Below are 70,145 nucleotides of genomic sequence, written 5' to 3'. Positions count from 1 at the left end.
CCCGTCTGTTTCAGAACGCCCTCCAACTTCCGAAGGGAGACTCTGACGTTCGAGGTGGTCGGGTTCCGAGGAACCTACCACGCGGTACTGGGAAGGCCATGCTACGCGAAGTTCATGGCCGTCCCCAACTACACCTACCTGAAGCTCAAGATGCCGGGCCCCAACGGGGTCATCACCGTCGGCCCCACGTACAAGCACGCGTTCGAATGCGACGTGGAGTGCGTGGAGTACGCCGAGGCCCTCGCCGAGTCTGAGGCCCTCATCGCCGACCTGGAAAGCCTCTCCAAAGAGGTGCCACACGTGAAGCGTCATGCCGGCAACTTCGAGCCAGTGGAGACGGTTAAGGCCGTCCCCCCTCGACCCCAGTGGCGACGTCTCCAAGCAAATCCGGATCGGCTCCGGGCTCGATCCCAAATAGGAAGCAGTGCTCGTCGACTTTCTCCGCGCAAACGCCGACGTCTTCGCGTGGAGTCCCTCGGACATGCCCGGCATACCGAGGGATGTCGCCGAGCACTCGCTGGATATTCGGGCCGGAGCCCGACCCGTCAAGCAGCCTCTGCGCCGATTCGACGAGGAGAAGCGCAGAGTGATAAGCGAGGAGATCCACAAGCTAACGACAGCAGGGTTCATCAAAGAGGTATTCCATCCCGAATGGCTTGCCAACCCTGTGCTTGTGAGAAAGAAAGGGGGAAATGGCGGATGTGTGTAGACTACACTGGTCTCAACAAAGCATGTCCGAAGGTTCCCTACCCTCTGCCTCGCATCGATCAAATCGTGGATTCCACTGCTGGGTGCGAAACCCTGTCTTTCCTCGATGCCTACTCAGGGTATCATCAAATCAGGATGAAAGAGTCCGACCAGCTCGCGACTTCTTTCATCACGCCCTTCGGCATGTACTGCTATGTCACCATGTCGTTCGGCTTGAGGAATGCGGGTGCGACGTACCAGCGGTGCATGAACCATGTGTTCGGCGAACACATTGGCCGCACGGTCGAGGCATACGTCGATGACATCATAGTCAAGACAAGGAAAGCTTCCGACCTCCTTTCCGACCTTGAAGTGACATTCCGATGCCTCAAGGCGAAAGGCGTCAAGCTCAATCCCGAGAAGTGTGTCTTCGGGGTGCCCCGAGGCATGCTCTTGGGGTTCATCGTCTCCGAGCGGGGCATCGAAGCCAACCCGGAGAAGATCGCAGCCATCACCAGCATGGGGCCCATCAAGGACTTAAAAGGCGTACAGAGGGTCATGGGATGTCTCGCGGCTCTGAGCCGCTTCATCTCACGCCTCGGCGAAAGAGGTCTGCCTCTGTACCGCCTCTTAAGGAAGGCCGAGTGCTTCACTTGGACCCCTGAGGCCGAGGAAGCTCTCGGGAACCTGAAGGCGCTCCTCACAAAGGCGCCTATCTTGGTGCCTCCAACTGCCGGAGAAGCCCTCTTGGTCTACGTCGCCGCGACCACTCAGGTGGTTAGCGCCGCGATTGTGGTCGAGAGGCAAGAAGAGGGGCATGCATTGCCCGTTCAGAGGCCAGTTTACTTCGTCGGCGAGGTACTGTCCGAAACCAAGATCCGCTACCCACAAGTTCAGAAGCTGCTGTATGCAGTCATCCTGACGCGGCGGAAGTTGCGACACTACTTCGAGTCTCATCCGGTAACTGTGGTGTCATCCTTCCCCCTGGGGGAGATCATCTAGTGCCGAGAGGCCTCGGGCAGGATCGCAAAGTGGGCGGTGGAAATCATGGGCGAGACAATCTTGTTCGCCCCTCGGAAGGCCATCAAGTCCCAGGTCTTGGCGGACTTCATAGCCGAACGGGTCGACACCCAGCTACCGACGGCTCCGATCCAACCGGAGCTCTGGACCATGTTTTCCGACGGGTCGCTGATGAAGACGGGAGCCGGCGCAGGCCTACTCTTCATCTCGCCCCTCGGGAAACACCTACGCTATGTGCTACGCCTCCATTTCCCGGCGTCCAACAATGTGGCTGAGTATGAGGCTCTGGTCAACGGGTTGCGGATCGCCATCGAGCTAGGGGTCCGACGCCTCGACGCCCGCGGTGACTCGCAGCTCGTCATCGACCAAGTCATGAAGAACTCCCACTGCCGCGACCCGAAGATGGAGGCCTACTGCGACGAGGTTCGGCGCCTGGAAGACAAGTTCTACGGGCTCGAGCTCAACCACATCGCTCGGCGCTACAACGAGACTGCGGATGATCTGGCTAAGATAGCCTCAGGGCGAACAATGGTTCCCTCGGACGTCTTCTCCCGGGATCTGCATCAACCCTCTGTCAAGATCGACGACACGCCCGAGCCTGAGGCGCCCTCGGCCCAGTCCGAGGTACCCTCGGTCCAGCCCGAGGTAACCTCGGCGCAACCCGAGGCACCCTCAGCTCGGCCCGAGGCGGCCTCGGCTCAACCCGAGATACCCTCGGCCTCCGAGGGTGAAGCACTGCGCATCGAGGAGGAGCGAAGCGGGGCCACGCCTGATCGAAACTAGCAGACCCCGTACCTGCAATATCTCCACCAAGGAGAGCTACCCCTCGACCGAGCCGAGGCTCGGCGCGTGGCGCGGCGCGCCAAGTCGTTCGTCTTGCTGGGCGATGAGAATGAGCTCTACCACCGCAGCCCCTCAGGCATCCTCCAGTGATGCATCTCCGTCACCGAAGGTCAGGAACTCCTGCGAGAGATACACTCGGGGGCTTGCGGCCATCACGCAGCGCCTCGAGCCCTTGTCGGGAATGCTTTCCGACAAGGCTTCTACTGGCCAACGGCGGTGGCAGATGCCACTAGAATTGTCCGCACCTGCGAAGGGTGTCAATTCTATGCGAAGCAGACCCACCTGCCCGCTCAGGCTCTGCAGACGATACCCATCACCTGGCCCTTTGCTGTGTGGGTCTGGACCTCGTCGGCCCCTTGCAGAAGGCGCCCGGGGGCTACACGCACCTGTTGGTCGCCATCGACAAATTCTCCAAGTGGATAGAGGTCCGACCTCTGAACAGCATCAGGTCCGAGCAGGCGGTGGCGTTCTTCACCAACATCATCCATCGCTTCGGAGTCCCGAACTCCATCATTACCGACAACGGCACCCAGTTCACCGGCAAAAAGTTCTTGAACTTCTGCGAGGATCACCACATCCGGGTGGACTGGGCCGCCGTGGCCCATCCCATGTCAAATGGGCAAGTAGAGCGTGCCAACGACATGATTCTACAAGGGCTCAAGCCTCGGATCTACAACGACCTCAACAAGTTCGGCAAACGATGGATGAAGGAACTCCCCTCGGTGGTCTGGAGCCTAAGGACGACGCCGAGCCGAGCCACGGGTTTCACGTCGTTCTTCTTAGTCTACGGGGACGAGGCTGTCTTGCCCACAGACCTGGAATACGGCTCCCCAAGGACGAGGGCCTACAGCGATCAAAGCAACCAAGCTAGCCGAGAAGACTCGCTGGACCAGCTGGAAGAGGCTCGGGACAAGGCCTTACTACACTCGGCGCGGTACCAGCAGTCCTTGCGACGCTACCACGCCCGAGGGGTCCGGTCCCGAGACCTCCAGGTGGGCGACCTGGTGCTTCGGCTACGACAAGACGCCTGAGGGAGGCACAAGCTCACGCCCCCCTGGGAGGGACCATTCGTCATCGCCAAGGTTCTGAAGCCCGAAACGTACAAGCTGGCCAACAGTCAAGGCGAGGTCTACGGCAACGCTTGGAACATCCAACAGCTACGTCGCTTCTACCCTTAAGATGTTTTCAAGTTGTTCATATACCTCGCACCCACGCAAAGTTTAGTCATCAAGGAAGGGTCGGCCTCGCCTCAGCAAAGCCCGACCCTCCCTCGGGGGCTAAAAGGGGGGCAACCCCCTCTGCGTCGAAATTTTCCTCGAAAAAAGATCTCTTCTGTCAGAATATCTTTCGTGCTTTTGGACTACTTCGAAAAGTGGATCCTGAAAACGACGGAGTACACGTAAGCAGCCAAGGCTGACCGAGCCGAGGGACTCCTACGCCTCCGGGATACGGATACCTCACTCATCACCTTCTGCGATAAGTAACTCACGTTCGGATAAGTGATTCCGCGGACCGAACAAGTCTTCACGTCCGGAAGTTCTTCTGCCGAAGTGATCCTTCGAGCCTTCTCGACTGAGTCGGTGACAGAGCCTCATGGACGGGTGAAAGTGCGCGTAAGCGGCAAGGCCGACCGAGCCGAGGAACTCCCACGCCTCCGGGATACGGATACCTCACTCATCACCTTCCGCGAGAAGCAACTCTCGCTCGCACAAACAACCCTGTTACCGACAAAAAAGTCCAGATACTCGAAACAAGAGGAAAAGAGACGCAGCTTTACAACGCAGCGAGGGTGTGTGTTCTGGCCTCGGCGGCCGCAGAAGGCACACGCTACAAGACAATCTAATCCTGCAGGCTCGGGTCTTGGCGCTGGAAGGGGCAGCAGCACCCTCGGCATCGACGACACCTTCGGCGAGGTCCGACCCAGCCTCGGACGGCGACGCGGTCTGAGGATTTCCACTCTGGAGGACGACGTCATCGCCACGCCCGGGAAATCGCTGCCAGGGACTTCTCCGGGAATCCGGCCCGAGCAGGCGGCTCGGCCGGTCACCCCTGGGGCCTCGGCCAACCATCCTCCAAGGGCGTCAGCCCGACCCGAGGCCTCGGCTGGTCAACTCCGGCGTCGGTCCCGCTAACGGACGACCCGGCTAGGCTCCGGCCAACCAGGTTTCATTTTCGAGCCAACTCTGCCCCTGTTCATGCTGATATCGCTACCCCTGGCCTCAGCTCATCGAAGAGCGGCCAAGGGGTCCCTTTAACTAAGCTTGAGGAGCCTCGGACAACAAGGCCGACCGAGCCGAGGGACTCCTACGCCTTCGGGATACGGATACCTCACTCGTCACCTTGACACGGGGCGACTCACGCTTGGTGAAGCGGTTCGGACAACCAACAGGCGAGTTTTAGTGCTCGAAAATGAGGAAAAAACACGGCTCTGCGCCAAAATTACATACATGTTCAGGCCTCGACAGCCACGATGAACAAAAACACTGGCATTCAAAGTGCCACTACAAACGGAACTCCGGTTCCCCCTCCGCAGGTACGAACAACCCCACTCCATGGGGGAGGGCCTGCGGAGCAACAGAAGACCGATGAACGGCGCGCCGTCGCCTGCTCCAGCAACAGCGACGACGACGACTTCTGCTCCGGGGGGCCGAACATCGGCAGCACTGACCTCAGGGCGGGTGCTGCTGCTAGGAGGCTCCCGCCCATGCCCAAACTTGTGAGGCAAGGACGGGCAGAAGGCCGTAGAGTTGGAGGTCGGTCCGTGGGCGGCCCTGGCTATCTCGTCGGCAGAAGAACATCTTCCAGCTGCCGTGGCAGACGCCGGCGCCGCGAGCGGTTCCGAAGCCACTCGCGCCCGAGAGCCAGGCACGGTGCAGCTGCCGGCGCCACGGACGACGACCGCCCTTCCCTCCGATCACTGAGTGAAGGAGCGGGCCACCGCCCACGCAGGGGCCGACCCCAACTCGGCACACTCCCCTCCCCAGCCCTGGTGATGAAAATCCTTGAGGCTGAGGGAGGGGCAAAGGCCGCAGCCCGGCTCGCTTTCCCCCACCATCAAGCTGGAGGTCACCATCTTGGGTGACCGCCGGCGGAGGGGTGCAGCCGGGCTGCATGATGAAAATCCTTGAAGCCGAACAATGTCTGAAAGGTACCAACTCCCGCGGAGTTGCATTCCTCCAACGATGAGGCGGAAAGACGGCGGGTATCCCCCATCCGGGGGCTTGGAAGGTGGAAAAACACGATGCATGAGGGAGCGCGAAGACATGGTCTACTTCCAAGGGGGTCACCCTCCTTTTAAAGGCGACTATCCCTACTTGCGTCCCCAGCCGTCACGGGCTAAGTCATCTCCAACACGCTCCAAGGCCCTCCCCTGCGGCGCGGGGGCTGGGTCTCACACGTCATGCAAACCGGCTCAGAGCAGAAGAAGCCAAACCGCCGCGCGCGGTGCGCACGACCGCCCAGCGGTTACAAGTGACCCTCCACTTTTGCCCAGACCAACGGGCGAAAGGGGCGGGCAGCCATGCAGGCGGCATGCAACTGCGCCAAATGGACGCCCTTCTCTGACTCCCGACACGCCCAGCATGGAGGCCCAGGCCCACGCGTCACGCAACCGGCGTGCCGGATGCTGCACGCAAGCAACTGCACCGCCACTTGCGCCACCGCCGCGCCTCCTCGACTGCGGACCCAATACCGCAACTCGAGGCGACCCAGTGCACGACCCAGCAGCGCCAGCCTGGCGCGGCGGTCAATGCGGCCAAAAATGGGCTGGCAGTAATGACGGTGGCAGGCGGGCGGGAGCAGCGGTCACGTCGTCAGCCAAGCTCACGTCCCATCCGGGGGCAGCAAGGGAACCCCCTCTCACGGCGTGAAGACAACGCGCCCGTGATCCGTTCCTCGAACGGCTCGCGCACGCGCAACGGCCGCCCCGCCAACCACTCGCCCCGTCGCATTAACTCCGCGGCGGGACAGGCGGCGCCTCTGGCAGGAGAAGCGGGCGACGCTTCGCCTTCGCCGTAATAACCGCGCCAAAAAAGGTACGCCGCGTCGTTCGATTTCGTATCCTTTTCCTTTTTTCCTCTTTCTCTCTCTTGCAACAGGGACCGGGAAAGGAGGATACCCCGAAAAGGATCCTTCCCCAGGAAGGAACCAGGCTCCGAGCCTCCCTACTGATCAGAGGTTCGAAGGCTGGCCCCCCGAATGGTTCGACAACCGCCTCAGATCGCGTGGGCCCTACACCCACTACTGGTCAGAGGTTCGAAGGCCGGCCCCCCGAAGGGTTCCACGGCCGCCTCAGGCTACTCGGGCTCCACGCCCATTACTGATCAGGGGTTCGAAGGCTGGCCCCCGAAGGGTTCACAGCCGCCTCAGACGCCGAGCGAGGGATGACCATGGGTACGTTCGATACATAACCAAGGCTCGGGCTGCGCTCCCGAGGTACCCTAGGTCATTTCCGAGACCAGCGGGAGCGATCTTGTAACGGAATCCCATCAGAGGGAGGCATCGAGCCCTCAGACCCCGTCGCCAGGGGACCGGGTCCGGCAGATCACCCGCAGGTACTTTTGGGCGTGCCTCTGGGCCCCTAGCCGACCCCTAACGAACGGGGCACAGACGTCCACTCGGATTACCCGCTTGTAGCTCACCGGAGACACCATGTTCGACGCCCATCGAGGGCAACATGGCGCTTTCCCCCCCTCCTCCTTGCGGAAAGGCGACACAGGGGCGTATGTAAAAAAGCCGAGTATGTCCCTGATCGCCCTCTCGCCCTGTGCGGAGGCTCGGGGGCTGCTCTTGCAAACCCGGCTCCGGCCGAACTGTTGACAGCGTCAACATACCAGCACGAGAACTTGGGACCCGACCGTACACCCGGGCTACGGCCAGCTCGCATGAGGGAACAACCAGACCAGCCGAAGCATTACGCGAGGCATTAAGACCTCGAAGGAGTGAAACCACTCCTCCGAGGCCTCGGGGGCTACACCCGGCGGGTGCGCTCGCGCGCACCCACCGGAACAAAATGCAACCGAGAAAGGCTGGTCCCCTTGCAAAAAAGTGCGACGAAAACCTCCAAGCGAGTGCTAACACTCCCTTCGAGGCTCGGGGGCTACTGTCGGGGACCATAATTAGGGGTACCCTCAAGACTCCTAATTCTCAGCTGGTAACCCCCATCAGCATAAAGCTGCTAAGGCCTGATGGGTGCGATTAAGTCAGGGATCAGTCCATTCGAGCGACTCGATCACGCCTCGCCCGAGCCTAGCCTCGGACAAGGGCAGCCGACCCCGGAGGATTTTCGTCTCGCCCGAGGCCCCCCCCAACGGCGAACATATTTCCGGCTCGCCCGAGGCCCTGCCTTCGCTAAGAAGCAACCCTGACTAAATCGCCGCACCGACCGACCAAGTCACAGGAGCATTTAATGCAAAGGTAGCCTGACACCTTTATCCTGACGCGCGCCGCCCGACAGAGCCGAAGTGACCGCTGTCACTTCGCCGCTCCACTGACCGGCCTGACAGAAGGACAGCGCCACCTGCGCCACTCCGACTGCAGTGTCGCTTGACAGAGTGAGACTGACAGGCAGTCAGGCCCTGCCAAAGGCACCATAGGAAGCTCCGCTCCACCCGACCCAGGGCTCGGACTCGGACTAAGTCCCGGAAGACGGCGAACTCCGCTCCGCCCGACCCAGGGCTCGGACTCGGGCTAAGTCCCGGAAGACGACAAACTCCGCTCCGCCCGACCCAGGGCTCGGACTCGGGCTAAGTCCCGGAAGACGGCGAACTCCGCTCCGCCCGACCCAGGGCTCGGACTCGGGCTCAGTCCCGGAAGACGGCGAACTCCGCTCCGCCCGACCCAGGGCTCGGACTCGGCTTAGCCCCAGAAGACGACGAACTCCGCTTCGCCCGACCCCAGGGCTCGGACTCCGCCCTGGCCTCTGCCGACGACCTCCGCCTCGCCCGACCCAGGGGCTCGGACTCGGCCTCGGCCATGGAAGACAGACTCGACCTCGGCTTCGGAGGAGCCTCCACATCGCCCAACCTAGGGCGCAGGCCAGCCACGTCAACAGGAGGCGCCATCATCACCCTACCCCGAGCTGACTCGGGCCGCATGGAACAAGACCGGTGTCCCATCTGGCTAGCTCCGCCAGATAGGCAATGATGGTGCCCCGCATACTCTGTGACGACGGCGGCTCTCAGCCCCCTTACGAAAGCAAGAGGACGTCAGCAAGGACCCAACCGCTCCGACAGCTGTCCCTCCGCCAGGCTCCATCGCTCCTCCGACGGCCACGACATCACACCAGCTGGGTGCCAAAATCTCTCCAGCTGCCACATCGGCATGTACTTAGGGCGCTAGCTCTCTCCCGCTAGACACGTAGCACTCTGCTACACCCCCCCATTGTACACCTGGATCCTCTCCTTACGTCTATAAAAGGAAGGACCAGGGCCCTCTTAGAGAGGGTTGGCCGCGCGGGGACGAGGACGAGACAGGCGCTCTCTTGGGGACGCTCGCTTCCCTCTCCCGCGTGGACGCTTGTAACCCCCTACTGCAAGCGCACTCGACCTGGGCGCGGGACGAACACGAAGGCCGCGGGATTCCCACCTCTCTCACGCCGGTCTCCGGCCGCCTCGCTCTCCCCCCTTCGCGCTCGCCCTCGCGCTCGACCCATCTGGGCTGGGGCACGCGGCGACACTCACTCGTCGGCCCAAGGGACCCCCCGGTCTCGAAACGCCGACAGTATTATACTCAGACAGAGGGAGATGTGGAGGTAGCTAAGACTGTCTGCAACGGTTACCCCTAAATTTTCCCTCCTATATCAATTTTTTGTGTCACATCATCAACATTTTATCCCCTATTTTTTTATCTCTCGTAGCGGTTCCCCTATATTCTGCCCCTATACCCCACTACAACCATAAAATATTATTATCCAACCCTATTCATCATCTATTACTATTTTTTCTTCACCTATTAAAAAAACACCGTACGCATGAACAGTGCATAGAGGGGCAGCGGCTTCACGCTAGCTGTGGCGGTTCACTGTTGACATCTGCTAGCGAGGGAGTGTTGTAGCGGATGCCGTTGCAGCCTTGGGGGGCTTCTATAGCCACCACATCAAGGGGAGGGGCTGTCTGGCGGATGCGGACAGCGTAAGGCTATCCGCAACCGTTACTCTAAATTTTTTCCCATATATCACTTTTTCCCCTATTTTCCCCCTAATTTTTTATCTCCCACAGCAGTTCCCGCTAAATACTCTCTCTATATTACACTACAACTATAAAATATCATTTTCTATATCAACTATCAATTTTTTATCTACTAACAATTACTCGTGGATCCACAACACAGTGTTTAGGGGATGAACAGTGACACGCTAGATCTGGGGGGAGAGAGAAGGGGACCGACGTGTAGGAGGCGCTGTAGAGGCACCGCTGTGGCCAGGGGCGGACCTACGTATAGTGGAGTGAGGGCACAGGCCCTCGCTCATTTCTTTGGTGCAAGTAGTAGAGACTAGATTTTTACTATAAGGTCCTCTTCTCAGTTCAACTTAGATGTCCCTGCTCTGGTGTTTTGATGCTTGTCTTCATAAGTGTGCCTTCACTCTTATTTTGCTCTGGGTCCGCCCCTGGCTGTGGCCGTAGAGTGCCCCCTACAGGCCGCATGCAAGGGGAGGGGGCTGCGTAGGGGCAGCCGTTGCAGTTAGTCTAAGGCTATGTGCAGCAGCTCCCGTGGCCGCTCCCTCTCCCCTCCCCTCCCGTATATGCAACAGGCAGCCCTAGGCGTCACATCGCTGTCCCCTAAGGTGCCCCAACGATAAGCGCGGGTGCCGTCATCTTCTCTCTCCTGCTGGATGCAACGTTCACTCGTCTCCTCTCTTTATACTGTGTTATGAGTTTGGCTCCAATTGTTAATACTAGAAAAATTGATAATGGATAAAAATAATATATGAAATGATATTTTATATTTATAGTGAGGTATAAGACGAGAAAAAAATACGCTGAGAAAAGCAGATCGACGGGCACCTGGCAGTGCCGCCGGTCCCGGATTTCGGCTCCGGGAGAGCGGCGGGCAGGGAAGCTGTTTCGGCTGCGCAGGAGAGCTGCGGCTGGGGAGCCGACGGACACTACAAATATCAGCCACATATCCGAGTGTATTTTGAGAAAGACAAACAACTCGAACGATCCGCTTGGAAAGTAGCTCGAGACGCCAGCTATTTTGCAAGGTGGCGATGGTCTATTTTGACAAATTTCTTCTCACAATATAGGTGTTGAGTTGTCGGACGCAGCTAGAGAGAAGTTGTTGTGCTTGAAGAACATGGGGCGACGAACACGTGGGGATCCCAGATCACGAATCTGTTGCCGGCGCGGCGTGGACGAGCTCGTCGGTGGCCGGGTACGGGTAACAACACAGATCCAGGATGACAAAGAAAAGCCAATGCAAACAGAACCCGAGTAACAACACGTGTTTACATATTGATGTTAATCCTGTGTAATAAGACTACGACAAGTAATTCAAGTAAAAGGCCACATACAATAAAGAAAGAAAGAAAGAAGGCCCAAACCATGCCGAGCCGCAGGCCTTTGACGGGCCTGTCTGTAAAAGTCCTTGTACTAGGTCCGGAAACGAACGTCTCCGCCAGGGCGCGCCCAGTTGCGCAGCGTGCTGCGTGCCCATGACCATGGCATGGCATGGCATGGTTGGTTTATTTCCAGAAGTCAGGCTCAGGCGGCGTTCACTGACGCTGACTAATGTGCTCTGCGCCGTGCACGTCGTCTGTAGTAACAGCAAGCAAAGGCCAGCGTGAAGGATATTTAGGGTGCGTTTGGTTGCAATGACAGGACAAGATGGAACGATCAAATAAGATTGTTTGGTTTATGGTCAAAGGTTGAGATAGGACTATTCCAGTATTGTCTTCAGTTGTCCCTTAAAATAATTGGAGTAACGAGAAAAGATGCCAGAGGACGTCCCTGTCCTGTCTACAACCAAACACACCCTTAATTATACACACACATTGTTGTGCGCGGAGCAGATGAGGGAGAAGACGCACAGTTTATGTAGTACTATTGCAGTATCTACAGCAATGCACTACCGCATGCAATGCATGCATGGTTGCAGAATGCCGATGCAGTCGAGACGATTTGGAGACTCGAGTGCCGAGTGCGTGCCGTGCCCGGCTTCATATGCTACACCTGACCTAGCCGCTAGCTGTACAAGTACGTGCGTTGAGTGCACACTAGCGTGTACAGTGTCATTCGCTATATGCAAGCAGCATGCAGATGCATGGCCAGCGGCGCGGGGACGCCGTCTCGTCATCTCACACGCATGCACGCACGTACGCACGTGTGCCGTCATGGTTTCGCCGTATAGGCGTACTACATTACATGCTACATGTAGGCGGGCAGGTCCTACTGCGCCTGTATTATACGTAGTTCCACAGCTAGCTTGTATGTATAATGTATGCACGTACGTATTAGTAGCCTTCCGTCGTCGTCACCGTGTTTTTGCTCTCTGTCTGTCTATATATTGTCCTGCGCGCGTGTACGCCGCCACACTTGCTTACAAAGTTACAAGATATCTAAGTCCTTCGTTCCAACGGCGCTGTAGGTACGTACAGTCGTATGTACAGGTCAGAGGTCACCAAGCGAGCAGCACGATCGTAGTGCACGGATAGTGGTATGCATGGCCACGCACCTGTCATGTCAGTCACTACAGTAAACTAACAAAAATCCGACGGTCAATTTATCTCCGACGGCTGTCTACGATACCGTCGGACATAGCGTTATGTCCGACGGCCACCAAGGACTCTCGGAAATACCGCCTTATCTCCGATGGCTACCCTGACAGCCGTCGGACATAAGCTTATGTCCGACGGCCTCGTACGTAGCCGTCGGACATAAGCTTATGTCCGACGGCCTCGTACGTAGCCGTCGGAGGTAATGTTTTTTAACACGGCAAGCCCGGCGCGCGGTTCATTTTCATGCGCGCTCGCTCTCTCCTCTCCTTCTCTCTCCCCGTAGCCGCCGCCGCCGTGCTGTCACCGCCGGTCGCCGGTCGCCGCCGCCGCCGCCGCCGCCCCGCCCACCCGCCGCCCGCCCCGTCACCGCCCAGCGCCGTCACCGCCCGGCGCCGTCTCCGCCCGGCGCCGCCGCTGCCCCGTCACCGCCCGTCGCCGCCGCCGCCCCGCTCGCCCGCCGTCCACACCCGCCGCCCGCCCCCCGTCGACACCCGCTGCCGGCCGCCACTGCCCTGCCCACTGCTAAGTAAGTATTTTTATTTTTATTTTGTAGTTTTCACTGTTTTTATTAAATTATTAGTATGTTAAATAATGTTTATCTTATTATATCCGAGGGCCTAAATTTGATTATATGGCGAAATTTGGTTATATAATTAATTAAGTTTGTTTTCGTTTACTTAGTGTTGCTTAGATAATTTAAATTTTTAATTTCCGAGGGTAATTATTATGCCCTCGGAATTAAGGTCAGTTTATATGATTTGTCACCCGTAATAATGTTATGTAGGAGGACAAGCCTAAATTATTATGCCCTCGGAATTAAGGTCAGTTTATAAGTTTGTGATTTGTCACTTCGTATGGGCAGGAGATGGTTCAACGCCATGGGGAGGAGTACGATTGGAGGAGCCAGCCAATCGACCCGCAGGCAGCCTATGCTAGCGCAGGAGGACAAGCCCATGGACGGTGAGATTATTTGATTTGGTTTTCAAAATTGTCATCATATGCTTGCGATTCAACTGAGCCATGAGTTACTATACTAAGTGCATGGTTCACTCTTGTAGGTTGGGTATTTTTGATTCTACGATTGATTCCAGAGAGCTGAGACGCCGTGGACGACAATCCACATCGTCGTCTTCACAGTCGTCCCGTTCACGATCAGCAGCCCATGAGATAGAGATTGCAGTGTTGCGTCAACAGGCAGAGTACCATCAATCAGTCTTGAGGGAACAATTGGAGTACCAGAGGCAACAATCTGAATACCAGAGACAACAAGCCGAGTACCAGAAGAAGAGGGATGAGTATTATGCAAGCCTCCAGGCCCAAAATCAAGCTCTTCTCTCGGTAAGTTGAAGTAACATTTTGTAGCTTATTTTGCAAAACACTTGATGTGTATCTTGTTTGTTCAACAATGACTTGTATATATTTGTAGCAACTAGCCCAACAAGCGGGCGTCCCGATGCCGACATATGGGATGCCGCCTCCGGACTTTGCACTGCCAATGCCAATGTTGGCGCCTCCACCTCCGCCTCCGCCTCCGTCACAATTCCCTATGGTATGTACACATATGCGTGTGTGACATGTTCATAAATGTCTTATGTGTTTAAATGAACAACTGAGTGGTTACTATTTCATGTGCTTGTGTTATAGGGATTTCAGACACCACCCGCTTCAGTTGCCGCACCTGGAGATGGGTCTGGTCAGGACGACACAACAAATTCGTGGGTGAACACCATTTTCAACACGCAGAGTCCAGCCGGAGGAGGTGGCTACTCGAACCATCCAGACGATGGATATGATTGATGTGTCGTGATGTTTTTTTATGAAACACTTTGCAACACTTGTTTGTGAGACACAATTTCAGTTTGCAACAACCGTCGAACCTATATGTTGATGTTAAATTTGTGAATGTTAATATTTATGTGAGAATATTTGTGATTGTGAATACTTATTAGAATGTGTGTATTTGTGATTGTGAATGTGAATTTGTATATGTGCATGAATCTGTTTTTGTTTTGTAAATGTCAGATTTTTTAAAAAACAGAATTTTGTGTAAATTCTGTAATTTGTTATGTCCGACGGCTTAATGGTAGCCGTCGGACATAACCCATTTGTTATTTCCGACGGCGTTAACAGCCGTCGGAGATAAGCAATGCTTATCTCCGACGGCTTAGTGGGAGCCGTCGGACTTAAGACTGTGGGGCCCACATCCCGACCGGTAAAACGGTTGGGATTTGTTATCTCCGACGGGCGTAGGCAGCCGTCGGAGATAACTTATGTCCGACGGCAGCCGTCGGACATAGCACTATTTCCGACGCGTTATCGCCGACGGCTCTCCGACGGCTTTGGCCGTCAGACGTTTCTGCGTTTACTGTAGTTTGCAGTACGTGCTCCCGTGCGGGTTTGCACGTGTGGCAGTGAGAGGCATGGTCCGGCGTCTCCTTGCCCTCTTTCATGAGACAACAGCTAGCTCCCCTCGCGCTAGGCGTCTACCTAGCCGCTGCAAGTAGCAAACTACTAGCAATAGCAAGCAAAGAGAGGCAGCCAGCACTCCCGCGCCCCCACCAGGCCAGAAGGCCCGAGCGAGGCCGCCGCCGCTCCCTCCCTTCTTGAGCGCGCGGCCGTCCACATGGGCCAGCGACGACGGAACCTGTCCGCCGCGGTGCTCCTCCTCGTCCTCCACCTGCTGCTACTTTTCTCCGCCCCCGGTACGTACTGCACCTAGCTCGCGCACACGACCACAGCACATGCGGAGTCCCTTCCGAGCATATGGTCTTCGCATCCACATCACACATCATGTCTTGCCTTGCCTTTCTATAGGGACGTGCACGCCGGCGAGGGGGAGAGGCGGGGTGGCGCCGACGAAGGGGGAGGAGGACGGCTACTCCTGGTTCTGGGCCACGGCGGCGCGCCGGGCGCTGGTGGGGCCGGGGTCGTCACCGCCCACGTGCCGCAGCAGCTGCCGGGGCTGCCACCCCTGCCGCCCCGTCCACGTCGCCATCCAGCCCGGCCGGAGCTTCCCGCTCGAGTACTACCCGGAGGCCTGGCGCTGCAAGTGCGGCAACAAGCTCTTCATGCCCTGACCTACAACGCCAACGCCACCTCTGCCTGCTGCTGCTTCGCTCACTCACTGTCACTGGTGCTCTGTCCACAGCATCATCAGTGAGTGAGAGAGACCTGGAAACCATTTCTTCATTGAGGCCATTGCCTGTGAATCTCTATCTCATGGCCAGTGCATGTGCATCCGGTTGGTACCCTTCAGTTCAGAAAAATTTCCCCACGGAGTGAATTGAAAGCTGCTGGTACCATGCAAACGATGAGAAGGGGGGAGGGCGAATAATTAACAGGAGGATACAAATGTAGGCATGCATTACTTGAGCCCTGCTTTTACAGAAAGAAGCTAGAGAACTCCCAGTCGAAACAGAAGGAAACAAGGCTCAAAAGCTGTCCAATGCATACACAATGTCAAGCAACAGTGAGCTACTTCCCCGGCCTTCTCCTCGTCTCGTCTCTGCCAGTGGCACTAATTTTCTGCTGCTCTGCTCCTGCTGCTGCTTTACTCGCGTCAAATCAGCACAAGTTCCCTAGAGACAGGGTGACTGAAGAAAATATTTTCCTAATGCTTTGCCGTCTGGAATGGATGCACATCAAATTTTGGTGATTAGGGATCCCTAGGGGATCCATGGGGGAGGAATCCCCTCGCAATTCAATTTTGAATAGCAAGAGGATTTCTTCCCCTCGGGATCCCCGGTCACCAAATTAGCTCTTGTTTTTTGTTTTTACACGAGCAGCTAGTAGTAGGCTCATCCGCGCGCGGCAGGCGCAGCCCCAGGCCCAGGCCCAGGGCTACTAGTTCAATCATCGTTGCCTTGTAATCCCTCCTCGGCGTCGGCGGGCTATAGGCTCCATTTTGTGTCGTCCAGGCACTCACCATGCCACTCGCCCACCCGCAGCTTTGGGAAAAAAATTGCACGCGGCCGTGCCGCACGAGGCCGCCGGTGCGGCCCGGCACCGATTAACGACGCGTGGATATTCAACGGCATCTGCATGTCATGGATAAAGCCTCGGACGTATACGCAGCTCGGCTAAGCCTCGGACGTATACGCGGCTTGGCTTACAGAACGGCTCGCTTTACCATCGTTGCTTCCATACGCTTCCATACAGATACGTATCTTGGCTTCCAAAAAACATGTCCTGCTAATCATATTGAAGCCGCCGCCGCCACCACCGCCGCCACGCGTGACTGGTGGCCGCCGTCTTCCTCATTTGCCAAGTGACGGTTGCGCCATTACATATCGTAGCTTCCAAAGAACAAGTCCTGCAACGATCATATTGAAGCCGCTGCCGCTGCCACGCATGACCGGTGGCTGCTGTCTTCCTCGTTTGCCAAGTGACGGTTGTGCCATGGATATTTCCTCATCCTCAGGTCCAGCAGCCAACATAGAGGCCGATCAACTCATCTGACTGCTCTTTGTACCTGCAAGAAGTTCAGGAACACTAGATTGAAATTTTGACTGCATAAGACAGTTCTGAGTACCCATCTCTTGACTGCATTCTGCCAAGCTTGTGACCACATGTGCATTTTGTCGAACACCAGACAGACGCGAGGTAAGTCACGTGCCCGGGGAGAATGAATCAGCTCCAAAACAGCTGTAGCATCCTTGCCAAAGGCTTAGGTTGCTGCCTAGGAACAGCTTGTCCAGATTGTCCTCCTCCGGGAATAAGCTCCAAAGTAGACGAACACGGACGTGGCGAGGCAGCCGCCGCTCCACGAGGGCGCCGGATGTCCATGCACGCGGCCGGGTCCTTGGCCTCGTAGGCGTGGAGGAGGGGCTGCTGCAGCAGGCCCCGTAGCGCGGCCGGCGAGCCGTCGGGAGGGCCGCGCGACGCCGCCTCACCATCTGCTAGGCACGCACCTAAAGCAGAAGCGAACAGAACGGAGTAGAGCCGAGCCGATCCTGTCGTATGTAATTCGAGCCGTCTGGAAGGGTGATTGTCGTGGGAGCGTTAGATACGCAAGAGCTCCACGCGGCAGGCATCGACATCAGGAGCGCACGGTGGTGGCTTTACGGCCCTGCCGCGTAGAATTTTTTTCCCAGCTTTGCGATAAATGCTGGCTTTGCTTGCTCAGGCCTCTTTGTAGTTTGTAACAAAGGATTATTTCTAAGTCCTACGTTTTTCCTGTGATTTTGAACTAACTCCTATAAAATCCATATACCATCCCTATGAAATTACTGTGTTTCAAAGGAGGAGCCAGTGTACAGCTGCTGTTGGAATCTGGATAACAGTAGCAAACTAGCAATAACAAAGTTAGCTATAAAAAAATATTACTAGCAAAACAAGGAGATGCGACCCACTGGCAAATTACTGATAGCGCTGCTGCTCTTTAGATTACAAACGTAAAGAAAAAAAAACCTGCTGAGGAGCACGCACAGTTCGTAGGAGATGGAGCGAAATATCTGTGCTTAGCTTATCCAAGTGGCGATGATGCTCTCCCCTGGCTGGCTGGCTGGCTTCTTCAACCTGTCTACGGTTCGATCTACAGCCCCAGTTTTCTCTCGAAACTAAACCCTAATAAAGGGTGTGTGCAGCGGGCACCGTTGCAGTTTGCGCCGGCGCGGCTGCCAAAGCCTCGCCTGTATTCTTGGGAGCCACGTTGCTTGCTCTTGCAGCAATGTGCTCGCTCGCTCGCCCTGTTCCACTGTTCCTGTTCGTGAGCAGCTCAACCACTTCCCTGATTCCCTCCACGCAGAGCAGAGCCAAGGGACAAAGCTAGCTACAACTTGGAGCAGTAAACACAGCAGAGAAACAAGGAACAATATGAAAACAGCATCCCCAGCTGTTCGTGCTCGTAGCACACAGAAACAAAGCATCTTTCTTGTCCGATGCAGGCCAGCTTTCTGTAGTCTGAAGCTGGGGAAACATGGGGAGCGCGACATGCAATGCAATGCGCCGCGCTGGCTTGTTCGGCTGCAATTCATTTCTTAGTTTCTCCAAGCTATTTTCCCTGAGAACAAAGCTCGTTTCTCAGTTTTCCGGAGCCCTCACTGGACTGCATCATATGCATAGAAATGTTGCAAGCTAATGATGGAAGGAAGATTCATGTCCCATGAAAAAGGCACTATGAAACTCTTGGGCCATTTATACATCGTAGCCCATTGTTACCAAACACACCGCTTTGTGGCCCGTTACGTGGTTCACTCTTGTGAAGAAACCGAGAGCAGAGAGGAAGAAAAAACTTATGATAATAAAGTACTCGAAATGATTCAAGCGAATACGGCGCGTCTCATCTCTTATCTCACCTTTTATTTTAAATTTCACTCTGTAAACAGTGTCATATACAGTTCTACGTTCACTATTTTACGCTATGCACCGGAGAGTCTTGCGTCCCCTTTATATTAAGTAGCACAACGGCCATGCATTGCCAAGGTGAATACAGATTTTATTACTATTTGTTTTTATAAGAGTTGAAGGGGAAAAAGGAAATGATGAACTAAGTGCAATGAAAAGAAAAAGAACTACCATCTCGCCACCAATTGACATGACCAGAAGTATAATAACGCTATAAAAAAAAGAACCGGACCAGGAATGAACGAGATGTCATATTGACCATCCATCTCATAGTGCACGCCATCCTGAATCTGAATGGCACACAGCCACGACGCACAATCTGGATGGCCGGTGACACAGCAGAGTGAAGAGACTGTTCCGACTTGCAAAAGCTAGCGGCCGAGCCACCGGCCGGCCGAGGCCGACCGACGCGAGGGGCCAGCGAGAGGAACGTTCAGATCGGAGCAGGGCGAAGGCCGCACATGCCGCGGATGAATCCAACATCATGCATGGTGTTTCAAAGCCCCTGCCGTCCAGCTAGGACGCCGGTACGAGACAGTACGTCCACGTCATGCTCACACAGCACAGCTGGGCGGGGCGGGGCAGGGACTTGAATTGAACAGGGAGGACCGGGGCCCAGCCGTACCGCGCACAGGTGCCCAGTCCCCGTCGCATAGCAGTAGCAGGTGACAACCAAACCAGCACAGGGGTCGCAAATGGAAACGAGAACAAGCGAAAGCGTATCAGTAACACAGCTGATAGTAAATTCCAAGGACTCGAGAAGAAGAGAGATGCTCCAGGTCGTGTTCAGAGGCGGGCCTGGTTGCCTCTGAAGAGAGATTAGAAGGCTGAATCATGCGTCCGTCCGGGGACGACGATGCGTGCGTGAATGATTGACACGGACTACGCGTACACTTGCAATAATGCTGCCGCATGCCCCCAGCAGCACCCCGTCCCCTCCCCCTATTAATAAAAAAAAAGATTCTGACAGCCGAAAGCGCGCACGGTGCTTGCTGCTGACCTGCCCTGCCCACGCCATGTTCGCGCCCACCCGCTTCACGTGGCCGGCTCCCCGCGGCTGACCGGATCGTTGAGCCCGGTCGTACGTACGTCGCCCGCTGCCCCCTCGTCGTCGCACCCCGGCATTCCCCATTCCCGTTCCCGTTCCCAGGCAGGTACGTGCTCGGTGCTCGCCGCGGATCGGTCACGATTCACGCGCTACGACGACGATGTCATGTGATATGATGTATGTACACGGCCGGCGCCGCCATCGTACACGTACTCCGTGTAGTGCGTTGCTTGCAGTTGCGGTGGGCGGCGGCGGAGGCGTCGACGAAGCATGGGGAAGGCGGGGCGCTGGCTCCGGAGCTTCCTGTCGGGCAAGAAGGACAGGCAGGCGGCGCCTCCCAAGGACAAGCGGTGGAGCTTCAGGCGCCCCCCGCCGGCGGCGCAGGAAGGGACGGCGGCGGACCAGCACCACCATGGGCCGCCGCTCGGTCTGCCGGCGCCGGGCGTCGACGAGCTCGACTTCGACCAGAAGAAGCACGCCGTGGCGGTGGCCGTGGCGACCGCGGCAGCGGCCGACGCGGCGGTGGCCGCCGCGCACGCCGCCGCCGCGGTGGCGCGCCTGTCCTCCCGCGCCGCGCCGCGCTTCGCACCGCCGCCGTGCCTCGTCGAGGACGCCGCGGCCGTCAGGATCCAGGCCACCTTCAGAGGCTATCTGGTACTCCGTCCGCCCGCCCGCCCGCCCTAGCATTCCTGCATGCTTGTTTCAGGGGAGAAAAAAAAAGACTTTTTCTTTCTTTTTGGATAACGCGAGTCGTCGTCTCGTCTGGCGTGGCACTGGCAGGCGCGGACGGCTCTGTGCGCGCTGAGGGGCATCGTGAAGCTGCAGGCTCTGGTGCGGGGGCAGCTGGTGAGGAGGCAGGCCAACGCCACGCTCCGCTGCATGCAGGCGCTCCTGGCGGCGCAGTCCCAGCTGCGGGCACAGCGCATGCTGGCCCTCCAGCTCCACGACCACCACCACCCGACGCCTCCCAGACCACGCCAGTCGCCGCAGCACCCGAGGCACCGCCGCTCCTACGTAAGCAACCAACCAACTAACGACCATGATGCAACTGCACTGAATCGATCCGTTCGTCTTCGTTCCCGTGTCCTGAATGCTGATGTCGACGACGGATCCGGAGCAGGAGATGGACCGGTCGTGCGAGGACAACGCCAAGATCGTGGAGGTGGACGTGGGCGAGCCCGTGCGGCGGGGCGCGGCGGGGAAGGACAGGCAGCTCTACGCCGGCGGCCGGTCCTCCCCGGCGCCGTCGCTGGCGGCGACGGAGCTGCTGAGCCCGCGGGCGTACAGCGCCCACTTCGACGACCTCTCGGTGGCCAACACGGCGCAGAGCAGCCCGCGGCAGGCGCCGGAGGCCTGCTGCCCGGGCTACATGGCCAACACGGAGTCGTCCCGCGCCAAGGCGCGGTCCCAGAGCGCGCCCCGCCAGCGCACCGACGCGCTGGAGCGGCTGCCCAGCCGCAGGAAGCAGGGGACGCCGCCCAGGGCCGCCGCCAGGATGCACTTGCAGCGCTCGTCGTCGCTGGCCGGCAACTACTCCTCCCCGTGGTCGTCGTCGGCTGCCAGGCTCGACGTCTCCGCCGCGTCGCTCAAGGACAGCGAGTGCGGCTCCACCAGCTCCGTGCTCACCGCCGCCACCCTCTACAGCCGGACGCGGTCGCTCGTCGGCTCCGAGGTGAGTGAGTGACAGAGTACATTCGTACTGCTGGCTTGCTTTGACATGATCGTGATAGAGTCCTTGCCTTGCTTCCTCCTGTTGCTGCTGGCTCCAGGTGCGCCGTGGCCTGTACTGAGAGGAGCTAGCTCGTGTTCCTGGCGACCCCATGGATGGATGCTGATAGCTTCTGTTCTTCCAATGGTCCGTGATTCTTCGATGGGAGATGGGAGCTTCAAATAAATGGAATGCTTATGACCAGTTCGTGCTACATAAAATAGTCGCGTTTCAAACTGTACATTTTTGTAGCCCACTTGTGGCCGTCTGCAGGTATTGGGTACTAGTATATAGACGTGTACAGCTACACAAAATGTTTGTACAACAAGGTTTGCGATCGCTTGTAATGGGTCTGCTTAGCTGCCAAGAAGCAGGGGTTGTTAATGCGATCGCTTGTAATGTGTCTGCGATGACGAAGATGGGTAAATGATCCTTGGCTTCGTGCTGAAGCCCCCAAGGGCTGCTGGCCCGCATCCCAACTATATATTGTGCACGTCTAGTTTAATTTATGTAGTTTTTTCGTGCTACTGTCGTGCCAATCTAACAAGTGAAATTATCTGCAAATCTATTTGTGTAGTCGTTGAGTGTTTTCTTCTGCACTCGTGGTGCCTATCTAAAATGTGAATTGTCTGTTTAGCCTCTACTTTGGCTTTTCCAATGGATGGCAATGCATCGTTGATGTATCTACTTAATTGCCTCCTGTTTCCGTCACTGTGTGGACAGGTAGGTATGGTGTCCCAGTTTCTGCAGTGTTCTTGAATCATATGATATGCCACAGTTAGTTGTGGTTGCCGATTAGGGATGTAGTACTTCACAGGTAGCTGTGGTTCCCAAGTAGTGTTTCATCATCGGTATTGATATCCATGCTGTTTCGATCGATTTTATATCCTGGCAAATGGTTGATCTGATTCTGAATCTACCTTTTTTTTATTCTTCCTCTTTTTTTATTGAATATTATGCCAGGATTCTTGCTGCCAATCTGCCATGGCATACTGATGTTTTAACGTATGGTTCATGCTGGCCTCTGCAGATTGTAAAGGTTCTGGTAGCAGCTAATGTTGTGGTCGACTGGTCGGCAAATGTTCTTGTCAAGTCCTGTATGCTACAGGTTCAGGTCATATACTAGGAACTCTGAAAGTATGAATAATGTGTGATACCTGAACCTTGCCCTGAATTGCTAGGAACAGACGTTCGCCAAACTGAATTGGTTCTAGTCATGAAAGTTAGAGCATGTTTAGGAGGGCTTTGACTCTAGCTTTTCTTTGAAAGAAAGTTAGAGCCCTACGGAACGCCTTTTTTCAAAATGGTTTTTATTGCGAAAACACCTAAAAGCCCAAACCGTTTTTGTACTGCAGAAATCTCTCACTTACACAAGATTGCTGATTGCTGCCCCTGTCTGATTGCTGATTGCTGTGAAAGGGGAATCTACATTTACAATGGCCAATTGATTTTGGGTGCTACCGGTTACTAGCATAGGTTTTATATTCAGCAATGTCCATATGTTTTTCTGTATCGGTAGGCATCTGGCAATTTATCAAATACTCCTTATGTTTCAAATTATAATTCCTTTAACATTTTCAACCTCAACTTTGACCACTCCATGTATTAAAAAAATTAATGAAAAATGGAAAAATAAGTAATATGTGAAATATATTTGATAATACCACTATATTTTTTAACAATTTTTTAATAAGACGAGTGGTCAAAATAAAAAAAATTAAGCGAATTATAAATTAGAACAGAGGGAGTAAGCTTTTTGAGGTTGTGATGGTTTGGGATTATTTTTTACATCTTCAATGAACATGGCAGGCTCACAAATTGAAGTGGTTGGTTTGTACCATGCTGATACCAACATGATTTACTATTTTATTAAGTTCCATGAGAGTATGAGACTACTTGTGCATTATAAGTGTGGTATGCCAATGTTCATATAGCCATTGGTCTATTGTGAGGCATAATCAGGGAAAACAATCTCAGACGAAAACCGAGGGTTTTCGTGATTTTTTTCTCGTTCTCGGTGAACTACGGAAATAAATTTGGCGAATAATTTCGAAAATTCCGCTCGTAAATTTAGAGTTTCAAAAAAAATCATAAAAATTCGGGAAAAATATATTTAAAACTAGATGGTCCCAGGAGTTTAGAAATATATTTATTGTCCAAAAAAATATCTTTTATTGTTAAAAAAAAGTTGGCGGCCGGAGGATGTGGACCGAGCACTGTGTATGTTCCCCTAATTCTATAGAACATGTTAGTTTTTAAACTAATTCTCATGAAAATAGTTTAAAAAATGCTTCTAACAGCCCCCTTAATCTAATTTAACTTCCCTAATTTTGGATTCTGGATTCGCCCCTATCTGTGCTCGCCTTGGATTCTACGGCAATTGGTCGTCTACGGGTGAAAACTAAATATGTAGCTGTTTATTTACCATTACTATATAAACCTGCAACAGGTTCACCGTTGTCTACCCATAAGTAATAAGGCACCTGATCAGCACTAAACTGCCTCTGCGCGGCCGGATGTGCTTTCAAAACTGGAGTCATGTGAGAACGGGAGGAATCCGTCCAAGACGGGGCATCAGTTTTGACGTTTGTGAATTTCTGGTTCCATCATGAAAACTAGCGCAGGATAATGGCATCCCCTCCACCGTAGTAAAGTAAGAAGTAACGGGTCTACGGCCCAGCTTCCTTGTTCGGTTCAGGTTACGGGAACGGTTGACTTTCAAAATAAAATACCCTTCTTCCCTGTTTTGCAAATTCACCTAGAGCTAGCGAAGCGAGTCTGTTTCCAGCGATGAAGAGCTTTTTTATTTAATGAATATTGGTCTACGCCCTCCTTTGATGTCCAGAGGAAGAAAAGCGAAGGAAAGAATATTATCTATAACTATAACTATAAGGGAAGGGAAGAGAAGGATATTGATAAAAAAAAAATATAAAATGGAAGTAGATGAGCGTCTATCAGGTGCTTGTTGACATTTATATTGGAAAAGAGCTTTCGGTTCTATTCATTTTTAGTTTTAAGTAAAACCAGATGTGAAAAAAGCACTTCCCGGTCAGGATCTAACGAAAACCGTCCGAGTTCAGCGAAAACTGTTTTTTCCCCAAATTTAAGATTACAAACCACTCGAAATTTACGAAATTCGGCGAATTTCGTGCGGTTTTTCGTTTTCGCAGACAACCAAGAAATATGTTCAAAATGAGATAATAAACCCTGAGCATAATGCAGTAATTTGGACCTGGTTTAGGCTGGCTTTATAAATTGTTCTTTGTACTACAGCATTGGCTGTATTCCTCTGTATTACGGCAATCTGGTTGGATAAATTGTTCTTTCTATTATGGCAACTTAGCCGGAATTCTTTGTATTACGGTGATATGTCTTGATAATTTTATCATATCTTGTGAAACCCGGTTCTTTTGTAATATGTCAATCAATGTTACTCCATACATTCTAAATTATAAGACGTTTTTTTTTGGTTTTTCTATATATACTGTTTTAACTATTTATCTAGACATAGTGTACATATAAATATATAGGAAAAACTATATATATATATATATATATATATATATATATATATATATATATATATATATATATATATATATCTTTACTACTCTATAAGGACCTAAGGAGGGCGTCCACACCACGCCCCCGCCCCCGCCCGCATGTCACGCCCGCCCCCGCCCGCATGTCACGCCCGCCCCCGCTGCCCGCCCTCCTGCCTACCCGCCCCCGATAATCTCGCCAGCGTCGCCGCCGCCGCGCCTCCCCCAGCGCTCCTCCCTCGCCCTCGCCCTTGCCCCCGCCCCGGCTCCGGCTCCGACTCCCACACACGACACAACCATGCCCCCGCCCGCGCGCTCCCTCCCCACGATTCCAACGCCATGGCGGCGATGCCCACACATGCCCCCCTCCGTCCCCTCGACGCCGCGTCCTCCCATCCCCAGTCCCCACCTCCTCTGCGCTTCCACCCCTCGCCAGTCGCTTCCTCGTCACGAGTCGTTGTCTCCCCTTGGCTGGCCGGGACGCGGAAACGGCCGACGCAAGCAAACCCTAGCCGTCGAGCTCGTAGGGAGTCATGGAGGGATGAAGAGTCTGTTCAAGAGTAAGATCTGGTGGCCGCATCGGTCCAACGACCCCACGTCCACAGCAGGGCAGTCGCAACAGACGTCGGGGCCGCCTACCGCGAGCTCCCCGTCGGGGACAGTGCCGGCGACAGCGCTTTCTGTTTCGACGCCGGCCTCCTCCTCACCCCCTCCTGTGGTGGCGACGCTCACGGGCGCTGCTGCCGCTGCTGTGGTGGCTGGAGCGGGAGAGGAGGATTACATATCGTCGTCGGAGGATTTCTAGATGCTGGCCATGGTGCTGTCGGCGTTTTCCAACGGTGATTGCGCGGGGTGCCTGGACAGGGAGCAGATCAGGAAGGCCAAGCCCATGAGCCTCAACTGCTTTGCCGCCAACCGCGACGAGACCCACACTGCGGAGTCCCTCTCCTGTCGATATTGGGTGAGTCTTGCAATCATACAACCTGTCGGCTGCGAGGCCACCCCAATCCCCTTTTAGTTCTTCACTACATTTTAATCTTGCAGAACACCGAGCACCAGTCAATATGGTACTTGGGCTGAAAGAGATTCAGATCCGTGGAGAGACACACACAAATGTTGATTACACAGTGGATTTCTGGAATGTATGATGACCTCTATAGTAAATGGTCTTCTGTACATGATACTCTTTATCTCTTTGTGTAATTTACTTTTTAATTTCCATCTGTACAGGCAACAGAATACCACGAAAATAAGATCCATACTGGTTGGCTTGACAGCAGAATAGCTATGCGTGTTAGAGCCGAGAGGCCCCCATGGTACCTCTCAGTTGTTGGAGGAGCTCTATATGTATGCATGTTTGACTACAACAATGATTTCTTACCTGCTTTTTGAGCTCGGAAGTCAGCTATCTTTGTTGACATAAAATATTTATTTCTTATTTCATAGGAAGCATCAAGCAGGAGCTCAAGCGTTATTACTAATTATGTTGGTTATCTCAACAAAGGTCAGATACCACCAAAGGTATAATATATTATATGCTGAAATGCCCTTATTGCAGATTATACCTGTTGTTGTTGGACTTAAAACATCTTGGTAACTGTGTAACTTCTTTCTTCATTGCAGCACATCTCGCTTGTCAATTTAACTGTTATTCTGAACATAGAGGGGAGCAAATTCACGGTACTATAGTTCTCGTTATCTTTCTTCATGTAATTTATGCAGAGACAGAGGCTGCTGGTACACACCTTCTCATTAATGGTAGAACATGCTTACTACAGGTAAAAATGGCTACAGTTTTATATTTGTATACAGTTTTTGGCTTACTACAGGTAAAAATGCTTACTCTATGTTCAGAATAACGTGTTTTTGGCTTTTGTGTAATTTATGGCACTGCTGTTCTGAATGTATGACGTGACGTGTTTTTGGCTTCTGTGTCGAAGGAAATACTGTATTGAAGATGGTTACCTCTTGATGTAGCCTTATTTGTGTGCACTGGTTTGTTGGCCTCGTTACTGATTTTACATATTGCTTCCTGCCATATGGAGATCACCGGTCTATTTCCTGTATTCAGGTGCCCAAAAGCTGAACAGAGCTGAGCTTGAAGTCGCTTGTGAAGATTTTAGCAACATCAACACTTTTCCTACCTATACCGTGTTCAAGGGCATATTATCAGGCGGGGTCGAGATCGGCATTGTCTCCACTGTCATATCGTCAAGCAAAGACTGGTCCAGGAGCGCGAAACATGCTTCAAGAAAAGGTTTATGGCTAGCAACATCTTGTTCGATTACTTCCTGTGATGTTTTAATCCATAAAATACAGATAGGGGTTACACTGTTCAGTTTGATTACTTCGATTTTGGGACTGCTTGTGCGTCTTCTGTAGTGTTTATTCTTGTTCGATTACTTACATTCTAGGACTGTGATTTTTGTTCGATTACTGTGATTCTGGGACTACCAAAATACAGATAGGGGTTACACTGTTTACTTCGATTCTAGGACTGCCAAATGTCTCTACTGATTGAAGACAATGTTTATTCTTGAAAAAATGGTTCAAACCGTGGTTTTTTCTTCTTAATATAATGAGGCGCAGTTCTCCTGCGTTTTTTGAAAAAAAAGATTCTATTGTTTTATGATCCCATTGTTGATGTTGTAGGACAACTCAATCTTTGCTCTCATCTGCTATTTCTCTTACTGACACACACTCCGCCAAGAGGTTCTGAATGCTGTATCCATCGATAGTTTTATCTATCATGTATTTGGTTACATTTTCCAATATCAATATTGCGGACTATGATTATGCCTTCAAGCAGCTTTCACCTTAATTTAAAGCAGATATCATGCCTAGCAGAAAACACCAATCACGTTGTGGTCTTTGATGAGGTTCTATCTGTGGCTGGAAAAGATATCTGTACAAAAGACATACCAAGGATTCGTGGAGGCTGGGCCATACAGGATGTTTTTTATGTAAGTTCCTCGCAGAACCTGAACATTTGTATTATGCAAGAATACCATGCATTAGAAACAGATTCAGTTACTTATATCAATACTTTAGTTATGCTTTGATATATTCTTTGTTGCATTCAGTTATGCATTATGGTGTTCATCTATATGTATTGAGCTGTGCAACATGATATGTATTCATGGAAGTAGTTGATAATCCTATCCGATATGTATTTGTGCACACTATCCTTTTTTTTCTCGAACACGCAGGAGAGCTGTGTATCATTATATTAAAAAGAAATGTCTAAAATAGACCAGATACATGGCACCAAAAAATAGCAGCCAAAGAAAACACAAATAACAACTAACTAGAAAGAGCAGTGAGCGGGCTTATCAAAAAGAGCCTTAACTCCTTTATCATCTTGGGTGCTTGGGCGATTTGGAATCACCGGAATAAATTTGTCTTTGATGGTTAGAATTCAAATATAACGCTAATCCTTAATTGGGCAAAAGAAGATATGCATCGATGGGAAATTGCGGGGCAAAAGGCATTTCTTACCTGGCAGCCCCCTTAGCTGGGCCTTGGGGCTTTCTTGGCAGCGTGTGGTTTTTTTGTTTTCCTAGATGGATTCCTTCCTATATGCGTGTTTCTGGCCCCCGTGAGGCCGTGAGGGGTCTTTTGTATTGGGTCTTCCTTTAGACCCTGGTTTATTTTTCTTCTTAATATAATGAGGCGTAGTTCTCCTGCGCGTTTTTGAGAAAAAAGAAAGAGAGAGCCCGAGATGGGAGGAAAGGGCCCAACACAACAAGGCCTCCCAAAAACTACACCCATAGTCTTCTAAGGGCAATTGCTCCAGCTATGCCCCATAAGTTAGCATCATCTTGAATGTTTTGCAAACGTGTATTGATGCTTTGGGAGGCTGCATCAAACACATATGCATTCATATGCTTCCATATCCACCAGGCCACTAGGATCCCAACGAAGTTGAATCCTTTTTTCTTTGTTTTCTGCACTCTACATTCAGCATTTGTCCACCAATCTTGGGATAGGGCGCTAGATGTTGCAATCCCACTTTGCTCAAAACCCGAAACCAGATGTCTCTAGCAAAGACGCAAGAAACCAGTATGCGCTGAACTTGTTTCCTGTTCCTGGTCACATAGAAGACATCTCTCTGGGTGATCCATACCTCTTCGAGCTAGGCGATCAACAATTCTATTCCTGGAGTACACTTTATCTATACTTCACAGAATTGGGCTTTATAAAGCGAAGAGATACACTTCTTATTGTGTGTTTGATTGTTTGGCCTCCATTTCAGGCATTTTCCCAGCACAAGGAGCTTGCACTTCTATTCCTGGAGTACACTTTATCTATACTTCACAAAGAACCTGTCATAATAAACAGTTCTGAGAAGGGGGAGAGTACCTCTGAGTCATTGGCTGATGACTGTATTCTACAGGCAACTATGTTTGCTCTCAATGCATTTATGAGGTATTGGTCACCATTTGATGGCTCACTTTTGATGTTGAGGATGGTAGGCACATTTTCCTCTTCTGATTTTACATACTTCAAAAAAACATCCAAGCTTTACAGAGGTGGTGGGAAGATTGGGAAACAAGCTGTTGAGAAAAGTTACCCTTCTGTTCTTTCGGGCCTTATACTGAAGCTCGGAAGTCTTAATGGTGTTGCTGAATTGGGTCGAAATGAACTTCTACGGTGACAATTAAACCTATAGCTTTTGTAACTCAACATATCAAGGCTGTTTGTGAACTGAATGCCTTTTTTGGGGGGATATTCTGCAGATCTTTGTTAATTGCATTTCAGTCATTTTGCAAATGTGTTGGTGATGTAGAAATGGGAAAGGTGCTTTTCTAAACTTATATTTTTGCCAAATATGTGAAGTGATTCTGACTATGTTAAAGACATCTACCATCAATAGCTATTAGCTCGAGATGGGGAACAAACTGAGAAGGACAAATGGATCGAGCTTGTTCAGGAAATCGCATGCAGTTCCTCAGTAAAACGACCAAAAGATGTATGTTCTAGACTCTTAGAGTATCCTCATATATGTTTTGGTGAAATTGCTGATGTAAAATAATTATATATGTTGTTACCACAGGTTCTGCCAACTTGCGTTATCTTGTGTAATGCTCTCAACCGAAACCAGAGGTCTGAAAAGGAGGCTGCTGCTGCTGCACTATCAGAATTTACTTCAATTAGTTTTTAGCTGTTTGTTGAAAAAATGGTGGATGCTAGGGTTCAAACCGTGGTCGTTTGGATCAGAGCACCCATCCTCTACCTCAGCAGTTCATGTTTTTTGTGTTATATAAAAGATAGACTGATCAAATATCTAATTTAAGCAAGTTGTAGCTATGTTTATCAATTTTGTTTTATAATTTTGCATCCAAAATTCACTTGTCTTTCTTCATAGGCTCGACTGATCTGTGCAAACATTTACGACTTCGCATCACAGATTAGTCCAGTTGCAATTGGATTTATGCTTTTTCCTTTTGTTCGTGGCATCTTGTTTCCTATGGTTTTTATGCAGTTCTGTTGTGTTAATCATGCCTTAGCAAACTTATGTGGGTAACAACATTGATCTTGATGATGAACCAGATGGAGAAAATTCTTGTGGCGTACAGAAAGCCTTCGAAGCAATGGTGCTCTACTCGGAACAAGCGGAACAAGCTGGCTCAAGGTATGGCATGGTCTTGTCGGCCCTTGTGGCAGCGCATGGCCTTCGTTGCTAGCTGCACTGATGTGAGTGGTGACTTTTTTGTCTACTCTTTGCAAAACAGTGAGGCAACGGGGCAGGAAGCGCACCATGGTCGGATGAATGAAGAAGAAAAATTTGTGGCATGGAATGGATGTATTTTATTAGAAAGACTCTTGTCTAAAACGAGAGTGATGCACCACTGTTACTGTATTTTTTTGCGATGAGTGGCTTTGGCTGCTGTAACGTTTGTTAAATCTAGAACTATGTTGCCCGGCTGCACCATTTGGTCAGAACTCAGAAGCAGCGTGTTGTTTTGTCCGGAAGTGGGAGAAGTTTTATTCGTTTCTCATGCATGATAACTGGAAGACATGGTTGGGGTATGGCTTGCTTGTTTGTGGCCTCCATTGACATGATCATCATGGCAAATGTATTGCCAGTGTTGTGGGTGAGGGCGGACCCCTGCCGCACGGTGGAGTGGCCATAGGTCAAAGAAACCACACGCTACTTCTACATGGACGGTGCCGCACGGTGGAGCATGTGTTTACAAATAATGTTCTAATCAGCTCATGCTCATGTGGTATTTTAAGCCCTGTCTCTATATGGACGTCGGCCTCGCTTCCGCGGTCACCGTGCTCCAGACCTGTACCGATGTTGCGCACCTTGCACACGTGCTCCAGCAGTTTTGCTTTGCCTGGTGCGGCAAGCTCGTCCAGGACGCCCGCGTCGTTGCTCTGTCAAGGGCCTCGGCTTCGACCTCTTCATCATTAGGGGTGGAAATAGTGCTTTCAATGCATGTTGGAGGTGCGCGATGTGATCGGTATTATCCATGCTTGATAAATGATGACAATGGTGATAGCCATGATATATGATCAATATTGTATTGATCTTTTTCCGAGTTTTAGGCTGTCATGTTTGCTGGAATGGAGATATTTCATTGTTCACTTGGTTCTTCTGATAGAGTTAATTATCTTATTTTCGTGCTTTCTTAGTACCCTTTTTCTGAGATTTGAGTTGTAATTAACACTTCCCTAATCGTGTTGTCATTATAACTCAATGACATTATTAAAATCATATATAGAAGTCTATATGGTACTGATGGTTGTAATGTAATGGTGAAATAGCTAGATTAAAATAACAAAATTTATGTATGGTTAAGATCACAAATGGATTCCGAAACATTTTATCATAACAATATAACACACATATGTGCATAAGTTATTGTGTTATTATACGGTTCCGTTGCAACGCACGGGCACTCACCTAGTACTAGTATAATGCCCGTGCTTTGCGACGGCAAAAAATATTTTTATTAGAGTGCTGGTAAAAAAATTAGATTACATGATAGTGCTGGTCAAAAAATTAAACGAATTATAAATTGAAACATAGTATAATCTAACTTATTTTAAACTAAATGCTTATTTCTTTAGGGTTATATTCTGCTTAGATTATATAATCTAACTTAGGTGCCGTTTGATAGGCCTCCTTGTAAGTGATTCTCTACGAGAATCACTACTAAGCCAAACAGCTAAATCTCACATAGATTTAAGCGGGGAGCAGACAAGAATCACTGCTACATTTACACTCAAATTCAATGCCTCGGGTGCTCGACGGATACCATTATTGGAGGTTGAACAATTATAATGACAGTACAAACCAGAAGCAAAACTATTCTGAATTATGATCACATTCGATCGAGATGATGAATGAACAACAAAGATAACAAGTAGGGCACGGACAGCTGAACTAATAGGTAGCTGGCCTTCAGAACAATATTTGCATACCAGCATTGTAATTGAGAAAACAAATAGAGTCCTAACTACAGGAATGGCTTCTTTTGAATCGATTAAGTCAAGGGTTCCTCTGAATCTCCCAGCCGTGGTAAGTGGAGGTATGCAAGGAACCAGCTCACAGAAGTTTCAAAAGAACTTTAACACAAATGAATCACAGAATAACTTAGTGCTTAACGTAAGCAAATTCAATTTGAAGCTAAGTAGAATCAACTATTAACTGCACCTGAAATGCAAGGTCAAGTATTGCTGCTTGGTTGTATGAGAACTTGAGCCAAGGAGACCCATTGTTTGACTGCATATAATACAATTAAATAAACTTTAGTTATAAAAGAGAGGTGAACGATTAGAGCTGAGCTTAAATTCTCCTCAGATGCAGTACCTTATCTTTCCGAGCATCTGTCTGAATCTGGGACCTAACAATAAAAACTCCAGCTGGGAAACTTTCAAGCTTATTCTTTAGACCATGGTAGGTGTAATTATTTCCACATATTTTCTCAACATCCTTCAGAAATAGGATTACAGGCACCTGTTGACTTTCTTCAGAGGCAAACTGCGAAGAGAACCCAATTAGTAAATTATATAAAGAAAATAAGATATCGATACAACCAAGTGCAGACTACAACCAAGCTAATCAAGAGAAGGATGTTTAGGGGCTAGTAGGGGCTAAGGAGCTCTCCCTTCTTACTTCCCTTACTCCAAGTCTTTAGTTGAGTTTAGATGGTTGGTCTGTTTTTCTTCTAGATTAATGGATCCTTTTGTGCATTGGTGTTTGTGGCCACCTTAAGGTGGCTTCGTCAGTTTGTAATGTTTGTTTTGGTCCAGCTTGGACTCTATTTTTCCTCTTAATATAATGATGTGTAGTTCTCCTATGTGTTCGAGAAAAAAAAAGAAATTCCATCACCTCAAACACAACATCAAATGAATGTTTGGCTCTATCTTCCCATCCTGGACCATCGAGGTATAGAGAATCAACTGCAGATAATCCAAAGTGAGCCACAAATTTACAGAATGACATCATGCAGCATAAATGTCTGATCTAGTCATAAAGGTTTAAAGATATAGAAATTCAACATAATGAGAAACATACCTGAACAGAATAGGCCATGATCAAGCTCACAACTGCCTCCAAGATCAATGGCCCCAAGGATCTGTTTATCAAATCTGACTCCAACTTTTGAGGATCCATTTTCCACAAAAGTAAGCCTCACTTCACCCTGTGAACCATAATCAGGAGCTCTGCAGATTGAAAAATGGATAATAAGCCTAGACATAAGTAATTTATTTACACAAGTAACTGAGTGACACTCAGTCATAAGTTGCCATTTGACATAATAACAAGCATGAACTCAACATAGACGAGCACATGGTCTTTGTTCAATCAGGAAAACTATAAAACCACAGAAGAAGTACACAACTCAAGTGCCAAATATCAATTCAGCATTAAACCAGACATATCATTTGCACAAAATAGAGTTGAAGATGGTTACAGTGAATATAAATTATCCTGCCGATACCCACATGACCTTGAATGATACTATCTACTAATCCCCCAGAGCTACAAATGACTGATGTTTTAGATCAAACTCATGAAACTTTGACCATCACTAAGTTTTCTAAATATTTAGTTTGTAAATGTGGCGCCTTAAAAATACTTTCATAATCTAACGAAGCAAGAGGGTATATATAAATAAACCAAGGCACGACAAGGAACTCCCCAGAGCGAAGCTCACCTGCAGCAAGTATTTGCCAGCCAAAGACCAAAGGTAGCTGTCACCATGGCTTCCCATGAGCTACGGGCAGTGGCTTTACATCTGCTCCTACAAACCCACCTCACACTACTCACAGCAGCAGTTGTGTGCTCCAATTTTCCCCTTGTCAGCTGATGCTTTCACCAGCAACCACACTGCTACCAGGCGTCGGTGCTGCTTCAGTTGAAACGGTCCTTCGCCACCACGAATTACTCTGTCATCGCCTTCCGGTCATGGAGGGCCGGCACAGACTGCTACCACTGGGCTGGTGTCTCATGTAGCAACTCTGATGGCTTGGTAGCCTCGCCTACAACGACTTTAAATCTTCACAATTGCCATCTAGTGGGTTTCAACGCCTCCTCAAGCTTACACATCTCAACCTGTCAAGCTCTAGTTTTTCTGGCCTGGTGCCAGCCTGCATCAATAGGTTGACAAATCTCGTATCCCTTGACCTCTCTAATGGTTTTGACACAAGTGAACAAGTAAGCGATGGTTTCCTTCTGTTCACATATGGTCCAGGAGACACTTCAGAGCTTGTGGTGGAAAATCTTGGAAACTTAATTCATAACCTTACCAATTTAAGGGGTAGGGAACACCGGGTCTTAGACTCAGGCAGAAATTACTCAATGGGAGAAAGAGGGAAATACGCATCTGCCTATTGTAAGATTTTAATGAGGGAAGAGGAGCATGCAGGTCTCAAGACGCCAGAGGTCAACAACCATCAACAACATGTAGTGCTTAGGAAAGGTGGATTCATTGCCACATACAAGGACAAGCGACTGTAGAATCATAGGTTATAAAGTGTGGGAGCCTTGGAGGCAACCAAAGCCCTAATTTGAAGGATTGTGCCTACAGACCATTGCAGCGGTGATTTGTGAATGAGGGTGATCGGAATCGACAGATCATGTTGTTGGAGTTGGCCACAGAAGCAGGACCTGTTTGGTTGAGCTGTGCTGTGGGGAAATGTTGTTGTGGCCTGTAAAAAGGTTGTTGTGATGTGGTATCTGTAAGAAAACTGAAAGTTGTTTGGGTGAAATAAGTATAAAATAAACCTCTTATTTTTATCTCTTTTCAAACAACTATGAAATAGCACATTATTCCACCTAAGTCGAAAAGCAGAAAGTCAAAAGTCTCCTCTCCTACAGTTTCTGACTTGGCCAGCGCACGGCAGCTAGTTCAATTGAACCAGAGCGCTTTATAGATAGAACAAAAATATATATTGTAGAATAGAACCACAGAAATCCATCGAGAAACAACCGAGAAGAGCTGCAGCTGCGAGGAAGAGAGAACTCAGTGGTGAAGAGGGAAATCACCATGCTGGACCATCTCGTCGGGCTGCTGAAGCTACGCGTGGTGAGGGGGGTGAACCTCGCGGTCTGTGACCTCCGATCCAACGATCCCTACGTCGTCGTTCGCATCGGCAAACAGGTCCCACTCATCCTCGCACTCCGCGGCTTCAGCCATCTCCACCAGCGCGACGAGATCTGCTAACCTCCGTCCTCTTCTCCGCCTACAGTACCTCCTACCCCAATTGAAATGTTGCAGCCTGTTCCAAGCCCAAATCATCAGAAACAGTCCCACAAAGATAATGCAAAGAGTCGCATAGCTGCTGAAAGATTTAGTTCAGCTTGCCAGCAAAACTTTGCCTTTAAAACTTTGCCAACAAAGGTAAATACACTATCCTTGTAAAATGATCCAAAATTCGAAGTAAAACAAAAAACACACTAACCACATTGTCATTGTCGGCAAAACTTTGCCTTTAAAAATTTAGTTCAGCTTGCCAGCTACTTATTTTTTAACTGAAAGCTTTCCATGCATTTATGTTATCGCCATTTTCGTTTCTTCCACATTTCTTTCAGAAGTCTTACTGCCAGGCACCAAAGCTTCAGAGTCTTTGACTCTTTGTTGTTACTACTACAAGTAGGATGTAATAAGCACATTGGTAGATATCAGTAACAATAGTACCACAACATTTTGACCACAACGGTTTAATTCGTCTCCTGAAATTCTAAGGTATTAACCAATTGCAGATTTACATGTATAGTACCACTGATTACAATGCGGCCCAAACAACATAATGGAGCGACGTTGGTATAATAAGTGCGTGCAATTCTGGCATTGGTAGGCACCTTAGCGTCGCGGAAGTTGATGAAGACCTTGTCGGTGCCCTCCTGGAGAACGAAGCGGGCGATAGCCATCTTGCGATAGCCATCTTGTGTTTCAGGCCTTATTCTTCTGGTCGACGGAAAAAGCTTTTCTTGCCATCAGTTGCTTAGGTCTAAGAACGAAGCAAGCATCACATATCCGGCCCCATTCCTCGCTCCTCTAGCTCCTCTGTATGGAACAAAATCTTTCTGCCCGATCTTGGCTTTCTTGGCCAATTGCTTGCGACTGCAATCAGTCACACCGGACAGCAGTTCGCATCTGCGCCTCTGACAGTGGGGGTGCCCAGCAGGTGTCGTCCGTCCACTGAATTAAGCCTGAAAAAGTTTCAGCAAACTTTCTGAAATCAGCGAGGGCAGCATCGTTTCAGACATATTTCTCCACATCCACACACCACTGACGCACGGCAGTGCCGCCTCACATCAGGACCTGCACTGCACGATCGATCGTGCTCGTGCTCGTGCTTCTAGATCTGGAAGTGAAGCGAACCCGCCCGGCAGCCGCTGCTTCACATACTTTCGCAACACGATTCCCGACGCCTCCTCCTCGACAGCCATCACCTCCTCCGCGGGCAGGCCCGCCTCGAAGGCTTCGGCGGCTTCGCCTACGGAGGCGTGGAGCGCGAGGCTAACAGTGCGGCGGTAGGTGGAGCAGGCGCAGGAACGAGGCCGAGTGAGGCTTGGGGGTGGAGGTCGATGGGAGGGAGAGGTGGGAGAGGGCGGCGGCGAGGGAGGAGACGAAGAGCGCCATGCTTCGGACGGCGGGGATGCGGGCACCAATGCTGGAATCGCAGGGGAGTTTAGAGGATGGGGAAGGGGCCTCCTCGCTCTCGGCCCCCATCGCCGCCACCGTCTACCGCTGTCAGGGAGACGCTAGCGGGTGGATTCCCCACTTGATCTGCCAGGCGAGGCCCCGACGGTCGTCGTTGTTGCGCGGGATGGAGTAGGGAGCAGAGGCGGCGGTCACGGCGCCAAGGCTGCGCGAGGGGGCGGGGGCTGCGGGATGCGCCGGGTCGGGCGGGGGCGCGGAGGTTTCGGGATGGAGATTTCTGGAAGGGCTGCGGCGGCGGAGGCGGAGGCGCTGATTGCGGGCGGGATGCGGGACGGGGTGCGGCTGCGGCAGCGGCAGAACAATGAGGTGTGCACGCCTACAATAGCTACATAATTAGTAGTAGAGATATATAAATCAAAATATCTTATAATTGAGAGTGGACTCCACAAGGACTAGCTAAAACACGCTCGTACTTTTCTGGTCCTCAAAGAATTGCCTTTTCAAATGCAAATATGAAATATGTAAGGCTAGTCTGGCAAGAGCTTGATCTTGAATCGTGATGTCAGTTCTTGACGTTCAGACTTCAGCCCGGGCTGTTCTGCAAAAAGTTTGGGAGTAAGAAGATGGAATATTGTGGTGTAATTTACCTAGGAATTTTTTGAAAACCATATATGGTTCATATCAAGGCAAGGCAATTCTTGCATCAAAAGTCACTCTTATATATTATGTTTATCTTTTTCTTTTTTCATGCATTGAGTTTATTGTAGTGATGCTATGTCAATTGGTTATAAGTAAATTAATACCATTAACAACAATCACATATGTCATACTTCTTTATATAAGATTATAGAATGAACCGTGTTTAAAGTTGTAACAATGTATGCCTCATGGCAAAAGGTAAGAACGTAGATCTTAAATCTTTCTCCCCTAGTGATATCTCTAGTAATAACGATAAGTCTACACTACAATAAAACTCTATGGGTGTGTTTGGTTTAAGGAATCACTACATCCAAATTGAGGTGGTGCATCATGGTTTCATTCCTCAAATTTGGTAGGATGACATCATTTCTTATATTAGTACTAACTAACTAACTATGAGAAATGAGGTGGTGATGGATCAACTCATTCCATTCCACAAATCAAACCAAACACCCTATATATTTCTGACGCTACCTAAGCTTATGTCCGAACGGTTACCTCCGGCCGTCGGACTCGGACATGCCTGTCGGACATAAGGCCACCATCGGACCTTTGCATTTTCCTGTTGTGCTAGTCTCTAGTAATAAAAAACGGATCAAATAATTTAAAATTTGAATAAAAAGACCAAGCTTCTTATCACTAAGTTGTGTGAATTAAAGAGCGTATACGATAAGCTAACATCTACAAAGAACACTCTCTACATATTGGCCGCCGTCTGCCAGAAGCGGGACACTGCAGCTTCTTCCTCCCAGGCCGACGCCGTGCGCGCGGCGGCTTCCGTTGTCTCCACCTCCACCTGAACGGAATCTGGAACCGCCATCACCTGCCACGCGCGTCGCCTCCCTCGCCCTCGGCGCAGGTATCGATAGGGGCCTACATTCGAATCACTGGAAATCAACGACAATTGTTCAGTTACTTGCCCAAACAGTGAGTGGGCTGGTACTTGGTGTGTACTTTCTGGATAGGGAGCACATGCTACTGATAAGTAGCGGCGGCTGGTTTCCACATCTATTCTATACTTCTGGAACTGATCGGCGGTGATCGACGGATTTGAAGAAATAGACTGTGGGCTTGACTAATTGGTAATCTGGGATTGGTTCTTCCCCCATACCTTCTGCTGAGCATTTAACCTGTCTTGAGTAGCGAGAATGGTTGTTGCTGTCCCAAAACACCCTTGGATTTTTTAATGGCTTGCTTTATCTGCAGAGGGCATGGGATTCATCTGGGTGATGCAGTTCCTTATATTTTTATTTATTTATTATCTGCATTTAGGATCCAGGTTCCAGGAAATTCATTGTGCTGTAACTCAGTTCATCTGATGTAAATTAGGCTCATAAATTTCAACAATGCCTTGTCTCTGAAGCACATACTTAGTTTTCTGTCGGCTGTGTTGCAGACGAACGACTTATTGCCACAGAGCTAAGGATGACAGTGTGAGTATCCCCTGCTGTGTCGATAGGTCAAGTAGGCGCTGCAGCCTGCAGTGAGTCCATGGTCAGGATGAATATAGCATGGGCAATAGTTGGTCTCCTTGCCGGACTCCTGATCTACCAAATCCTGTCACTCAAATTTGAAGACTATAATACTATACTCCCCAACAAATTTGTATTTGATCCAACTGTCCTCATCTTACAGCTTTGTCATTAGGAGTGCAAGTGCAAGTGTACGCTCCTTGGAAGATACCCTGGTGTTCGCTTTCTACTTCCAACAAGCTTGCACCCATCATATACTGGTGAATGGTTGGTTACACATGCCAACAAAACTGATCATGTGGGCAGGTTGTTCTGTGACAGGGGACAAATTAGTGTGCCATAGAAGCTTGTCATATTAGAAAGTACGTTTTTTTTTTCTTTCAGGTACAATGTCAGGAGCCTATAATTGCCATATGTCTTGTAGATCTTATGGATTTTTTTTTGGTTCTTCCTGAAGTGTCATTCATGTCCACGGATTCTCAACAGCTTCTCTGCCAGGACATGCAGAAAAACTGTTCATATCAACAGAAAACCCATTATTTACTGCTGATGATGTTGTGCAAGATACTGTGGATAGCAGTTACTCGTCTCCGACGGACATGGACTGGACTGTCTCAAGCTTCGAAGCCCACGAACCCTATGACTATGAGCACAGAACAGGAACCACAGGATCGAGGGAACCATTCAAAGCTGTCCTTTGTGCACATCTGGGAATCAAATCTCCCCACTCTTCCACAAAGGTTGCTGCGGCATTCCGTTAGGCCGTATCGTTTCTGGTCAGTTGTCCATGCTATGCTATACCCGGCCAGCCAAGTCTGTTACGATGTTACTGTTCGTGTGGTCCTGCGTCTTGATCACGCGCGACATATGTGTAACTAGTCCTTGTGCACATTGCTGGCTGCATGCAGGCTCGGGTTTTCTCTTTTAAGCTGGAGCTGTGGAGCATGGCAGCTGCTGCACAAGATGGACGGACGGACGGACCACACAAGAATCCAATCCAGCCCTCGCGTGGCTGTACTGTACTGTACGTGCGCTGCGCAGAAAGCACTGTAGGCCGGTGAGGAAACGCTGTCGCTCTCCCTGTGTGTTACTCTGACTTTTTTCCAACTTTAGTTTTTGGTTTACGTGCTTCTTACTGTTGCAATTACTTTATGGTCTGCTAGGATAGTTTGTATTATGTTTTTTTGTTTTGTTTCCTGCGGTACATGCTATAATTGAGAGTGGACTCGACAAGGACTAGCTAAAACACGCCCCTACTTACTTTTCTGGTCCTCAACGAATTTCCTTTTCAAATGCAAATATGAAATATGTAAGGCAAGAGCTAGATCTTGAATCGTGCTGTCAGTCCTTGACGTTCAGACTTCAGTCCGGGCTGTTCTGCAAAAAGTTTGGGAGTAAGAAGATGGAATATTGTGGTGTAATTTACCTAGTATTTTTTTGAAAACTATATGGTTCATATCAAGGCAAGGCAAATCTTGCATCAAAAGTCACTCTTATATATTATGTTTCTCTTTTTCTTTTTCATGCATTGAGTTTATTGTAGTGATGCTATGTCAATTGGTTATAAGTAAATTAATACCATTAACAACAATCACATATGTCATACTTCTTTATATAAAATTATAGATTGAACTGTGTTTAAACTTCCTACTAAGTGTAACAATGTCTGCCTCATGGCAAAGGGTAAGAAGGTAGATCTAAACCTTTCTCCCTTAGTGATATCTCTAGTAATGATAATTCTAGTCTCTAGTGATTAAAAACCGATCAAATAATTTAAATTTTGAATAAAAAGACCAAGCCTTTTATCACTAAGTTGGGTGAATTAAAGAGCGTATACCATAGGCTAAAATCTGCATAGAACACTCTCTACATTGGTAGGAAAGAAAAAAGCTCTTGCCCTATACCCCTTCATTCATTTTTATTTGTCGTTTTTAGTTCTAAAATAAATTAGTAGGTGATAAATATTTAAGAAAGGAGTTATTGGTCACCCGTCACCGTCTGTCAAACATGGGACACTGCAACTTCTTCCTCCCACGTTGACGCGTCGTACGTCACAGGTGGCCTGGACGATCTTGAACGTGCCATCGGCCGCCGCGGAAGGGTTCTTGTTAGGGTGCAGCGCAAGGCACAGCCTCCGGTGCTGTCGCTTGATGCCGTTGCGGTGGGAGGTGGCGCGAGGTTGAGCGCGTGCTGCTACGCGCATCGCCTGGACGCTTAGCGCCCACGATGTCGCTGGCCAGGAAGTGTTGCTCCTTTTTTAGGGTTAGTTTGGTAATTCTATTTTTCTAAAGAATTCTTATTTTTAAGAAAAAATAAACTAATTTCTATTAGAAAAATAGAAATCTCTTGATATGGGCTTGTTTGAAAACTATATTTTTCTAAGGGATTTCCATTTTCCTAAGAGAAATTAGTTCATTTTCCCAAGGAAAATTAATTCATTTTCTCTTGGGAAAAATAGAAATCCCATGAAAAAATATAGTTCCCAAACTAGCCCTAAAATAAGGTTTCCAAACTAGCTCTTATAGTGTTTTTTTTAAAAAACACTAAGGACTTATTCGGTTAATCCCGTTACCTGTGGATTGAATGAGATTAAAAAAAACTGTGAAAAATTTTGAGTTGCTTGGGATTTAAAACCACCTAATCCCACTTAATCCACATGGATTGAGCACTATCTGAACAAGCGCTAAACGAGAAAATTGTTTAAAAACAGGCCTGTTTACCCTTTTTGACTTAATAAGTTATTATTATTTTAACGCCAATTTAAATTTAAGAGCGCCCACAGGTCCTACATTCCTACGTGAGATCCCCAATCCAGTTAGACTAACTGCAATGGTGCACTCTACACCCTCCCTCCCCTATTACTATTCATGCGCTAGGGGCAACAGTTGCCCTCTACCACCTGCAACGGCCAGCTCTACCGAGCCCCCTAGCGCGCGGTCCCCTTCTCTCTCCCTCTCAATCCAGGGGTTCACTGTTCATCCCCCTACGACACTGTGCTGTTGGTCTACGAGTAATTGTTAGTAGATAAAAAATTAATAGTAGATATAGAAAATGATATTTTATAGTTGTAGTGGGGTATAGGGGGAGTATTTAGAGGGAACCGCTGCGGGAGATGGAAAAATAGGGGATGAAATGTTAATGATGTGACGCAAAAAAGTGATATAGGGGAAAAATTTAGGGAACCGCTGCGGATAGCCTCATAGGTCTACATGAGACGTCAGTTTGATCTCCACGGTCTAGATCGGTTCGCCCCGTCGAGAAGGGTGAGCAGAGAATTGTCCAACGGTGGGCGGCGGCGGCGAGGGTATGCCGGTATGCCATCTTGGCCGTCCTTGCACGTCCTCCGTTGTCTCCACCTCCACCTGAACGGAATCTGGAATCGCCATCACCTGCCACGCGCGTCGCCTCCCTCGCCCTCGGCGCAGGTATCGATAGGGGCCTACATTCGAATCACTGGAAATCAACGACAAATGTTCAGTTACTTGCCCAAACAGTGAGTGGGTTGATACTTGGTGTGTACTTTCTGGATAGGGAGCACATGCTACTGATAAGTAGCGGCGGCTGGTTTCCTCATCTATTCTATACTTCTGGAACTGATCGGCGGTGATCGCGACGGATTTGAAGAAATAGACTGCGGGCTTGACTAATTGGTAATCTGGGATTGGTTCTTCCCCCATACCCTCTGCTGAGCATTTAACCTGTCTTGAGTAGCGAGAATGGTGATTGGCATAATTGTTGTTGCTGTCCCAAAACACCCTTGGATTTTTTAATGACTTGCTTTCTCTGCAGAGGGCATGGGATTCATCTGGGAGGATGCAGTTCCTTTTATATATTTTTTATTTATTCTCTGCATTTAGGATCCAGGAAATTCATTGTGCTGTAACTCAGTTCATCTGATGTAAATTAGGTTCATAAATTTCAATAATGCTTGGTCTCTGAAGCACATACTCAGTTTTCTGTCGGTTGTGTTGCAGACGAACGACTTATTGCCACAGAGCTAAGGCCGTTTGCAGCAGTCTACCCAAAGTTTATCCAAAAGCACTATTCTGCATTGTTATACACTGTAGACTACACTGTTCGCAGAGTGAAGTTTGAATATAACTATGAGATGGGTAAGCTGCTGGAGATAGCCTAAAGATGTCAGTATAAGTATCCCAGCATAAGGATGTCAGTATAAGTATCCCCTGATGTGTCGATAGGTCAAGTAGGCGCTGCAGCCTGCAGTGAGTCCATGGCCAGGATGAATAGCATGGGCAATAGTTGGTCTCCTTGCCAGACTCCTGATCTACCAAATCCTGTCTCTCAAATTTGAAGACTATACTCCCCAACAAATTTGTGTTTGATCCAACTGCCCTCATCTTACAGCTTTGTCATCAGGAGTTCAAGTGCAGCTGTACGTTCCTTGGAAGGTACCCTGGTGTTCGCTTTCTAGTTCCAACAAGCTTGCACCCATCATATATTGGTGAATGGTTGGTTACACATGCCAACAACAACTGATCATGTGGGCAGGTTGCTCTGTGACAGGGGACAAATTAGTGTGCGGTGTGCCATAGAAGCTTGTTATATTAGAAAGTACGTTTTTTTGCAGGTACAATGTCAGGAGCCTATAATTGCCATATGTCTTGTAGATCTTATGGATTTTTTTTTTGTTCTTCCTGAAGTGTCATTCATGTCCACGGATTCTCAACAGCTTCTCTGCCAGGACATGCAGAAAAAACTGTTCATATCAACAGAAACCCATTACTTACACAGTCAGATAGTCCGCTCTTCTACTGTCTTGACTGCTGATGATGTTGTGCTTGTGCAAGATACTGTGGATAGCAGCTACTCGTCTCCGATGGACATGGACTGGACTGTCTCAAGCTTCGAAGCCCACGGACCCTATGAGCACAGAACAGGAACCACATGACCGAGGTAACCATTCAAAGCTGTCCTTTGTGCACATCTGGGAATCAAATCTCCCCACTCTTCCACAAAGGTTGCTGCGGAATTCCGTTAGGCCGTATCGTTTCTGGTCAGTTGTCCATGCTATACCCGGCCAGCCAAGTCTGTTACGATGTTACTGTTCATGTGGTCCTGCGTCTTGACCACGCGCGACATATGTAACTAGTCCTTGTGCACATTGCTGGCTGCAGGCTCGGGTTTTCTCTTTTAAGCTGGAGCTGTGGAGCATGGCAGCTGCTGCACAAGATGGACGGACGGACGGACCACACAAGAATCCAATCCAGCCCTCGCGTGGCTGTACTGTACTGTACGTGCGCTGCGCAGAAAGCACTGTACGCCGGTGAGGAAACGCTGTCGCCCTGTGTGTTACTCTGACTTTTTTCCAACTTTAGTTTTTGGTTTACGTGCTTCTTACTGTTGCAATTACTTTATGGTCTGCTAGGATAGTTTGTATTATGTTTTTTTGTTTTGTTTCCTGCGGTACATGCTATAATGGGTGTATCCATGGGTCAGCTGTAGATGGGTGCAAGGGCATATCTATCTACCTAGACGCTTTAGTCTGGGCTTTTCATGGGCACGCTCATGTGGCCACGGACAGTGGGCCGTATTCCAAGATTTTAGAAATGATGGTAACTTGATGCGTTTATCAATAGCGGGGTCCAGTTGGAGAGAAATCCCTTTGCAGCAACAGAAATGGTGGCTGCAGGCTTGTGCAGAGGCAGAGAGAGAGAGAGAGAGAGAGAGAGAGAGAGAGAGAGGGAGAGAGAGAGAGAGAGAGAGAGAGAGAGAGAGAGAGAGAGAGAGAGAGAGAGAGAGAGAGAGAGAGAGAGAGAGAGAGAGAGAGAGAGAGAGAGAGAGAGAGAGAGAGAGAGAGAGAGAGAGAGAGAGAGAGAGAGAGAGAGAGAGAGAGGGAGCTGTAGGGATTGGGACAAAAGGGTGGAACTGCAGTAGAGTGTCTGACTGTGTGCATGGCAAATGAGAGAGAGAGAGAGAGAGAGAGAGAGTTGGTTGTGCTCGAGTACGTGCTAGATCGATCAGCACCAGCAGCAAGTCAGCAGCTATCCTCACTCCGTCAAAGACGCTTTGGGTTGTCCTCCGTGTGCAACTCTATCAACTAGAGGAGGCTTTCAGACAATGACACGAGGGGAACTGGGGAGGTGTGTGTGAAAGCGAGAGAGAGAGAGAGAGATTGAGCGGGAGATGCAGCCATTTAATCTAGCTAGCTTAGCTAGTTGGCTGCTGAAGAAATGCCGTACGCTTTTTGTAAGAATATCGCAGTTCACACTTCACAGCAGTGCGTCAGTCTTTTGGAGCACGCTGTTCATTTTATTTTATTTTCTCTCTCTCGTCTGCTCCTGCATCTAGTATAAGTTGCTGGCTTCCTCTGTTACCGTTAGAGAGAGAGAGAGAGAGACAGAGAGGGGAGGAAGGGATTGAACTGAATGAGGAGGGCCTCAGACTGAGAGGCTGCAAAGCTGAAAAAGCAAAAAAGGCAAAGAGGAACACTTTGGCCAAAGCATATGGAACGAGGATCCTGTTTTGACTGACTCCACATTTCGCAGAGGACACCTTCCCCCATTTTTTTTCGTTTAGGTTTCAGCAATCTGGCACACTGTAGATTATTAAGTAGGGACTAGGGAGTACTTTGTTATTTGTTTCAGCTTTCAAGTTCAGGCTAGTCCTGAACCTATCCTACTTTCTGCTTCCGATCTCTCTTTTTTTTTAAAAAAAAAAATCTACCAGCCATTAACGCTTAACCGAAGTCGTTCCCTTGCACTACAATTTAGTGATCTTAAGTAATTTATTTAATAGTTGGTTATCGTATTAAAAACGTATATGTACATGTGTCCTGGTAAGCATTCAGTTTGGCATTTCGTCGTATCGTCGTTTTACAAATATATAGTAAACATACAGATTGTTGGATGGCCTAATGATACAGTTATTTCTAAAATCATTATGGAAATTATGATGAGGGCATAAATCATGACTCAAGTACCACATTGTCGTGAAGACCAATACGAATGCTTCAGCAATGAAAAAAAAAGGGGAAGGTGTAGGGATTCCCATTTCTGGAGATAAGGGAAGGGCATGCGTGTCCAATATGGCCTTTATAGCTAATCTAGACCCTGAAACCTGCTTTGCTCTGACATTAGGCTGACACATGTACTCTGTGCAACCAATGATCTCATGCTTAATGCCCCTAACCTCATAGATAGACTGGCATAAGTGCCTCCTTGTGCTGTTTCAAGTCTGAACACAATGCTCTATGGATTTCTCTACAACAGCTGTAATAATAAAGCCTTTTAGTCCTAAACAAGGCTAAATCTTTAGGTATATTTCATTTTTTTTTTCAAGTCTTCCTTTACCGTCTCTTTTCATAATAACTTTAGCCTTCCATGGTCTCTCTTACTGTTATTATCACGTCTTAGGATGTCACTATGTGCTGGCGCCTTTGGAGGTCTTGTTGCACACACTCTATGGAATTTTTTTCTCTAACTTGTTAATTTGCTTGGTGGGGCTAAGTAACAGTCAGCTGCACAGATTGCAGGGCTAGCAGTACCCATGTTCTTATTCTTGGTCAAGTCTGCTCTCAACTCAAGAAGATTGGACTTGTCTTGGGAGAAGGGAGCAAATGTGCACAACAACTAGCCTTGTACTTTTTTTCTTGATTGAATTAATCAATCTAGGCACTAGTCTAATCACACATTGCGCCCATGCTTAGGAGGCCTTGTCCCAAGTGGTGGTGGTCATTATTATATTTAAAAACTGACCGTCTTTTTCCACCCACTCGTGCAACATCCTTCTATGACAGTGGGACCATGGATCCAGGTCTGCCATATACACCTGACTTTTTAGGCACGTAGATGTAGCATTCAGTATATAGTTTTTTTTTTTTGCATTATACACATGAATCTAGCGTGTGTGCAATTGTAAAAGACAACAAAAGTTGTATGCCTGGCCATGATTTGGGGGAGGCGGTATGTGTCCTGTTGGTAGCATGATATTTGAACTCATGATCAGCCAACATGTACTTGTTGGAACAGAGAGACCAATGGCTGATCTGCTCCAACTCAGGCCTACTTTTATCTAAGGTGCCGTACACCCGTGGGAATCATGGATAAACTAAGCGGAAATGATGGGGCTCTGTTGGTAACCCTGGTCGTAATCTCTTGGTTCCAGGATTATGACGCTAATTGTTAACTATGTGTGGTTCAGACGGACTGGTCGCTTCTGCTAAGGCCGCCGTCCTGCCGTCTGAGCAGACGATCATTGAAAATGGATGCCACGTGATTGGCACAAAGGTTCTGCTGTCCTCTTCCTCAAGGTAATTCATTCTTGCCACTGTTTCGTTCCGCGCTAAATTTGATCGAGTACCATATGTATGGAAAAAAAAAATTCTAAAAGAACTGGCACCTCGTTAAAGAAAGAATCGCTGCTTCTTCTAAAACTCATGACTGTACCATATATATACTGTTCCACAGAACAAAGGTCTGCCATAATGTACGATGTATAGTGGCAGCAAAGTAGATGTATACATACATACATACATGTGCCGGTCCGGTCTCGGCCAAGAGGGGCGAGCTCATTTGTTCCGATCTTGATCCGGTCCAGTTCTGACGAAAGAAAAGGAAGGATGAGAGAAGAAATTAGGCGCGGCCCTTGGCTTTCGTTTTGCCATGACAGGAGCACGCTCTTTGATTCTTGAGTAGCAAGCACATGGAAAGAAGAGTGAATCCCTTGGGAGTAGGGAGTGACCACCACCATCCAGATTCCGGGGCGGCGCTCTCTCTCACACTCAGTCAGGACTCAAAAGGCACGCGGAACAACAAGAGTCCTCCAAAATCCGTGTGGCGACTGTGTGAGTGTGACTGGCAGCCGTAGCTGCATTCCATTCCATTGCATTCCATTCCAAGTAGCTTAGCCTCCTCCTGGAAACAGTATAACAGAGTTGTTTATACATTGAGCTATAACAAAGTTGCTTTTTTACGTTGAGCTGCTAAGAACAGAGCAGCGCTAGTACAAGTAGAAGGAAAGCATCTCGAGTTCTCCAATCCAACTCACACACTCTGCTCGCCGTACAGGGATAGCGATGCAAGATCCAGCAGGCTGGCCGGAGAGGGAGAGACCAGTCTCTCCTCGAGCCCAAGTACGAAAGCGTATCAAAAGAAGAAAGGAACAAGGTGGGGGAAAAAAACTAGGGGGGCCGTATCATATATCTGGTGCCGAAAAACGCCCTTGGAACGGAGAAAAGCAAGGTCGCGGTGAAGTGTGAGCAGCCTCTCCTCTAGTGGTTCTGCTGGGACGACACCACCAGCACTGCAGTACCACTACTAGTTAGTAAGTACGCTGCTGCACACAACAATATTCTTTTTTCTCTCCATAATACTACAAATACTGCAGTATCAATGTGGCTGTCCCTCCTCTTTTCCGCTGATGGAGTTGAGATGTTCTGCACTACTTTTCCACCCCGAATCCGGATGGCACCCGTACCGTAGTGCTTGTATGCCTTCTTTCCCTTTCTTCTACTTGTACCTACATGCTACTACAGGTGTACTACGTATTTTGCTCCCCCCACTTGGTTTTGCAAGCAAGACCAGCGTAAAAGCAGAGGAGACTGTCAGATTCCTCTTTCGCTTTATTCTCCCGCCCAGCCTCACACACACGTAGTTAGTGTTGGGCTACTCACACATGACACAACTTCGCCTCCCTCCAAATACCCAGAGTTTTGAAGCAGGGAGGAAGGAAGACAGAGCAGAAGCAGAGCGCTCTCCGTCTCCGGTCCAGTATCTCCGCTCGCCCTCCTCCCTCCTCCTCCTCCTTCGCTTCAGGTTCAGGAGCCAGTTAGAACATTGGTGTTAGCGCGCGCTCTTTCCTCCAAGCAGAATCAAGATTTTGTTCCCATCCTCAAGTACTTACTCCTCCTCTCCCCCACTCTCCAGCCGTCCTCTCTCCTTCTCCATCAAATCACAGGCTTTGTTTATAGGGAAAAAAAAACAAACAAACAAACAGTTGTCTCTGCGCCCGCCCGCCCGCCTTGGCTTCTTCTACCTACATCAGCTGTCCATTTCGCAGCACGCAGCAGCAGTCTCTACGCTACGGCTGCATGAGTGTTAGCTAGCAGCAAGGATGAGAGATGGCAGCAACACCACCAAGAAGAGCAAGGTATCTTCCGACTCCTCCCTCCCCTCCACCTTCACTCAGCTCTGCTGCATTTCTAAAAGTTAAATTACTAGTACGTCCCTCTCCATGCTCCTCCATTTTTGCGCCGTTCCTTGATGTTTTTGCCTGCTGCGGTGCCGGTGCGGCTTGTAGCTGTCGTGGTCCAAGAGCTTGGTGAGGAAGTGGTTCAACATCAGGAGCAAGGCCCACGACTTCCACGCCGACGATGTGGCCGCGATTGGTAGGACAGGTACGCGTTTCTGTGAGCTAGCTCTCGCCCTGTGCGCGTTTGTATCGTACGTATTCGTAGGCCTGGTTGCCCCCCCCCCCCCCCCCCCCCCCCCCCCCCGCATTGCTCCGGCAGTGAGCTCGCCATCTGTCTCATGAAGATCAGTTTTGCTGTCTCTTCAGCTTCTCATCTTTCTTGTCTTGTTCTTTCTCTTTTTCTTTCACCAGACACACCAGCTTTCCTGTGTTTTTTTTTCTTCCCACGAGCTCTTGTTACCAAGATATTGATACAACGCGCTGCTATCTTGGATTGGATGTTGCCTGATCGATGGTTTCTTGCTTCAGTTGCAGGAGGGGGCGATGACGAGTGGAGGAGGGGCAGCAGCTTCACCCGTAGGGAGCCGAGCACAGTGAAGAAGAGCAAGACAGGTGAGCAGAGTATTAGCAGGCTACGCCAAAGGCTTGTCCTTTATTTGCTACCTGGACTGTCACATTTCTGAATTGTTTCTTCGATGCCGTCGCGCGTTGATTCAGAGAGGTCCTCGAGGAGGAGCAATGGGCACTCGAGGCGGGGAAAGATTGACCTTGATGCCGCCGAAGCCACAGTGACATTGGACTATAGGTATACTACTGCATTGCCGTTGCAGAGTTAGTGCTCGTCGTACCCACCATTTCCAAAACTTAGACGGTTAGGTAACTTCTCGTGTGCTTGAAGTAGGATATTTGTTGCTACATGGAATGTGGGCGGCCGTTCCCCGCCAAATAACATGAGCCTCGAGGACTGGCTCCACGCTGCACCTCCTGCTGACATCTATGTCCTCGGGTACTTGTGTACATCTCGATCACGATTCTTGTGGCAGTGCTATTAATCAAGTAAGATTTCACCGGGTTTGTTGATGCTATTGTTTGTCTAGGTTTCAAGAAATTGTTCCACTCAATGCCGGTAACGTCCTTGGGACAGAGGACAATGTTCCAGCGAAGAGGTGGGTGTCACTGGTCAGGAGGACACTGAACAATTTGCCAGGTACTAGTGGCAACGGGAGCTTCCGGACACCATCTCCGGCTCCTAACCCTGTGGTGGAGATCGACGATGATTTTGAGGGTTTGTCATCGAAGCAGAACAGTGCAAGTTTCTTCCATCGCCGGTCTTTCCAGGCTGGGCTTAGTCGGAGTTTGAGGATGGAGGGTGACATTCTTGCTCCTCAGCCAAGGCTGGAACGTCGGTACAGTGTCTGTGACCGAGCAATCTATGGCCGTAGGCCTAGCGACTATGAGAACAACTACCGATGGGGTGGATCGTCAGATGATGAGAATAATACTGGAGAGTCACCGAGCACTGTGTATTCACCAGTGTCGTACGGTTACGGCAATGCATCATCTCTGGAAGATGGTCAAAGACGGCCTGGCCAAACTAGGTAAGTTTTGTTCTGAAGTTATTCATTCTTGAAGCTGGACTCCATCGTCCCATTACTAGCTATGTGAGTTAGTGTATTTCTTGTGGTAACTGGCTGTTCAGATACTGTCTGGTGGCAAGCAAGCAAATGGTAGGGTTGTTTCTGATGATTTGGGCTCGGAAGGACATAAGAGATGACATAAGAAATCTGAAAGTTTCTTGTGTTGGGAGAGGACTGATGGGCTACCTTGGGAATAAGGTTAGTCATAGCGTGTCTTTTTTTTTGTCGATTTTCCAGTTTATCGTGTATAATTTGAGCACAAACAGGGAATCTTGCTAGCTTAAATATTCAATGGTAAAGGATTTGTTTTCCAGGGTTCAATTTCGATTAGCATGTTATTGCACCAAACAAGCTTCTGCTTCGTCTGCAGCCACCTGACTTCAGGACAGAAGGAAGGTGACGAACTGCGTAGGAACTCGGATGTGCTGGAAATCCTGAGAAAGACCAGGTTCCCAATGGTCTATGGGCAGTATGAGCGTTCGCCAGAGACAATCTTAGGGCACGAGTAAGCAAAGAACCTTGCAACGGACCCATGAAGTTTTACTCCATATGCATTTGGTGTGATTGTTTTGCCTTTCATTGCAGTCGAATCATCTGGCTCGGGGACCTAAATTACCGGATCGCGCTTTCCTATCGGTCAGTGAAGGCCCTGGTCGAGATGCGCAATTGGAAAGCATTGCTAGAGAAAGATCAGGTGCGTGCGTGTGTGTAGCGTTGAAGCTCTAGAAAGCAGTGCAGTAGAATTCTTGCGCCAGAGGCAATTCAGTGCCTTTAGTCTTGTCATTCTTTTTTTTTACTTTATCATGTTACAAGATTACTGCTGCCTTCACAAAAAAGCAAAAGGGGCTATTGTTTTCGCTATAAAAATGGTTCAAAAAATATATATGTATGTATCATGTTATCTCAAAGACAAGGAAACCTTGCGCTTTCAGCTAAGGATCGAGCAAAGAGGTGGAAGAGTATTTGTTGGGTGGACTGAGGGGAACATATATTTCCCCCCAACATACAAGTACTCGAACAATTCGGACAAGTACGCCGGAGACGACATGAACCAGAAGGAGAAGAGGAGAACCCCTGCATGGTAATTTTTTTTTAATTTTTTTGCTGCTGCAGATTTTGGCGCAGACTATCTCTGCCGGACTTTGACTAGAAGCCAAGAAGTAACCTCAGTGACCTTTGGCACGCAGGTGCGACCGTATCCTATGGTACGGAGCAGGCCTCGGTCAACTGTCATACGTACGAGGTGAGTCTCGCTTTTCGGACCATCGACCTGTCTACAGCGTCTTCAGCGCGGAAGTGGAATCGATCAATCATAGCCGGATCCAGAAGATGAGCTGCTCCAGCTCTCAGCTGGACATCCAAGAACTGCTGCCTTACTCATATGGATACACCGACATCAACCCGTACGGATACACGGACCTGAACTTCTACTGAAACAGGGTTTGAGGGATTCAGCGTCCTTCGAATGTTGATTCAATGCAAGTGCAAGTGCAAGTGCAAGTGCAGTTGATGGAAAGGTAAGGCCTTGGAGATCGAGTGGCTTTGGGTTCTTATCTGAAATGTCTAGGTTGCGTCAATGCACACTAATGATTTTCAATGTCATGCTGTTTTTTTTTTCTTTTGGTATGAAGATCCGAAATTTGTTGGGCCAAAGCTTCAGCTTCTGATAGATAGCCCGGTAAGCTCTACTGACTACTCATATATCATGGTCATGCTCATTATAGGTGCCGAAGAACTGACTGAATCTAGTAAGATTGCAGGCCTGCGCATTGTACATCTTCTTGGGTACATAGTATGCTCAAGATTTTAACTACTCCGAGATAAGGTATACGAGTACATTTGGGGTGCATGAGAGGTCTGATGAGTCACTCCATCTTATTCCCTCTCCTCCTTTTTGCAGCCAAGGGCCATATGTTCTCTCTGACCAAAGTCACATACTGGCAACAAGGGCGTGCTTCACTTACTTTGAAGAGAATAATAATAATAAGCAACAAGATGCCCACTTACTTTACAGCAGACGGTTGGTTCGTTTTTTTTTCTTTTTCTTCTTCTTCTTCTTTCCCTTGGACGGACAGACAGTACGATACTGAATCATAAGCCCAGGAGACGTTGAGGTTGAACTAGGACAGTAACAACAAGCAGTCCTTCTGCATATACTTACTGTATAGTTTTATTTTAAAGCTGTTGGCCCATGAAGCCTCTGCAATTCTGCATCGCTCTCGTATCGTATCATTTCCATGGATGGAAAAGGGGATGCGTAGGCCATGGCTGCCATGTTTTTTTGTTTCTATGAGCGTCGTCAGAATCAGCTGAGCTGACAGAAAGGCTACCTGTCACATTTCCAGCGGCCGTCGCCGTGCCCTGCAGTGCAGGAAAATGCGTGCTCTTCCTCCCCCCACCACCACTTTTCACTGTAATGTAAAGCAGCACTGGCTGGGCCGCTGTGGAACCTGCAGACTCGCGCAGGGACGTCTGTGATATACATATACTTTTCTGCTTGTCTCGCAAGCGCAAGGCGCACGCCGCCATGGATGAGGATGAGGTCTAGCGAGGAATGATTTTCGCTATGGCTAGCAGTTCCTGCATGAATGATTGGTCAGATTGAGTGCACCCTGAACAACATGCAAATCTTTGTTGTCCAGCCACTGGAAAAGTGCTAGCTTGTTGCGGGTGACAGTCGCCATTAGCCACAGCAGGTCTCAGCGTTCTGGACACCGGCCGGCCCCGATGCTTGGAGATGATGCAGGGTTCTAGGCCACTTTTAACCTCATTTCCTGGCCTGCTTTACATCATTCTTGATTGGGTGTGTTAGTGTTAGCCCCCTTAACAGGAGATAAGCCTATGTACAGATGTACGGGGAGTACTATACTACGCCTCAAAAGGAGGAAATGACAGACAGCCTTCTTTTATGCGTATGTCCATGTGATGGGTGGATTTAACAATTGTAGCCTGGGAATAAAAGAATCTCCATTGGTATGGAGCAAAATGCATGGCTGTGACATTGCACCCTTTGAGCGTGCTGAGGTGATTGGTGGAAAAGCATATGCTATGCATGAGAGGACACGACTGGGAGGGAGGGAGGGAAGGAGACAGAGACTCGTCGCCGGCGGACGGCGGTAGCCCGTAGCCCCGGCCCCGGAGCGGCAGAGGGCATAGTACATGTACTACATGCCTTGTTGTTGGTGAAGAACAAGCTAAGCTAAGCGACGAAATGCATGGCCGGGTGGATTTCATTTCTGCGTGGGCCCGCCCGGTGCAATGCGAACAAGAACAGACGCTAGATATGCGTGCGCGCAGTCAAGATAGATTCATCATCCCGGCCGGATTTCCATGATTTGTCCCTGCTAATCATTGGATCGGCCGCCGCAACAGTGCCCCCCGGCCCGCGCATCATCCATCCATGACTAGACTGCATTGCTTCATTGCTGCTGCTCTTTTTCCAGCATGCAATACATCCATGTGGTTGACGCTGGTCAGCTAGTATTTGTACTCCTGATCCTCGTAGCAGTAATAGTATTCATAAATAAATCTTTCTTGGGGAGAATTCAACTCCATCTTATATACAAGACTAGTCATATAACCGTGTATTACTATGATTTTTATATATAACATAGGATAATTTTTGTTTTAATAAAGCATAAAATATATATTTTCTATTGATTAGGTGGATGTGAATGTGGAGTCAACAACCAAGATTCAAACACTCACTTATACGTATTTTTACCTTATTTTTTACATAAACTTTCATATTATAGTAGTAGATAAGAGATTAAAGTAGTGCGGGTTGATTCTAAAGAAATGTAGGCTTTTTTGAAAAATATTGATGCGAGATGACAATTAAAACTAGTGTTTTAATATTGTACTGTAGAAGATGCATGGTGTACCATGTATGCATGCTTTCAACATCGTGGCAGCAACGTGCACCGTTGATGGGTTGGCCCGGATCTCGAGGAGGAGATGATGATGGCTGATGTCACCACTCTCATCTTCCAGGACCCAGAAAACCATGGCCATCGTATCCACCACCTCCTACCGTTCTATTTTGCGTGCTGCTAGCTGTGCACTGCAAGAGAGAGTGTTCGTCACGATACAGCAAGAAATAGTACTAGTTCCGCTTACAATTTTCCCACCACGCTGCTAGATGCTAGCAGGGCCGTCCCTCACAGCAAAAGGTTAATAAAATAGCTCACTGCTGATTATAATAATTTTACAGTCTATCTTATAGTTATAGGTGATATATATAATGCTTAGTCCTTTACGATTAACATATATATGGTTCACTTATCTCTCACACAAAATTTCTTGGTTGCGACACTATTAGGTAGTCCTAAATACGTACTAAGTATAAGTATATAATATGTGCTAGGAATATTTAGTAATTAATCTTGGTTAAGATACTATTTAGTAGTCATATTTATAGCTTGTTGAGAATCTGAGAAACGAATCGATGAGTTTACTAGTCACAAAGAAAACAAATCGTCGCAGACTCCTAACGCGACACGCTCAGTGCGTGTTCGTTAGATGATTATGGTCGTAATATACTAGTTCTTATAGTATATGATATATATGTGTATTTTTTCAATCAAACGAACTAATAATTAATCATTAATATATTCTTATATTATATGATAGATGGCTGAGGTCGGGCCATATATATCTGCGCCATCGTAGGTAGACCTGAAACTTAGGCAGGGCCGAGCCGGCACGGCACGAGCCCTGGCCTTAAGTCTTTGGGCCAACACGGTTTTTAATATTTTTGGGCCGGACCGTGCTGGGCCAAACACTTAAAATCTAAGCCCGACATGGTACTAAAGCACGTCGTGCTTGTCTTGGACCGAGCCGATTCAGGCACGACCCACAGCCAAGCAAGCTATTTTTAAGATATATATAACAAAACCTAATATAATTTTGATGTTACATTTTTACCTGACTTTTCATTGTCGGGTCGGCCCAAGCACGATACAACAAGAAATAGTACTAGTTCCGCTTACAATTTTCCCACCACGCTGCTAGATGCTAGCAGGGCCGTCCCTCACAGCAAAAGATTAATAAAATAGCTCACTGCTTGATTATAATAATTTTGCAGTCTATCTTATAGCTGATATATATATATAATGCTTACTCCTTTACGGTTAACATATATGGTCCACTTATCTCTCACACAAAACAAATCGTCGCATACTCCTAATGCGACACACTGAATGTGTGTTTATTAGATGACTATAGTCATAGTGTACTAGTTTTTATATTATTATATAATATATATATGTGTATTTTTTCAATCTCATGAACTAATAATTAATCATTAATATATTCTTATATTATACGATGGATGACTGGGGTCGGGCCATATATACCTGCGCCATCGTAGGAGCCATGCCCACACACGTGCAACAAGTAGCTCCTTGTACAATTAGGGGCGGTATGTGTTAGAAATATAGGTATTTTTATATCATTTTAATTCCATAAATTAATATTATGATGATGACATATAAAAGATGATTAATCATAGAAATCATGATATCAAATATATCCATAACAATATAGATCATGAGAACATAAAACATATTAATCATATAAATATAATAAGCATATAAACATGGTACATGTATTATAATGGAACAACTGAAAATAAACAGATAGCAACATAAACAACATGACTATAAAATTAAAACAAACAAATATAACATATTATAATATGACAAACCAGATGAGATAAATTCATGGCTACATATGAAACAACAGAGATGAACATATATAATCTGCAGAACGTAAAACAGTAAGGAGATGAATAAAATAGCTGATATATAATAGATGCTAGCAGGGCCGTCCCTCACAGCAAAAGATTAATAAAATAGCTCACTGCTTGATTATAATAATTTTGCAGTCTATCTTATAGCTGATATATATATATATATATATATATATATATATATATGTATTTAGAGCCCTGGGCTCTATTTAACTACAGAAAGCCCCGACCATCCGTCCGGTTGACCAGGCGCACCATCCGGTCCACCCACAATAATGTTTACGCTTAGTTATACACAAGTTTACGCTTATGTACCATCGTATAAAAACAATCGCTCTATCTGGCCTTCCACGATGGCTGATACTAGGGTTTCAGTGGCGGCGGTTGCACGACATGAGCGAGCGCGGCGAAGCCAGCACAACCGCGGCGGACAAGCGTCCCCATAGACGAGATCCATGGCGCAGCGCCGGAAGAGCGTCTCCTCCATGCCGCGCACTGCGGCTCGCGCGCACCGCTGCTCGTGTCGCTCTTCGGCCGCTCGCTCTCCTCAACCGCTTCCACGCGTTGGCGCAGCTCCCAGCAATGGCGATGGCGATAGGGTCCATGGCGGCTTGGCGGCTTGACCATCGAATCATTGCACAGAGGTGTGTGGCTGTGGATCTGGTGAAAGAAACACCGACGAGGCAGACTCCAAGAGAAAGAGGTCATGTACCAGCGGTGACAAAGTTCCAGCGGCTCCACCGTCTCCCCTTGCTTCTATTGTTGTTTGTAGGTATAGTTCTGCCCACTTCTGGTCCATCTACCGATCATTGAAGCTAGCGTAGCGGATTCTCCTAATTGATGTGAGTTTTGTTAACTAGATATTATACAGTGCTGACGAAGGATCTGTTATCAATTGGGTTCGACCAAGGATGGCCTTCATTCCTGCTGTCGATGTGAGTTTCTGGATGCCATCCCGCACAGTCGCGCATGAATTATTTCTGTTAGCGTTGCGTCAGTATTGTTTTTATGCTTCCTTGAATCGAATAGGAGCGGTGATTTGCATTGTTTCATTCCTTCATTTTGTGGAGGGTTTTTCCAATCGCATATGCGTGTGCCCGTGGCAATTGTATTATAATATAGGCAAACCACTGTTATTTTAATCACTGAGAAAGTTGGGATGTTTTATCAGGACTAGTTGATGATTAGGTTAATCATTACTTGTGATGCTCTAATCCAGCCACGTCTTTGTAGCTAGCACAAGCAAATATAAAGTTGGTTTGGTGTGGCTGGTAGTTGTCCACATCGTCTGTTTCTATACCCTGCAACCTGTTTGGTGTCCAATGCTCTCACCGATGCTCATTGATTTGTGCTTGCATTCGCTTGTGAATACCTAACTTACTCTCGTGCTCAGATCTGTAGTAGTAGTATGGTGCTCTCGTCTTGCTGGCATCGTCCGCGTTATACTGATCGTGTGGGGAAATCTTCTCTAAGTTGCCCACTTGTGTTTTTGATAATCTGACCAGCTGACCAGGGCACCGGCTCGGCTTCAATGAGGTAGACTTGATCTGCACTTGTACCTCCTGTTTCCCTTTGCCTGTTGCTGTTAGGGATTCGACTAGCTCAATGAGAAAAAGTCTTGTCCTCGCGTGTGTTCCTACTGAATTAGCTGACTACGTCTTTGGTGAAAAGTCAATTTTTAGTTGGTCGGTAATGGCCCAGGGGAAAGATCGTAGCTTTATAAACTTGTAGATGCATGTCATGCGACCATTCCATTTGATTTGCTGACGAACAGCTCTCAACGATAGGATACACTACTGTTCAGTTAGCCATAGGTTGTTTCACTACAGGTATTTTGTAACAAGTCATTCCTTGATACTCATCATTTTTGTATATTTCCCTTGTAGTGAATATTCTTGTAGTATACTCCTGCAATTATGTATTCTTTATTTTCTTGTAGTAACCTGTGCTGAAAACTGAGGTGTATAGACAAGATTATGTTCCAAAAGCCTTATATTACAGCTATCCGAATTCTGACACATTTTTATTCACATGCAGTACACTCCTGCAATTGATGCGTTTTGGTGTTATGGTGAAACAGAGTTTTGTGTGTATGTACCAACAGCTAAAATGTAAACACGACATTATCATAGTTGAGTACAGGAATAATTATCTCTTATATCTTATTGCAAAATCTGAAACAGTTCTCCTGTAGATGGTTAGCTTGCATTTTACGCTACAATTACCTCAGATCACTTGTTGTATCTTACACCAATTTACGAAATTTGTTGATGCGTTTTATGACAACCTCATGCGCTGAGAGATACATTCGGTCTACATTCGTTATTGTGAAACAGATGGACGATTTACGTTAAAATTTATACTCATTTACGTTGTTTTGGTTCACGATTTACGCTGAAATCCATTCGAGCCAGAACCCGCGCTCAATCGGCCGCACGCGATTTTCACGCCGTAATTCAGGCCTCATTTGCTGTTACGAAACAGGTATATGATTTACGCTAAATTATGTACTCATTTACGCTGTTTTAGCTCACGTTTTACGCTATAATATATTTGAGCCAAAACCCGCGCACGATTGGACGCACGCGATTATTACGCCGTAATTTCGGGACCCATTTACGGTTACGAAACAGATATACGATTTACGCTAAATTTCGTACTCATTTACGCTATTTTGGTTCATGTTTTACGCTAAAATATGTCCGAGTCAGAACCCGATCACGATGGGACGCACGAGATTTTTACGCCGTAATTTTCGGGCCGCATTCGCCGTTTCAAAACAGGTCTACGATTTACGCTAAAATTCGTAATCATTTACGCTGTTTTTGTTCACGTTTTACGCTAAAATCTGTCCAAGTCAGAAACCGTGCCCGATGGGACGCACGCTGGTACGGAACGTGGCTATACCTGGCTGGGGCTTCCTGGTACTAATGGAAGCCTAGGGCTTCCATTACCATCGCCCTATATATATATATATATATATATATATATATATATATAAAATGCTTACTCCTTTACGGTTAACATATATGGTCCACTTATCTCTCACACAAAACAAATCGTCACATACTCCTAATGCGACACACTGAATGTGTGTTTATTAGATGACTATAGTCGTAGTGTACTAGTTTTTATATTATTATATAATATATATATGTGTATTTTTTCAATCTCATGAACTAATAATTAATCATTAATATATTCTTATATTACTAGGTGAGTGCCCGTGCGTTGCAACGGAAACATATAATACCGTTGAAGGAAGGGAGCAGAGGGGAGAGTGTATCGGCTGGACAGGGAAGAAGAGCACGGATCTGGGGATGACGATAGCGGCAGCGACGTGCAAGGGATAGGGCTGCGCGAGAGTCGAGGCAACAGACGTGAGCTACGATGTTAGGCCGGTCAGCCAACAACACACGCATGCGACAGCCAGATCATCATTATATGAATAGTGATTAATATGATAAAATACATTGATATGTAAACTCCTTTTTTGAGAAATGAAGCCATAGCAAATTGTGCCTAATTGGACCAGTTTGATGAGGAGCTTTACAAAGTCTGATGAAATATCCCCTACGTGCATATATTGTGCCCAATACAGCAATACCACATAACAACTTAGAATAAAAGAAGTACACGCATAACCCCTACAGAATCAGCAAACATATACTTGCACTTCTTGCATGCTTCCGCATTAGATCACAAGTGAACTGATGGCCTCAGAAAACAGATAGTAAAAATTCAAATAGGGAATTTATTTTACCTCATCATCCTTCATTGAAGATGATGCTGGTAGAGGAACAAGAAACTTTGCTGGTGGACGGTTTCCTACAGCCAAGTGATCAACACTAAGTTTAGAAAATTAATTTATAAGTGAAAGATTCTGATAGAGCTTAAAATATTTTCTCTGTGCTGAAAACATGGATCAGAGGTTTTAATAGCAGTCTATGTGTCTCAATAAATTCCCATTTATCTGAATAACCTACACTTGTTACAGCCTCCAATCAATGTTCGCACAGCACAGATCATAAGTATCTTTAGTATGTACTTAGAAAAGGAAACACATGGCAAGTTAGATGACAGTAGAAGGGGAAAATTAATGAAAAGAACATGTTAGCTGTTAGCTGCAAGAAGTGGAGAACAATTAGGGCATGTTTGGATCACAGCTAAAAATTGAACCATTTTGCAAGACGATACTGTAGACTGCCCCCGCCAAATACACAGGAGGTGAGCAAATGTTGTATGTTCTCCTCTTCTTGATCACACAATGGATAGCTCTCATGATGCTCAAGTCCCTAGTGAGCTAACCTGACTGCAGTCCAACACTGATTTAGAGCAGCTAACCAAATGAAAAACTTGCATTGGAGGTGCAGCCCAAAACTTCTAGATTTATTTCCATGAGTTGGGAGCCTCAATGGCGCCATCAGTCATCTCCACTCCTCTCTCTGCAAGCAAACAGTGCATAAGGTAGGCCTATGGGCCAGCAATCTCCATCAGGGTTTCATCCACCTGCAATATAGGATAAAAATAGAAGTGTTAGCTGAAGGCTAACAATGTAAGCTGTAATTACGACTGAGAAACACAGAAATAAGACATTGAGCAACGGTTGCTTGTACAGTTTCACTGCCACTTGAACACCACAATTATGATTTGAGATAAAGACAGTATCTTGAATCATATGAAGGTCAGAACATATACGATAATTTCTCTAGTTGTAACTCAATCGCCTCACGGGCTTATGTTATGTATATGTACTTGGAGTACACGCAGAATCTAGAAAGTGTGAAAAACAAACATACCGTGAATCCCTGGGACTTCTGATTTCTATAATCAATTTCTTCCTTTTGTCCCATACTGGCCCAAACATCTGTGTACACAACGTCTGCTCCCTTAACTGCTTCCCTGGGACTGTTTGTTATTTCAATCTTACTGATTCCAGCACCCCTGGCCATCTCCACTGTGTGTGCATCAGGCTCAAATCCCTTGGGACAAGCACATACAAAGTGAAAAGGAAGCACATCAGCCAATAGCAGCCATGAGTGCACAATGTTGTTCCCATCTCCAACATAGACAACCTACAACGCAATCGAAGAAGACAATTGGTTACAACCCAAAAACTCAAAATTAGACACAGGTCAAACGCAGATAATTCAGTGTTATGATTCTACCTTGGTGTTTTCAATACGACCAATCTGCTCAAGCATAGTAAGTGCATCAGCCATTATCTGGCATGGATGGTTATAGTCAGTGAGACCATTTATGACAGGTAGAGATGCATATTTTGCCAAGTACAAAATATCCTACCAAAACCATATGAGAAGTTAGGAGACAATGTTTGGATGGAAACAAAAGGAATCAAAACCAACTGGAACTACCTAACATCAATATGAGAAGAACAAATGACAACGATAAATTATGAACTATGAACATAAGTAACAATATCCAAGACAACTAAACAAACATGATCTCGAGGCAAGATATCAACTCAAAACACCAATTATTTGTTTACATCCAGATAAAACGAGTTTGATCTTCATATCAGATAGAACACAAACAAACCAAAAAAACACTGAAGAAAACTGCCAAGATGATGATATCAGTTCAAAAACACCACACATCCATATACATATCAGGACCCAAGTTGGTTTATTAGAATTAAACACACTTACTATTTCAGTTAAATAAATACCAAATTGAAGTTGTTGTTTCATAATAATATATTCCCACTAACAAAAATTTACTTTAACTAACGACTATAGTGCTTGTAGTTTTGAGAATGATATTCAATTGTTGTGCTTAAGCAGCACGGAGAAGACATATCAAATATGTAAAAAGAAAAATGATCCAGGTTATGTGACATTGTTGGTTATGTTGGTAAAAAGACCACATAAAAGAAATCTTAATTATGCAACTCATGACCATACTTGGTGAGCAAAGACCCTAGCCATAATGATGTCATTATAGCCAGAAAGTACTCTAGCAACATCACGAGTCTCCTCACGCTTGCCCATCTGGATATCATCTGGACCCAAATAAATAGCATGCCCACCAAGTAAAAAGAATCCTGTCTCAAATGAAACACGGGTCCTTTCTGTGTGGAGTTGAATGTGCAGTGATCAGTACCTACAAGCTGCAACAAAGTACAGTTAGATGTAAAATAAAACATAAATTTTCTTCTACATAAAAGTTAATGTAAACATTGGCTCTAAATGATTAATATATCATCTATTCTATGCAATAACTACAGTTCCCACTGGTGAAAAAATGTTGAAAGACAATATGCAATTTCTTTGACTCCATAGTTCAATGTATGACACAAGTGTCACTTGTAAATTTCCCGATGAAAGAGCAGCTTGGAGTGCTTTACCATGCCCTACTTCTCAGATTGGAGGACTCATCACATACCTAGAAGCATCGTATGAAATAGAAATAATTTATAATTCGAAAAGCATTCCTACCGAGTTGTTTTCCCATTTACAGCGAAGCCATTGTAAATTGGACCATAAACTGAAACAATGAGACTAAAATGTATTTTTTCTCTAAAAAGTATACACATAAAAGGGAGATGAGTAAACATAACATAGCACATTGCAGTATTTGACAATAACACCGTATCATGAGAAAAGGAAATGTATAAATCTTGGACGCCTGAAAGCCAAGAAGCACAAGGACGAATCTGATAATGGAACGGGAAAAGCAACCCCATTCACCAACGCAAACAGAAACATCCCAATCTATCTACATGCCAGTGCAGTTCAGAGGGCAGTAGTGAACCTTTCTTGGAGGCGTCCCCTTCGTCGCCGTCGAGGATGAGGTGCAGCAGCGCTCGAGCCGACACCTTGTCCCCGGCCTTCGCATTCCGCAACAGCACTGCCATGTCGCCGGACTCCAGAACCTCCCTCCGTCCGACAACCCTGTACTTGGCCAGCCTCAGCAGCTTCGTCACGGGCGACGAAATGTTCGCCATGCCGCTGAACTCGAATCTATAGGATGTGGGGATGAATCAAACCACGATTTGACGACACGAGCAAAATAAACAGGACAATCAGGAATCCTATTATTTCCAAGAACATAAGAAACTGACTCTGATCTGACATTACAGAAAGTGGCTTAGCATTTTACTGAATATATGAGCTCGTCGCCGAAGATGGAGGACGATCTCTTGCCGCTCCCAGATCCCATCGTGGTGGCCTTGCTGCTCCTAGACCCCATCGCGCGCGAGGGAGGTGCGGTGCAGATGGGTGATCCCATTGCGGGGCTCGGAGTAGGGTTGCGCAAGAGGTGAGGACGCGACGGAGGTCACGACGTGCGTGGCGGGGGCGGGGGCATCGGGCAGGGGCATGTCCTCGCCTGTGGAGGTCACGGCGTGCCTCGTGGGCGAGATCCATGCGCGGGCGAGCGGAGGGGGCGCGTGGGCGGGGAGGTCTGTATTCGGGTGGGGAGATCCGCATGCGTGGTTCTGGCGAGGGCACTGCTGGCGCGGTGGAGGCGTGCGCACGGCGGGGGCAGGCGGTGGCACGCGAGGCTGTGGACGCTGTGTGGGCGTCGGACTCAGGAGATTGGGCTGGCATCGTGAGGTGGGCCAGGCGGGGGCTGCCAACGCGGGGGAGGGGGGGTTCGGTAGCAGCAGGCGTGCGGTAGCGGCGGGCGTTCGGCGGCGGGAGTGCGGGATTCACGGCAGCGGGAGTGCGGGATCCGCGGAGCGTGCGCTGCGGCAGGCGGGCGTGCGCGTCTCGCGCGGGCGGGCGTGTGGTAGCGGCGGGGGCAGTCTACATTACATACTTAATAGTTAGTAGAGATATGATGGATGACTGGGGTCGGGCCATATATACCTGCGCCATCGTAGGAGCCATGCCCACACACGTGCAACAAGTAGCTCCTTGTACAATTAGGGGCGGTATGTGTTAGAAATATAGGTATTTTTTATATCATTTTAATTCCATAAATTAATATTATGATGATGACATATAAAAGATAATTAATCATAGAAATCATGATATCAAATATATCCATAACAATATGGATCATGAGAACATAAAACATATTAATCATATAAATATAATAAGCATATAAACATGGTACATGTATTATAATGGAACAACTGAAAATAAACATATAGCAACATAAACAACATGACTATAAAATTAAAACAAACAGATATAACATATTATAATATGACAAACCAGATGAGATAAATTCATGGCTACATATGAAACAACAGAGATGAACATATATAATCTGCAGAACGTAAAACAGTAAGGAGATGAATCGATTATACCCTCCCATGCGCTATGAGGATCCAGATTCTTGTCCAGCTTGTCTTGTCATGTCACCAGGAAGAAGATGTTTACCAGAATGACGTTCGGGCAATCACGTAGACGCTCCCCCAAAAACCTAATTGCTGATCCCCCGTGCAAGGTCTCGAACGACAAGGGCTTCGGAGGCACCTGCCCTCTCGCTTCTCTGTGCGCGCAGAGTTACGAGATGGAAATACTCACTCTTGCGGCTAGACAGTGATTCTGAAATGGTAGTGTTCTCGTGTACCAAGCGACAGGCGGCTCTCCTTTTAACCTCATCGCGGAAAGAAAGCTGAAGGAGAAGAGTCTCGCATGTGGCTGACGAAGAGATGGACAACTGAAAGGTTTAACCCGGAGTTCAAACTCCCGAGCCCGGCCGACGTGCGGCGCGCGCGTGTGGCACGCCCTTGTCCGTTTCTTGACTTCTAAAATTAAGTGGAATAATTCTCACCATATAAGTCAAGCCAACGACCCTTAGACTTCTAATATGGTACTATTGGTATTCTCAACCATTACATATCATAGAGTTTATTGAATAAATGGGCCAAGGCCATAAAAGATCCAACAATATGTGCTCTAGATTTTTTACATTATAGACTTTAAGGATTGAATCGAATTAAGATCGGTTACTATTTCTATTATTTTTAAAATAAAATTATTTAAAGATCCTAACTTTTTGTGAAGTGGTATTTAAATCATAATCCATTACCACTCTATATGCAATGCTGCCCTAGGTCTACATGGTGGTCGTCACGCCACACACCGCATAGGCTTGTGCGCGTGCTGCCGTGGCTGCCCGTCTATGTTGTCATAGGCCTCTTAGAAAGGATATTGTATTCTAAATATAGGAGACATTTTCTCTCCTATCCCTTTTAACGATGTTCTCTAAATACATCCATTCTAATGATTCTCTCTTCTCCCCTCTATTCATTTGTAATATTTTAAGCAACAGATTAAGTAAAACTAAAATATGTATTAAATATTTAAGAGTGTGACAAATATACATGTAGAAAAGTTTAAAATAAAATATGTCTATAATATAGACATTTATGTATAAAGAATTAGAAAATGAGATTTGGAGAACGATGCTGGAGAGAAATAAGACCTAAATGGTAGAATCTTTTAGTGTGAAAGAAAATATAGTGAAAACAGTTAGAGATAGTGTTCGCTATGGCCACATAGAACCTTGTCTCGTTGCAACCTATAATTTTTTTTGTTAATAGAAAAAGATTAAGGCTTGATCTTGCAAGGGCGAACACGGACCCACGTAGAGCCGATGGCCGGCTTAACTTGCTTGAAAGGCTTATTTGCTACTCTTTTTTAGGCTATCTTCAGCAGATTTTATATCATATTTTTTTTATTTTATTATCTATTTTAAACTCGTTTTTACAAATAGTATTAAATAGTATCATCTAAGTTTTGGATCTTATATTTTACGCCGTCTACTAAAGACAGTCTTAAATAAATTGATTTTTCGAGAAACGAAAATTGTATCTTTTTTATTGGACTTTCGTTTTGATCGAGTAGCACACTGCATCAGATTGAAAAGACTAGTTGGATTTAAAACGAGCTAGCTGTAGGCGCTCTGGTGGGCAGGAGAAGCTCTCTCTCCCCCTCCTGTCCGGCGGCCAGCCCTTTGGATCGGAAATGGCTGCCATTTTTGCGTAGCTCAGAAGCTGTCAGAACTCGAGCAGAGATGCGTGATGCATGCACGATGGCTCAAAGACAAATGCCATTGCATGCGTGAGAAGAATGTGTACCGTGTGCGTACAGTATAGTGCCATCGTGTCTAGAATCCAGATCCATGGACACTGTACTCCCATCCACTAGGATCACAACAAGCTATAGCTAGTGCTCCGTACTCTTCTGTCTATGCACGTCCGTCCGTGTGCCTCCATATCTTGTGTTCTCTTGTCATTGTTTGGACTCGTTGCGTGACGGGCTGTATGCCGGTGCTGCTTCGGCTGCAGTCGTTGACATGCATGGCACTCATGTCGTCCGTGGGGTGTCACTCGGTAGTCAGGCCGCCGTCGTGTATCACCTCATCTATCGCGTATGCATGCGTACCACTATCTTGTTCCAGAACCACGCACGGAACGACGAGATGTAAAACTTAAAGGTTCAGATCATATATAGTAGGATCGAGCTACATTTTATTTACTTTTCAACTAAAATTAATTAATTAGGTACTTACACAAATAACGAAGCTTTGAATTGTGATCCATTAAGAGCAACTCAAAAGAAACCTAGCTAAATCTATTAATATAGGTAAAAATAGAAAACCGGTGATTAGAACATAATCCAACAAACTCTTCTTCTTCCTCGCTAATCTATTCTGCTCGGTATCTCGTCAATGCCGCTAGGTACATTTGCCTAGTCCACCTACCTTGTCATCGAGCAAGGGATGGATGGGGAGGTACACACGTTCCCGCTAGTGTTCCACTGCTCCGGACGACGGCGAGGTGCTCTATATCCAAATCATATTTGCATGCTGCAGCTTGCTTTAATCTGAAACGAACAACCTATGAATATGGTCGCCCCCGGCATCTTTCGGCGCGCCATCTCTTGGCGCCCCCCTGCTCGTGGCCATGGGGGGCCCCCTGGCGGGTTTGTCTGCTTCGTCCCTAGATTTCTCCGACGGTCTCCGCTTTTAGGATTGAATTTTCAACAAGTTTAACCGTCCGATCAACCCCATCCCGGGTAAATTTGATCGTCATGAGTTCTTTTTAGTCGTCTCCTTTGGCAGATGCTCCATACGTTTGTGCCCTGATTCTGTGGGCCTTCTGCTTCAATCGTTTGTTGGTGGCGAGGCTGGTTTATTCAGAGTTTCTCAGCTGGCGGACCGGGTGTTTCGCTTTTCGATCTCTTGCAAAGTTGTTGGTTTTGCAGTTTATCATCTACGCTCCTACTCTTGCTCCGTATTCAAGGCGTACCTGCACCTGTGGAATTCTGGCGGCCCTAATTGGTTTATTGAGTGGCAGCGTTATTCTGCGGAGGAATCCAATTCCTGGAAACTGGTTACTCATCGCCGTTCTTCTCCGGCCCCGAATGTGAATAAGTCTCGTATTCCAGCTCTGACAGGTGCAAATTTGGTCCCTTTAGGACATCGACAGAGGTCTGTTCGTGCCCCCGAAGGATTGATGCAGATGCAGCGGCGTTCGATTTTTGATCGGATTTCCTTCTCCCGCCGCTCTGTCCGTAATCATGTTGCTGTTGATCGTCCGCATTTTCAAAATTATTCAAATCGCAGAGTTGGCCGCATGGTTCGCTCAGGATTTCGGGCTTCGCTAGAGACCCCTCACGTTCCCCCATGGGCCCCGCGGATGTTGGTTTGGAGGCCCAAGAAGATTTTGGAACAGTGCCCGGAGAATTTTGGACAGGATTCTGCCCCCGGCATTAATGGCTCTTCTGTCCCCGCGGCGTCGGGTGACCGGTTTTTCCGGGATCTTTCTCTCTCTGGAAATAATTCTCAAATATTTGGTTTATCGGGTCAGAAGTGCAATCGACCGGTTGTCTCTTTTCCCGATAAGTTTGCGAAGGCCTCCTGGGGGTTTCCTCCGCGCTTATGGTTTCGGCCTCCCCTGCTTTCGCTTACAGGTGGGCCCCCTCACCCACCCACTTTTAACAACTTTGGTGAGTTCTCTCAGGCGGTTCTTTCGAGTGCCGACGCTTCACCTTCCACGGAACTTGCACTGTTCACAAAACCCCACTCCGCGCCGCTGCCCTGGACGACTCCGTCGCCGTCGTGCTCCCTTACGAGTGTGGGACCTCCGCCACCTTCGTCCTCCAACATTCTTGGTGCTGCTAAAGAAATGGCTTTTTGCAGAGTTGATCCTACGCCGTTCCTCCCCCATGGCTTCGTGGCGCAGCAAGTCGATCATCGCGAGATAATGGCACGTACTGTTACTCGTCCTCAACCTTCGGCGCATGAAGATTGGGGCATTGTGCTTGTTCACCCCTTGCCGGAGCATGAGGTCAACTTCCATATCTTCGATGATATTATCCGTGAGTATTTGGTGGAAGTCCGGCGGGTCCAAGTCCGGTGCATCCAGCGCTCTCATCTGGGGCAGGCTTTGGTGCGATTCAGGTTCGCGTTCGACAGAGATAACTTGGTGGCTTTGGGCCCCCAGCAAGCACTGGGATTTTCCTTTACTGTTATTCGCCACAATGAGGGCTGGAATCAGCGTGCCCTAACCTTTAATCACGAATGTTGGCTGATTCTGCTTGGTTTCCCTATGGATTTCTGGACTCATGAACACATTCAGAATGCGGTGGGTGCTTTTGGAAGGGTGCTCATGTGGGACCCTGATCCTAACAATGCTACTAGGCTGTTGGTCCGAGCTAGGGTGACTTCTCTGCAGGAAGTACCACAGTTCATTGTCTTCTCTGTGGCTGATGGTTTTCAGGGTGTCTCTTGGACGGTTCAATGTGACATTGTGCAACAGTTCATGCTTGGCGCCCAACCTCAGGATGAGGTCCCCGTGCCTCCATACCCCCATGATGGTCACCAGCTCCTGGTTGAATTTTTTGGTATGGGACAGCCGATGCCAAACTTCCATTTCCAGTTCGACCTCAATATTCCTCCCGAAGATGGAATCAATGCTGAGGAAAATGTTGCTGCCAATGCTGATGATGGCTGGGACCCTTGGCCTGTTGAGCAGGCTCAACCCCCTGTGCCAGAGGCTGTACCAAATAATGTTAACGCTGCGAACAATGAAGAAGAGCAGTTCAGCTACCAGCTTTCAGGCTTTGAGGACCTTCCTTCTGACGACTCGGTGGGCTATTTTAACGACATCATTATCCCTCAGGGAGTCCAGCTCCATCAGGAGGAAGCCCTGGCGCCGGCTGAAGCGGTTCTCGCCCTGCTTGCTTTCCCTCCGGCCAACATTATTTTGGAGGGAAACAATGTCGAGGGACCGGATGACATGCAAATTGAAGACAACATCAATGTGGGCCTAATGTTACACTTGGATCAAACCGTCCCTGACCCTGCGCTTGAAGATTTCCTGGGTAGAAAGCGTTCCTCCTCTTGGGCTGGTTTGTTCCCTGACAATGGGGACTCAGTTTCTATTCCAAAGATTTGGGCTGCTTTCTTCATGGGCCTTT

At 48.0% G+C, this 70,145-nt stretch overlaps 3 protein-coding genes, 1 long non-coding RNA gene, 1 other non-coding gene and 3 pseudogenes across 11 annotated transcripts; 5 read left to right on the top strand and 3 right to left on the bottom strand.

Annotated features, from left to right (window-relative positions):
* Positions 1-14,798: 14,798 nt before the first annotated feature.
* On the top strand, positions 14,799-17,889 carry LOC103639579 (EPIDERMAL PATTERNING FACTOR-like protein 4). Its single transcript, XM_008662311.3, has 2 exons — positions 14,799-14,967; positions 15,080-17,889. Exons 1-2 carry the CDS (start codon positions 14,889-14,891, stop codon positions 15,340-15,342), a joined length of 342 nt encoding a protein of 113 aa, XP_008660533.1. The 5' UTR covers positions 14,799-14,888; the 3' UTR covers positions 15,343-17,889.
* A 1,418-nt stretch (positions 17,890-19,307) lies between these two features.
* LOC100281522 (calmodulin binding protein) lies at positions 19,308-21,934 on the top strand. Of its 2 annotated transcripts, none has more exons than XM_008660350.4 (5): positions 19,308-19,764; positions 19,881-20,312; positions 20,439-20,672; positions 20,779-21,330; positions 21,428-21,934. In XM_008660350.4, the coding sequence occupies exons 2-5, from the start codon at positions 19,929-19,931 to the stop codon at positions 21,446-21,448; spliced, it is 1,191 nt and encodes a 396-aa protein (XP_008658572.1). In that variant the 5' UTR covers positions 19,308-19,764; positions 19,881-19,928; the 3' UTR covers positions 21,449-21,934. The 2 variants fall into 2 exon arrangements, with proteins under 2 accessions (XP_008658572.1, NP_001354952.1); NM_001368023.1 differs by having other exon boundaries at positions 19,613-19,760; positions 21,428-21,891.
* A 5,624-nt stretch (positions 21,935-27,558) lies between these two features.
* LOC118473421 (uncharacterized) lies at positions 27,559-29,562 on the top strand. Its single transcript, XR_004852874.1, has 4 exons — positions 27,559-27,632; positions 27,740-27,871; positions 29,164-29,336; positions 29,439-29,562. It is a non-coding gene; the product is annotated as an uncharacterized lncRNA (long non-coding RNA).
* An 84-nt stretch (positions 29,563-29,646) lies between these two features.
* LOC103640452 (uncharacterized) lies at positions 29,647-30,015 on the top strand. Its single transcript, XR_002265100.1, has 3 exons — positions 29,647-29,708; positions 29,785-29,880; positions 29,965-30,015. It is a non-coding gene; the product is annotated as an uncharacterized protein (transcript).
* A 2,495-nt stretch (positions 30,016-32,510) lies between these two features.
* LOC103640451 (uncharacterized) lies at positions 32,511-35,563 on the bottom strand (annotated as a pseudogene).
* Positions 35,564-35,621: 58 nt separating this feature from the next.
* Positions 35,622-37,051, bottom strand: LOC103640450 (30S ribosomal protein S9, chloroplastic-like; annotated as a pseudogene).
* A 5,347-nt stretch (positions 37,052-42,398) lies between these two features.
* On the top strand, positions 42,399-53,310 carry LOC100285261 (uncharacterized). 6 transcript variants are annotated; one of them, XM_035962292.1, is made up of 21 exons: positions 42,429-42,629; positions 42,736-44,118; positions 44,340-44,488; positions 47,365-47,473; positions 48,231-48,486; positions 48,550-48,649; positions 48,871-49,057; positions 49,133-49,311; positions 49,462-49,558; positions 49,882-49,965; positions 50,071-50,158; positions 50,255-50,359; positions 50,451-50,951; positions 51,053-51,188; positions 51,305-51,495; positions 51,576-51,684; positions 51,923-52,071; positions 52,178-52,507; positions 52,622-52,668; positions 52,751-52,815; positions 52,891-53,310. In XM_035962292.1, the coding sequence occupies exons 8-18, from the start codon at positions 49,276-49,278 to the stop codon at positions 52,422-52,424; spliced, it is 1,743 nt and encodes a 580-aa protein (XP_035818185.1). In that variant the 5' UTR covers positions 42,429-42,629; positions 42,736-44,118; positions 44,340-44,488; positions 47,365-47,473; positions 48,231-48,486; positions 48,550-48,649; positions 48,871-49,057; positions 49,133-49,275; the 3' UTR covers positions 52,425-52,507; positions 52,622-52,668; positions 52,751-52,815; positions 52,891-53,310. The 6 variants fall into 6 exon arrangements, with proteins under 6 accessions (XP_023156753.1, XP_035818185.1, XP_035818183.1 ...); XM_035962290.1 differs by having other exon boundaries at positions 50,252-50,359; XM_023300985.2 differs by having other exon boundaries at positions 42,399-42,629; positions 42,736-42,854; positions 43,179-44,118; positions 48,550-49,311; positions 50,252-50,359.
* A 7,821-nt stretch (positions 53,311-61,131) lies between these two features.
* Positions 61,132-62,825, bottom strand: LOC103639577 (ornithine carbamoyltransferase, chloroplastic-like; annotated as a pseudogene).
* Between the last annotated feature and the right edge of the window lie 7,320 nt (positions 62,826-70,145).

This window comes from Zea mays, chromosome 9, assembly GCF_902167145.1.
Source record: "Zea mays cultivar B73 chromosome 9, Zm-B73-REFERENCE-NAM-5.0, whole genome shotgun sequence".
Lineage (NCBI taxonomy): Eukaryota > Viridiplantae > Streptophyta > Magnoliopsida > Poales > Poaceae > Zea > Zea mays.
This window is presented reverse-complemented; position numbering and strand designations above follow the sequence as displayed.

Excerpts from the sequence above, each read along its gene's own strand:
- LOC103639579 (XM_008662311.3), top strand. The coding sequence starts at position 14,889 with ATGGGCCAGCGACGACGGAACCTGTCCGCCGCGGTGCTCCTCCTCGTC. Across the intron at positions 14,968-15,079 it reads GCTACTTTTCTCCGCCCCCG|GGACGTGCACGCCGGCGAGG; the intron begins GTACGTACTGCA and ends GCCTTTCTATAG.
- LOC100281522 (XM_008660350.4), top strand. The coding sequence starts at position 19,929 with ATGGGGAAGGCGGGGCGCTGGCTCCGGAGCTTCCTGTCGGGCAAGAAG. Across the intron at positions 20,673-20,778 it reads CGAGGCACCGCCGCTCCTAC|GAGATGGACCGGTCGTGCGA; the intron begins GTAAGCAACCAA and ends GATCCGGAGCAG. Across the intron at positions 21,331-21,427 it reads GGTCGCTCGTCGGCTCCGAG|GTGCGCCGTGGCCTGTACTG; the intron begins GTGAGTGAGTGA and ends TGCTGGCTCCAG.
- LOC100285261 (XM_023300985.2), top strand. The coding sequence starts at position 49,276 with ATGAGAGATGGCAGCAACACCACCAAGAAGAGCAAG. Across the intron at positions 51,189-51,304 it reads TGGGCTACCTTGGGAATAAG|GGTTCAATTTCGATTAGCAT; the intron begins GTTAGTCATAGC and ends TTTGTTTTCCAG. Across the intron at positions 51,685-51,922 it reads CATTGCTAGAGAAAGATCAG|CTAAGGATCGAGCAAAGAGG; the intron begins GTGCGTGCGTGT and ends TTGCGCTTTCAG.